The sequence below is a fragment of the Callorhinus ursinus genome, unplaced genomic scaffold, assembly GCF_003265705.2.
Source record: "Callorhinus ursinus isolate GAN/ISIS: 27379988/994484 unplaced genomic scaffold, GSC_fseal_2.0 scaffold25, whole genome shotgun sequence".
Taxonomy (NCBI): domain Eukaryota; kingdom Metazoa; phylum Chordata; class Mammalia; order Carnivora; family Otariidae; genus Callorhinus; species Callorhinus ursinus.
This window is the reverse complement of record NW_027397087.1, coordinates 8,419,018-8,490,393: the sequence shown is the minus strand read 5'-3', so window position 1 is coordinate 8,490,393 and position 71,376 is coordinate 8,419,018. Positions and strand designations below refer to the sequence as shown.

Below are 71,376 nucleotides of genomic sequence, written 5' to 3'. Positions count from 1 at the left end.
TGTGCCCACCCCCCCCAACCTGGGACCCCATTCCTTGGCATGAAGCAGAAGCTGGACAAATCTGGATTATTGTTTCATTCACTTTGGACCATTGGTTACTCTCATTTAGGGAGACAAACATGGAAACAAACCTTTGCAAAGGCCCAGGGCTGAGAGGCTAGCCTGGCGGGGCCTGGGGAAAGAATGACTTGGGGCTCCCCAAGACCCCCTTGCTATTCCTGGATGCCATATCACTCCTCACCAGTTGGCTAGGGCCAGGCTACCCTTGGTCTTCTTACTCTAGACCCAGAAACCTGAGCTTTGAAAATGGGATGCAGAGCTGAGAGCCTGTCATCTCAGATGAAACTGGGAGAGAAATGTAGATTTTGGTGTACCTCTTGCTTCACAAACATTCCTTCTGGCCTCCACCCAATCCTGAGAGCATCTCATACTCTGGACCTTTCCTTTTCCCACCCAAAACTCATCAGTCCTGTGCCCAACCTCTGAAGTACACAGGTTTGCTCATCCAAGCTGTGCATCTGCTGCCTCCTCCCAAGTGTGCTTGCCTAAGAGGAGTTACGTATGCGTTGCAGGAGTTACAGGGCTAGAACTCAATGTAGAAATCCAGCCTCCCTGATCAGAGGAAGTTATATGAGAGACAGGGAGAACTGGCACGGTGGCCTCAGCAGGGAGAGGCTGCTGACCAGAAAGCCCTTTCCCGTGGGAGGGGATCGGGGTTAGTGACAGAGCACTGGAATCAGGTGGCTCTATCACTTTTTAGCTGAGTGAACCCAAGTGAGAATTTCATCTGTGTGAGCCTGTTTCCTCTGGGAGGATATAGCTGCTGTCATAACACGAGCCACCCTTTACTGACCGCCTACTGCCTGCCAGGCGCTTCTCATCTTCCATCAGAAAGCACTGCTCCTGTTTCCCTACTGAAGTCCCTACATGGCACACTAGGGTGTGATCACATGTCCAACCCCCAGGGATCTGGGGGTGTAGCCAGAAGCAGCCCACTAGAAGCATGACATCTCTTTCAAAACCCCTTTTTACTCTTTAAATATGTACAAGGTTTGCATTCTGCTGCATAATAAATCCAAGTTTTATTATAAAACTCTCCCACCTCCAAATCCTCAAGTAAAATTCCAGGAAGATGTATGTGCCATGTATATTCAGTGGCACTATCTTATACCCTCTTCTCCCACTCATGATTTTCAAATCCTGCACATGCATGTCAAGTGCATAAGGTGGTAGCATTATTGCCATTTTACAGAAGGAAGTCAAGGCTTAGAGGAGTTCATAACCCCTCACTCCCTGCCTCCAGCATCCCAGCCCCTGGCTAAAGTTCCCTACCGGCCCAACCTCCTCCCCATGTTCCAGTCACCCCAGCAGTTCCCAAAATCCATGCTACCACCCCAACTCCCTTTGGAGGTCAAATGGGACCCTGCATGAGAAAGAGCCTTGTAGAGGGTGCCTGGGTGGGTGAGTCAGATTGAGTGTCTGACTCCTGATTCCAGCTCAGGTCATGATCTCAGGTAAGATGGGGTCATCACCTACTCTCCTCTCTCCAATTCTGTGAGGATCATATCAGCCAAGAGCAACAGCAACTAGGGCTGGTTCTGGCCCCACAGGTTACAAAGGGCTTTCATCTGAGCCCTCCCAGCCACCCCCTGAGGTTGGTAGGACGGGATTTTGCTCCCCTGCCAGAGATGGATACAGGTCAAACGTGGAAGGAGTTTATGCAGTCATCAGTGAACTCACCAGCATCCATCTTAGGGAGCTACCTCCTCCAGGGAACATAACGCAGATACAAATGCATGTATCCAAAAAGGCTCTTGAAGAGTCATTCTTCAGTGGGTGGGTGGGGATTTTGGCATATGAACAACAGCAGGGAAGATATTTTTGAGCAGGTAAGGCTTTTATTGTATGGATATCAGAAAGCAGATTTATTATGTTACAGAGTGAAATCTAGCTGGAAAGAGGGCCAAAGCCCCAACCTCTGGCCCAGCCTACTCCCCCCACAGAAGTCTGGGAAACCAACTCAGAGCCAAAGGCTACCTGGGCATCTTGGGGCAAAACCCCAGGAGAGCTGACTATGTGAAAGAGTCCTTGAGGAAGTCACAGGGGCCCCTTCTGATCCTCACCCCTGGGGCTGCATAGGGGGGACATCTCTCTCTCTCTGGGAAGGGCACGGCTGGATACTAGCCTCAGATGCTCCTTTGTCCAAGCTCCATTTGGAAGACCTGAGGACTCCTTAAATCACACTAGATACTCAGTGTATCTTCTGCCAGATTGGACCCTCGTCTTTGCTACTCATCCCTATACCTCCTGACTCCCACTCCTTACCTCTAACCACTCAGTCTCTGGCCGAAGCTCTCTGCCAGCCCAAACCCCTCCTCATGTTCCCATTGCCCTATCAAACCAGCACTCCCTGTGGTGGCGGTGGTGGTGAGAGCAATCAGTTTAAATTTATAAAATGATTTGCACTAAGGTATAAGTGACCCACGACTTCACCCTCCCAGGGGCATTTGCTTTTTAAAAAGGAAGTCTGTTAACCTAAATTCTGCTCTATAATTAGTGAAAAGTGAAGTGTGGGAGTTCTGGGGCCAGGACAGGATGGCATCGAGGTCTCCTTGCCTATCCTGGAGCACTGAAAGAAGAGAACCAAGTGAACAGGAGCCAAACACCCTCTCTTCTGCTACAGCAACACCCCAAAATTGTTTTAAGAGGCAGCCTAGGCCTAAGAATACAGTCATGCCAACTGCTCTTGGGGATAGGCCCCCAACTCCTCTCCTGATCTGTCTGGGTTTCTCTGCCCACGACTTTCTCCTCTACCAGAAGAGGGGCCCCAGGAGGGAGGCAGGTTGCCCAGTCCAACTACTCTGGGGGGAGCCCAGCTCCAGGCTCTGGGCAGGACTTGCGGTGCTCCTAGGAGACGGAGCCTCTCCGTGTTGAGTGAACCCGAGACACACTCAAGACACCATGTGCCCTGTGTGAGTATGTTCCAGGCAGAGGCGAGGTAGAGCCTTCCGGGCCGCCTCTTGCTCCGAGCTAGTCCGTTACGTACCCAGGCCCGCGGGTAAGGGGCTGGCCAGCCGGCAGCTCCCGAGGGCTGCTGCAGGACCCTTCGCCCAGGCGCATCCTTCGCGGCCCGCCCATGGCCTCCGCTTCCTGACTGGGGAAGCCCTAAAGGCAGCCTGGGCGGGCGCTCTGTGCCGCTCCCGGGCCGGCCGCGAGGCAAAGTCCGCGCCGGGCCCTTCCACGCGGACGCAGGCAGCCTCTGTCAACAGCTACTGGCTTATCTGCCACCGCCGTGCCTGTTTGCCTTCGGGGAGGCCCCGGCGGGCTGGGGGTTGGGAAGGCCTGGGAGCCGCAGCCTTGGAGCTGGAAGGGCCCTCGGCGGCCATCTGCTCCAGATCCTGGCCGCGCCGGAAGACCGCGAACCTTGGGGAGGGAGAGACTGGCCGAAGACGCCCGGGGCACAGCTGCGACCGGTCTCCGGAGTCTTGACCCCAGCCCGGCTGCCTACGTTGCAGGACCTCCTCCGACTGGGGGCGGAATAGGGAAGCCGGGGGCTGTTTCTTCTGCACCCGCTTCTCGGCTTGGCAGAGATCTGACCAGGGCGGCGGTGCACCCAGAACGACCGCTCCTTATTTCGGAGGAGGTGGGAAAGAAGGAATCCTCTCACTGCCCCACATTCCACCGCCCTGGAAATCCCTCGGTGGCACCCGCATCCCTGTAGGAGCCAGGGTTGTACTAGGAATGATCACGGATCACGGGTATCCTTATCTCCGGGGGAGGAGAGAGGGACTCCCCGCACCCTACACTTGAGGGCGGCGGCGGCGTGTGTGTGTATATGTGTGTGTGTGTGTGTGTGTGTGTGTGTGTGTGTTCGTTCCTGCTCTAGGAGCCCTTTTGTGTCCCTTACAAATCACGCTGCCCTCTGGTAATGTCAGTCTCAGCGGGAAACTGAGTCACAGATCACAGCAAGTCGTTACAGGGTCTCCTCCGCCTCGTCCAATCCGAACGAGCTTCGAAGCCCGGGTTCAGCAGGCGGAGGCCGCGCCTCAGGGCTCTCCGCACCGCACCGCGCCCAGGCCACCCCGGCGCGCGTCCGCAACTCTCACCGCCCTTCTTGGGCGGGCCTGGAGCCACCAGAGCCTGCGGGGCGCCCTTCGTCTCTCCCTCCGCTCCAGGGACACTTGCATAACGTGGATCTAGAACAACTCCTTCGCGTTGACCGCGCGTAGTTATTTAAAATATTTGGCCTTGGTTAAAAAGAGGGGACAAGATGGCTATCCCAGGGGCTGCACACCCCTAAGGGGCAGGCACTGGGAATGACTTCGCTGCACCCTGACCCGGGCTGTCCGAGGGTCAAACCTGGCGCGGGAACAGCCAGGTTACCGGAGGCGGCGATTAGCGGGAGGATCCCCCCCTTCAGCCTCAGTTTACCTTCTCCCGGCTTTGATTAGGAGCAGAAAACCGGGGCAGGGCTGCGTTCCACTCCCTGCCCGAGCCCCCAGCCCCGAGCCCCTCCCTTCTCTGTGTCCACGCCTCGTGCGGGCGCGGGGAGCAGACGGCGGCAGCTCCCGAGCAGAGCCTGGAGCGCTGCTCCACTCCCACTCAGGAGAGAGAAACCGTGGCAACGGCGGGGGTGGGGCCGCCGCGCGGGAGAGGGGGCGGGGAGAGAGGGAGACTCGTTCGCCCCTCTCTCTCTGCGAGAGTTCGCGGGGCAAGTCCAAGCCCCTCCGCTCCCTCCCGCCCCACTTCCCGGCCCGCAAGTCACGATCTCCACCCCCGCCCCACCCGGTGCCCACGGCCGGTCGCAGACTCCTCCTCACTTCTCCTTCTTAGACGCCCTAGGGCCCGGGCCGCGACCCGCCGGTGGAAGCCCGGAGAAAACTGCCAAGGCGGGAGGTCGGCCCGGCGCCTTCCTGCGACCCCAGTGCCGCAGCTAGGCGGTGAGGGCCAGACCCTCGGCGGAGGGAGCCGAGCGCCGAAGTCAGCCCTGCGCCAGCTCAGAGCTGGGTCCGCCGCGCGCAGCCCCCGCGCCCCGCTCTGGCCCCGCCCCCGCGGCCCATACCTGACCCACGTCCTCGCTGGCTTCCAGCTGCACGTTGCCGCGGCTCCGGCTCTCGCTGTCGCTCAGCAGATCGTCCTCCGAGTCCTCGAGCAGCGACGAGGAGCCAGTGGAGGAGAGCGACGAGGTGGAGAGGCGGCGCGGCTGCTGCAGGTGTGAGGAGCCCACGGCCGGGAGCCAACCACCCTCCGGCTCCGGCGGCCCCGGGCTGGCCGGGGGTACGTCCGGCTCCTCGGCTGTCACAGTCAGCTGTGGGATCACCGGGGCAGGGGGAGCCCGCGGAAGCCCGTTGGGGACCTGTCCCCCACGCCTCTTGGCCCCGCGGGCCCGGGGCTCCCCTGCGGCGGCGGCGGCAGCGACTGCCGCGCAGCGCGCCTCGAAGAGCAGGCGCAGCTCCCCGACACTCCGGCGCGGGGCCCGCTCCAATCCCGGGCTGCAGGGCCCCGCGCCTCCCGGCCGCGCCATGCTCGTCGGGCCCCCGGGCAGGGTCATCTCCCCGCACGCGAGCCGCAGCAGAGCCCACCAGCCCGTGCCGCCGCGAGGACTGGAGACGCTCGGCGCCCGCGGCGCGAGACTGCCCCGAGGCGGAGCCTGCGCGGCCTGCCCGCCTGGGCCCCGCCTCGGCCGCGCCCCCCGCCCACTCCTTTCACTTTCAGAGAAAGCGCGGGCCTCCAAGGGCCCTTGCCCCGCCGGGAAGCTCCTTGTTGCTCCTCCAGGTGGCCGGGAAGCCCAGACCTCGTGGACACAAAGCCAGGGCCTGGCCCTCACGGCCCCTCTGTGCCCGCCCTCGAGGAGACGGGAGGGGTCGCCCCGCCCCTGGGCCCTACAGTCTTGGAGATGGTGCTGCTTTTGCTCTCTCCCGCCCTGCCCCTCTGGCTCCTTCCCGCGTTCCATCCATCCTGGGCCAAGGCTTCCAGGTTTCCGGGCTTTCCTACGCGTCCGGGACCCCTTCAGCACAGAATGCAAGGCCATCAGCTTCCCGAAGAAGCCTCACCCCAGAGCGTGCGCCCAAGTGAGGACTCTGTCCGGGGAATGACCTGAGGCTTCCTCCCACAAGCTCTCCACTTCCCAGGGGGCAGAGAACAAGGTCAGGGGGCGGGGCCTGAATCTCTGTGTGTCCTTGCGGAGTCCTGGGCAGCATCCCTTGGCCACTGGCTGGCGGGGGCGGAGGGGCGGGAGTGGGGCTGAGCCCTTCTTCCTCCTTTCCGTATGGAGCTCGGAGCTTGGGGTCTGCTGTATGACCATAAGCAAGTCATTTCACCTCTTTGAACAGCTGATTCTCCTCCGCAGAGCTGTTGTCCACCTCACAGGATTGCTATGAGAATACGATCAAATGAAAGATGTAAAATCTATAAAACGTTAGAATAGTTTTAGTGTGGGTTGTAGAAGGAGCCAGTCTCAGGTTCGTCACACTCTAGACATCATCTTAGGCAGTCTCTTCCCTTTGTAAATTTAGGACCCCCCGCCCCGTTCCCACCTGGAGCTGTGGCTGTGATGGGAAGAGAACCTTGATGCTGGTAAAGCATTTCCCACACTGTGGTGTGCTCATCAGTGGCCTCGTGGTGCTCGGTCTGCAACCACTTGACAAGTTAGTGGTCAGCTAACTGCAAGGCTGCTTTAAGTAGAAGTTCGTATTTCACAACATCTCTTGTCTTCCCCCAAATGCCACAGGTGAGGATCCCTCCTCAGGTGTCCGGTGCCTCAGGATTGTTGGGGGCCCTGTGGCAGGATGCCCCAGAAGGATTGCCTCTGATACTGATGGAGGCCAAAAGGAGAAACTTTCCTTCCCTTATCTCCCCTAGGCCAGATTCAAGGATGGCCAGGAGAGAAAGGGAGTTGAGTTCAGAGAGAATTCGAAGCTTCAGCAGAGCAGAAAGGAGAAAGATCCTAGGGGAATTGATGAAGAAAGTCCGAGTGTGGGAGGATGAATGGAGGGGAAGGAGGGAATGCAGGACTGAAAGAAAGAAGGAAATACAGGAGTTTGAGCATTCAAGTCCTCTGGGGAGAGCCTGGGAAATCACATGGCGACCTCCTCTGGGGCACAGGGGTCTAGGTACAGGGGTACGCCTGGGTGGGTGTGAGGGGCGTACTCTAGAGCATGACATCCCAGAAGCACCCATGTCTCCTGCACTCACCTCCCTTCCTCTTTGGGGGCTACCCTGGCCTTTGGTAGGACTGGAACTGCCCTCAGGGCAGGGGAGGGCTAGGGGCAAACCCAGGGTGAGGAGAGCCAGCAAGGGCCTGCCAGAACCAGAAATGTGGGAGGAAAATGAGAGGAGGGAACATGTTTTGTGCACCTGTCAATGTTTGTATGCCAGTCAATGTACGGACAATGCTGGAGGCACAAGCAAGGCAGGAGCTGGGTCTCTGTCCTGGCTGCCAGGAGAAAACCCAGAGGCAATTCCTTTTCTTCTTGTACCAGGCACCTGTCCTAAGGTCAGCAACCAAAGAAGAGCTCTTTGCCATACTGCCCGGGTATCCCTCAGTGGAAAGGTAAGGGCAAACCTGGGAATGGGTATTGAAATGAGAGCTCATTTCATAGACTTTTAGAGTGGGAAAGGCCTTTAGATGCATCCTAGTCTCCTCAAAATACAGGAGAAGTAACAAAGGAGTTAGATGACTCAATCCCAGGAGGTTAAGATCTTTGCACAGGGCCACAGAGCTAGTTGGTGGAAAAGCCAGAGAGTGTCTTGGCTAGGTCCCCTGAGTTCTTTTCCTGTGCCATGCATACTTTCTTTTATTAGCATCTTGTAGTTCAGTCTCTAGTTCCCTACCCAATGAAGGTAGAGTCTGCCTCCACCTACCACAGGCAGAAGGCAGAAGGGGCACATATTGGGAGACAAGGTCAGGGGAGACAAGGTCAGAGGGCTCTCCTCTTAGTTGAGCCAGGAATGACCTTTCAAATTCTGGAATCCTGTTGTTTGTGCCTCAGTTTCCACAGTATTTGAGCCTGTGAGTAGATGGCTATGCGTAGAACGTAGAGCACTGTGGAGAAAATCAGACTACTATGTAGATGGAGGAATGAGGAAATGGGGGTGGGGGGTGGGGGCAGAGAGGCATGTTTCAAGGTTTTGATGGTCATGAGGTGGCTGATCTAAGAAAGACCATGCAAGTCTCTCTGCCTTATCCACAAGGCCAGTTAATGTGTTTGAGGAGGAAACTGATCTTTCTTCTTCTTGTGCATCTCAGTTCAGGGATCCTTCTGTACCCTAGAGGCCTGCTTCCTGGAGTGGCTGAGTCTTCACCCCTCTCCATGGCCTTCAGGATTTATGGGGCCTGGGAGCTACATTCCTCCTAGGGGTAACAATACTGAACACAAAAACTGGGAAAGGGGGAGGCCTGGAAAATGGGGTGTGTGAGGTGGGGGTTCCCGGGGGGCCTGGTTTTATTCCCCAGCCTGCCTCATTTAGCTCTGCCCCTGCTCCCTCCACTCCCAGGGCAGCACCAATGGCCCCAGCAGCAGGAGTAAAGTCATTGCTCACCATCCCCGCCAGGCAGAGTGCCGGGCTCTTCTTCCCAAGACCCACAGGCAGGGAGGGAAACAGGAAGGAGCACAGCCTTTCCATTCTGGTCAGCAACTCCGAGACATGCTCTGTGGGACTTGGTGTCTTCCAAGGGACTTTCTGATCCCAAGGTTCCAACGTTTTGTGACAATACCTGTGATTCATTTATTCATTCACAGAGCAAACTTCCACTGAGCAGCTTCCTCAAACCAGGCATTGTGCTAGGTGAAAAGGACACAGGAATGAGTGGCTCCTATAATGACCTCCCTTCCTTCCTTGGAGTGCTGGTGTATCACTTTACGTTGTCTTCTGGAGAAGGGAAACCAGAAGGGACCCAAGCAGAGAACAGGCTGCTAAATGGCTCTGTTTCCAAGGGACTGTCAGGGAGACCTTGCCCTTTCAGCGGCTCCAAGCATCCCACCCACTCCCCAGCCCCCTCAGTCTGATGCCCTTCTCTGCCCAGAGCATACTGGAGAGGGCGCTGGAGGGCTGGCCAGAGCCAGGGCCCAAAGGCAACTTGAGGGGAGGAGGTAAGAACTGGAGGTCTCCTTCCCCCTGCGTAGAGGCGTGAAAGGATGTTTTCACCTGACAACCCCAGTCCCTTTGCCTTGCACCTGGGTTTCTCTTCCTCCCCACGCAATCTCTCACCCCATTATCCATAGACCTGGTGGGAATATTCTGGGTTTGTGAGGTAGGATAGTTTGGCAGGGCTAGGGATCCAGCAGCATTTGCTGACCCTTCACCATCTGAATCACTCTGGTTTAAAACAAACAAAATGTGCCACCACGCCTGTGTATGCGCAATAAGAACATTCTCTCTCCTGACACACTTCGGAAACAAGGTTTCCCATCCCTCCCAGGAGCCTGTGTTCCTGTGGTTCTCCCTCCTCCCTCTCCAGAACTCAGAACACACAGGATCTCTCCCAGTGGCTAAGGGGAGGCAGAGGGGACCGAGAGCATCTGAGGTCAAGGATGCGGCTGCCGGTCGAAGGGACTGTTCTGAGGACGCCTGGCCTCCGTCCCCCAAGTCCCCACCAGGGCACCTCCCGGAATCTTGTACCCGATGGCGTGGGTGCCTCCCCTAATTCCATTGGTGATATCTCTGCCGGCCTGACTTGCACCCCGGGTGCCCGGCGACCGAGTCCGCAGAGCATCCGGTGGCTGGGCGAAACGAGGAGCCACCGCGGGGCGGGGGGGCGGGGGCGGACGGAGGGGGCGGGGCGGGGTTGGCAAGCTGCTAGCGCCGGCTCCGCCTCCCCGCCGGCCGCGGGGGTTGAAAGCTGGGGCTGCGCTCCCAAGTCCGGAAAGTCGCCGGGACGGGCGTCCCGCTAGCGTCCACGCCCGGAGGAGCACGCGCACGTGCAAGCGGCGGGGCCCCGAGTGGGCGAGCAGAGGCCGAGGCTGTGGGCTCGTCGGGGCCCCGCGGCGCACCCGCCCCGGGTGAGCGGGCCGCTGCCATCTGCCGCAGCGGCCTTTCTCGCCGTCTTGGGTCGAACCCAAAGGATGGGCACCCTGGGGTCTCAGACCCGCGGGCGCTGCCGTCTGGGGACAGGGTGGGACGGAAAGGTGGGATCGAATGCCCCAAGCGCAGCAGCTTCGCAGACATCCGCTTGCCCCCCTTCCTTCCCCCACATTTATTGGGCGTTAACTAAGTGCCAGGTGGCACTGGGTGCTGGGGATACGCGGCAGACACAGGTAGCTTCCAGGCTGAGGGTGGAGACTCATAAATAATAACACTACAGCTGAGTGAGTGCCGCGCTAGGGAGAACCAGCAGAAGCTGCTCCCAAACCCCAGAGGGAGAGGAGATCAAGGAAGGCTTCCGGAGGAGGTAGCGCTGAAGGGTGAGGCGTTCTCCCGGGGAAATGGATGGAGACAGACCAGTGCATTCCTGGTGAGAGGCGAATGTGGGCTGAGCGAGATGCCGTCTCCGCGCACTTTGCAAAGTAGGGTCACTGACAGCTAAAAAAGAAAATAACTTTTTTTTTTTTAAAGATTTTATTTATTTATTTGAGAGAGAGAGAATGAGAGAGAGAGAGCATGAGAGGGAGGAGAGTCAGAGGGAGAAGCAGACTCCCTGCTGAGCAGGGAGCCCGATGTGGGACTCGATCCTGGGACTCAGGATCATGACCTGAGCCGAAGGCAGTCGCTTAACCAACTGAGCCACCCAGGCGCCCCCAAAAATAACTTTTTTTTTAAGTAGGCTCCATGGGGCGAGAACTCTGGACTCTGAGATCAAGTGTCAGTGGCTTAACTGACTGAGCCACCCACGTGCCTCATAATAATTTGATATTTTAAAGAGGGTATTGGGATAGTCACCGTGGGAAGGATCAGAACATTTTGTTAGTCTTCTTCACCCGTACTTTCCGGTTTGGTACTGTTTTATGTTTGAATGACTCTTGGTGGTGGTGGGTGGGTGAAGCCTCACAATCTTCCTGAGCCTGCGGGGGCGGTGGTGAGGTGGGGTGGCCTTCCGAGCCACGTTCAGATTGGCCAGTCTGGAGAGGGCAGGCCAAAAAGCCGCTCTGCGCCTCTGGACTTACCCCAGGCCAGCCCCAGTGCCCACTGGAGTTTCTGAGCCAAGTGAGTGCTCCACTCTGGCTGGTCTCCTGCTGCCTACACCCCGTCCCTCGACCTGCTGCCCACTCCATCCCGACCCCTGCCACTCCGTCCCCGGAGTCTCTCCTCCCAAGCCCAGCAGCCTCTGCTCTAACAACAGCATTTATTGAACCGCTTCTGGGGAAAGGTACACTTAATCTTTATCTGTCTTTAAACCTGACAGATCCTATGTTAAAGATGGGAAATTCGTGGCTCATTGGGGTTAACTAGCTCAGCCCTAGGTAGTAAGTGGCAGAACTGGGATGTGAACCCTGTCCTGAGCCTGCAGTGCCTTGGGACTCTTGGCTCCCCGCTGGGCCCAGAGCACCATCTGGAATCCCTAGATGTGCCTATGCTGCAGTAGCTAAACCCCCATGCAGGGCCAAGAAATTCTACCTCCAGGTTCTGCTCAGCCAGGATTGGGGCTGGCCTGGGGAACTTTACAGAGAAGACAGGCTGCCCCTTGGCCCTCTTACAGTGTTGCTGCTCCCTCCAGCCCAACGCTTTCCTCCTCAAGGGAACTCAGAGGGCCCCAGTGGCCAGTGAAGTCACGCAAAAACTCCGTGCTAGGGGTTTGACGGTCTCCTGGCTCCCTAGAATTGCGGCACCCTGGTGTCCAGGACTACCCAAGGAAAGCCCCCCCGCCACCAGGGCCCTAAGATTAAGTTGACTGACCCTATACCTCTCTCCCCTCTGCCTGTGGCAGTCAGCTTTCTTTCTGCCCCTAGGTATGGCTGCCCCAGGGCACTGGATCCTGGGAGATGCACAGATAAGGCTGTTCTCTGCCAAGAATCCCTGCTCTCTAGCGCCTAGGGAGTCCCCTGTTCCCAGCAGTCAGGTAGTGGGAGTGTTAAGGAGTTGGGGAACACCTCACTGGGCACAGCTGCAGGGTGAGCCCCAGGGACCTCCCCTCTCCCAACACCAGAGGCAGGCTTGGACTGGGCTCCTACCATTTTGACTGTCACCTCCCACCTTCCCATCTCTAAAGGGGAGTAGATGATCCAGGATGTTGCTTCCTAAAACATGGTCAGGAAGGTCTGAGACACCTCCTCAGCGAGTGGGGGGTGTGGAGCCCTTACAGATCGCCCTAGCGTGGGAGACTGAGGAAAGGATTCTAGTATTTCCTCCACAGCCTCCAGTCCCTAGGCTCCCCCTTCACTGTGCCTAGGTCAACTGAAGGCTGGAAGCAGCAGCCTCTCACTGGGGTTAGGCAGTGTTAACAGGGTCCTACCAGGTTCCCTTGAAGCTGGTGGTTATCCTCCAAGGTAGGAAGTAGAGCAGGCCAACTGGAGGGCTCCTGGCTCTAGAGAGCTTGCAGAGAAGCTTCTGGGGAACCAGGCTGCTGAAGAGTTGAAAACAGCCACTTTTACTTTGAGGAGTGTCAGGCTAAGAGAAGGGGAAGGAGGAAAACCAAGGAAAAGAGAGGCTCTCTTGGTCTTTCAAAACATGACTTTGAGAGTCACGACTTGGAATGCAATCCTTGGACCCACATCTGATCCCCTCGTTCAAACAGGGTGGAAAGTTTATTTACAAATATCTGTACAGTTTGAGTGACAGGTCAGGACTCCACCGAAGCAAAGAGAACAAAAGCATTCTTTCTGAAGGGAAGTTGTAGGCAGCAGACTTTCCCTGCACCTGTCAGAAGCCAAGACAGACAAACAGACCTATACATCATGAGCTAGGCTGATGGACACTGGCCTTTTCCCTTCTTGGAAGGAAGTGAAAAATGTACAAAACAGCCTTAGGTGACGCACCCTTCAACACTGAACCACATGGAGGGGAGTGCGTGTGGAGCAGGGAGCCACGGCAGCAACTCCCCAGCCTAAGAAAGACCGAGAACTGCCAAGAAACGTAGCTGGGGTGGGGGTTTGGGGGGAGGGGGACCAAGCCAAAGTCTTCTGCCTGGTCAAGATCTCGGTTCAGAGGCCTTGCCTCAGTGGAGATTGGAGACGAGTTCTCGGTCCTGACTCCAATCACCGAGGAGACTACTCAGGTGATATGCTGCTTGGCCTTTCTCCTTGCCGTGTGCTGGCGTCTCAGAAGCAAGTTTCAGCGGCTGCGTGTGGGGAGGCAGGGGCAAAGTGGCTACAGTGTGATGCAGTTTTAATAAAAATTTTATTACACAGCCATAATGTAATCGACACTTCTCCAAATCCAAATGATACTAAATACAGATCTACATGGTGGATCAGAATGACTCCAGCAAATTATATGGATCCTATAATTTCATGTCTTTGAAAACCAGAAAGAAAACAGTCCAGGTTCGTCATGATAGGAGAGGTCCCAGCAGCCTCCAGGACTCTGCCGGAGTCCGGGCAACGGTTCGCAGTCTGTGATTCCACATTTACACAAGAGTCTGTAAAGGGTTTCGGTCAATGGACTGTTCAAGTATAGATGATTTTAATGAGTCCATCGCCCACCTTTGCCCAACCGAACTGCGACACAGCCTACCACAGAGCTGTGTTACAGTCACAGTTCACCAAGTTTACAGTCACAATACGTTTTAAAAAACCATCCATTGCTGCTTCTTTTTCAAATAAAAAAAGTGTAAACTAAGTTAAAGCAACACCGAGGCTCCACTAAACCCAGAAGAGTCACCAAGTTCATTTTTCTGTTTAAATACAACTGAAGTCCGTGATTTCCCATCATCCCACTTCCTTACGGAAAAGTAGGGTGAAGAAGTACAAAGCGGAGCCTCTAAGTTCCTCCCCCTCTCGCGGGGCTCAGCGGCTCTCAGCTGTTTCTTTAGCTTAGTTCTGGGTATATGCAGTCAGCTGTACTTTGTTCTGAAAAGATTTGTTAAATGCCACTTTTATTTACACTTGGAGCTTTACACCTGAGAATGATTATCAAGCAGTCAGCTTATCTCTTTCCAAACATTTCATAAAGACATACACACTTCTTTGCTGGCTTCACCCTCGCTGCACAACAATATATATGCTTACCATATATATATGTATACACACACACAAAACACATGCTTGGAACATCTGCAACCTAAATCCTTTCTGTGTTCGTTCTCTCTGCATTCACGTTGAATACTTTCTCTTAAAAAAACAAGACAAAATATTATTCTTTCCGAAACAGCAAAACAGATTCACGAGGAAGAGACACGTACGTGGGGTGGGGAAAAGATACAGTCTGTGTTCAGCCAAGAAGCTGCGGGCCATACCCACGGGGTGAGCACGACGCCCGCGCTGCCCCGTCTGGTACCTGGCCAGGGGCTTCCCGCCCACCGGCCGGAACACAGCCTATACAGGGCAGGGGCTGCACGGGGTGCTCTCTCTGAAGGGGGAGGGGAGGGGAGGTCACACAGCTACAGCAGTCAGGCCTGTTTAGTAAGAAGAATCACATTTAATGAGTTTCTTTCTTGCGGTTTCAGATGCTCGAGTACAGCTGAAAAAAATCTGAAACAGCGATAGACCCATGACAGACTGATACAAAGAGTACTGCAGTTTAAAAAAATGATAAAAAAATCCACACACTTACAGACACACACACACACACACACACACACACACACACACTCTCTCTCTCTCTCTCTCTCTCTCTCTCAAATAGTCCCCCCTCCCACCCCACAAATGTACACTTTTTGGAAACTAAATTGGATTTGAAAACCTCTCTTCTGCAGAGATGGGAAGAAGAGAAAGATGAGAGAGGAAGGAGGACTGCAGGTGCCCAGTCCCCACTCCCTCCACAAGGGTCCGGTGCCAAACGGCCAATGGGTGGGTCCCAGGCAGCCCACGGAGGAGACTGCCGAGTGCTGCCGCTGTCGCCACCAGGGGCTCCAGCAGGAATCCCAGCTCCACGCTAATACTGAATGTGTGCAGAGTGGCCAATGAACTGTGCTGGTTTAAAAACAAAAACAAAAACGAAACAAAAAAAAAGGCAAACACAAATCTAAAGACATGGATAAAGCCCAAGAGAGCCCAGGCCCACACTGGGTGAGAGGCCTGGCGGGTGGGTGGGAGATGGTGCAGACAAGGGAGGTCTTTACAGCAAATGGTTTATATTACAGATGACTGGCAGTTCCAGAGTCTCTTCCCAGTTCTGCTGCTGCTCCAGCCCAGAGAGGGCGAATCAGAGGGAAGGAGGACACTGCGGATGGGGCATGCAGGGTCAGGGGCAGCAGGCTGGGTGCGCTCAAATAAGCCCTCGTCGTTTTTTGTAGTCTTCCAAGTTTAGCGATCTCCTTGGAGCCCCGTCTTTGGCTGGCGGAGCCTTGGAGGTGATGGCCAAAGCCTTTGACTCTGTGGGAGAGAAGAGCAAACTGGCATCTGAGGAGCCTACCAAGCCCTTGGTGAAGTCCTGTGCTGCACTCCTCCGGTAGCCTGCTGCCTTGTCCCCGCTCCCCCTGGCCTCTATAGCTGCGGAGGCGCGGACACCCGCACTTTCCCCCGAACCCCGGGCCTCCCTACTGGCCAAGTCAGCCCCGGTGCCGTCCGGTCCTCAGCCAACACCGCTTCCCCACCCTCACCTACCCGAGCTGGGAACTTGTAAGTCAATCTTCACGTCGAAATCATGTACTTTGAACAAATCTTCGGAGAGGTCGCTGGCTGACTTAGAATTCAAATCTTTATCCTTTCCCTGACCCTGCAATGTGAAGAGAAAAACTCAGCATTAAAGTACAAATGCAAGTGGACTTCAAGAGGCGGCAGCCACTAATGGTCAAAAACGCTTTGGCTCAAGCTGACCAGCTCTTTCTGGTCCCTTCTCTCAGAGGGGGGATAGGAGAGGCCCCAGGAAGGTTTCTTCTCTGAAGCCTAAAAGAGGAAAGGGAAGGCTCGTGTCTGTGGTGTGGGGGACGAGGGGCTTAAGACAATAAGCTACCTTCTGACCCAAGATTTCAGAAATTCCCGGGACAGTTTGGGCTCCACAGGAAAAGACCTAACTTACGCAAAAAACTGCTTCTAAGTGGGCAGTTTCTCTGTTAACATTTTAGTTCTCAAAGAGCTTTCACCTTTACAACCATCTGATCGTTATGTGTCATCAGCTTTTCCTAATCATCCTGTGAGGCAGCAGGATAGAGTATTATCCCCATTTTAACACGCGAGAAAATGTGGATCAGAGGGCTAGATGTCAGTTGCCTAAAGCTGTAATCAAGGCCTTAGTTAAGTAGTGGTGTTGGGTTTAGCATTTAGGTTTTCAAAGTCAAAGTTCAGTAGCTGTTTATCGTATTTGTAAAGAATTAGGATGGAGAAAGGGCTGCAAGTGGGATGCTATGTTCCTCCACGTGGGAAGAGTCAGGCCTAACCCAGGCCAAGTGTCTGGGCCGGCAGCCTTGCGGGCCACAGGGCAGCACTGCACTTGCCTTGCTCATTTCCTTCGGAGCATCTGGTAACACTCCAGAACCGTATTTTGCATTCAGCTGGGCCAAGATGGCAGCTTGAACAGCTGGGTCTCTGGACTGAGAGAGAAATTAAGTTATTTTAGAGATTATTTAGTAATCACACAGGGCAACACCAGATTCTTTCCCATCGACCATGCTAACATCACAAGCACCACAGTGGACCCATCAGCAGCTCAGTGGGGTTTTCCTCAAGGCAGCAAAGAGAGGCAATTAAAGCTCTGAAGCCCAGCCCAGGCCGGCCTGGCCCTAGGTGGCCCAGCCTCCACAATCCTAATGTCTGCTGCATTGGTAAACCCACCCCGACACAGGAGGGGTGAGTCTGGAGGTATCTACAAATCCGTGCCAGGTTTTCACTCCCTGTATGGCCTACAGCAAGATTTAAAAAAAGAAAAAAAAGAAAAAGAGGTAGCCAGACCCAAGAGTTCGAGGCAAGAAAATCCCACTAAGACAACATTATTTTTAACTTCCTTATTAATGTCCTAATGGGATTCATTTTATGTCCTAGAATCTAGGTCCTGACTAAAAACGTCCTCTTTCGACACTCACATTAGAAACGATGGTAGGTTTGCACTGCCGCCTCGTAAAGGGATCCATCTGTTGGTTTTTCATGTTGTGACTTTCAGCCTGAAACAGACAGCATGCATTACAGAACTGTGTCTCCTTCCCCCCGCCTCTCGTTTATCCGAAGCTTACATATAAATACAGTCTTGGCAAGGGCTAAAGAAAGTCAAAAGTGGTCTCTCATCCTCTTCCCTTCAAGAACACCAGAGCAGACGGGGGCAGCAACCGAAAGAACAGAAGTGCAAGTCGATGAAGATGCACACCCATGGAGTAGAAGCTAAGGGGTGGGGTGGGGAGGGCGAGACGGGCAGGAGACTGCTGCTTTTCGTCATCAATCAATAAATCTTATGGGTGTACATGTGCACCCAGAGCACATGTATGTGAAGTGTACACGTTACGCCAATAACTAAAAAAATAAACGGGAGCAAGATGTAGAGAAGACTTCGTTTTTTGTCTTTTTTTTAAAGATTTTATTTATTTATTTGAGAGAGAGAGAGAGAGAGAAACAGCATGAGAGGAGAGAAGGTCAGCGGGAGAAGCAGGCTCCCCGCTGAGCCGGGAGCCCGACGTGGGACTCGATCCCAGGACTCCGGGATCATGACCTGAACGCAGTCGCTCAACCAACTGAGCCACCCAGGCGCCCCTAGAGAAGACTTTGTATCGTTTCATTCATTAAAACTGTTCTCAGCGCTCCAAATACAGTTGTCTTACTCACCACAAGGGCCTTCTCAGACTCCACGATGTTCCACTCCCGGTTCCGCTGGTTGATGTAACTGTGGGTGAGTGAAAGGGGGAGTCAGCGGGCTGTGCAAGGAGGGAGGGAAGCCCTCAGCCCGGACCCCGGAGCCACACGGAGCCAGCGCAGCGCAGCGTGGGCAAGGCCACGGGCGCGTCTGACGACTGTGACACGGTCTGTGGGTCCAGAGTAGGAGCCCAACGGAAGCGGGCCCTGTGACACACCTGATAGCGGATATGTTCTTGGTCCGCTGGCGGTCCAGGGCCTCTGCCCGCTCCTCCAGCTCATTCAGCTGGTCTTGGATCTGTTTGGCCTTGTCCTGATCCCCCAGGTCCTCAGCCATGGCCTGCACACAGACAGACGTGTGAGTTTTGGGCTGTGACGGGCCCCGGATCAAGTGTCCTCTTACTTCCAGCACAGGCGAGACAGCTCACGTGATGAACAAACGACAGGAAATATGACAGGACACTGAAAACAAGCTTTACAAACGCAAGGTGTAATTCTTATTATTGTAGTTAACATCTTGCCACGTCCTATCTGGCCCTGGGCCGCTGGTAGCAGGGATGTGGAACGCTGACCTCGGAACCCAGGCCCCATGGGGCTCGCTCACCCCCATCCTGATGTGAAGAATGGAAAGCCACCCACCTCAGCCAGGCTTGGCGGATCATCTGTTCAGACCCAGTGCTGAGAGGACCCTGGCTTCTGTCTTATTACACATAAAACAAAAGGGACTAGGAAGTAAGGAGAATGGAACGGACACGATCAATTTACAGAAAGGAAAATGGCCAAGGGATGGTGCCCGGGTGCCAAGGAAGCACCGTGTTGCTTCCTCTGGAGCCCAATCCTGCCACCACCAGCTGAGCAGGAGATGAACAAGTCTGATTTCCACATCTTACAGGACGAGGAAGGAGGTTCAAGTGCAAGTCCTCACCTTTTCCTTTAGCAGCTGAGTCTTCTTCATAGCATAGTTGGGTGGAGCTTTCCTGAACCTTTCTTTCTCCTTTACAATCTGTACCAGAGAGGAGATACCAGCAGTGAGGTATTCCTAAACTATTTCTGGAGACAGGCTAAGTGAGCCCGTTTTGGAGGCAAGCAGCTAGTTAAAAGGGGGCTGCTCTTCCTACGGCAGTGTCACGCCCCAGAGAGAGCGAGCGAGTTCATTCCAAGGGCTACTACGTTGCTTCCAGCGCCACGGAAATTCTTCTGGCACAGTCTGAAGGAACAAACACCAATAAACAGCAGCGGCCCAAGGACCTGGTGCTGGAAGGCTAGCCACTGTCCAAGAGGACAGTGATCAAAGAATTTTACCAAAATGTTTTGCAGAAAGGAAACTCCTGAAGGACCAAGCCTAGCAGAATGCAGATCCCTGAACTCTCAGTGCACTTCTGTACTCCAGGACTTCAAATGAGAACGCACAGAGGAAATCTGGATGAAGTGCTAAGAAGGCAGTAGTAACAACACCCTCTCAGCCCTTGTGCAGCAGCACAGCTAAAATCGGCAAGACACAGGGAAGAGAAGAAAGGCACCACCCGCCCGAACACCGGCTCCTACTGAACCTCCGGTCTCGGGGTGCCGGGTTTCTCACCTCTTCAATGTCCTGGTCATTGAATTTATAATTAAGAGCTTCTTTAATAGACAACTCCTTCTTATTGATTTCATCTAGAGTGGGCAACTGCATGCCAGCAGAGAACATCTAGACCGAAACAAGACAAAAAAATTATTAATGAGAGATTCTGGAAACTTCCTCAGAGTTTTCATGAACTGCTAGGTGCTATCTATAAACTTACCGCTTCTTTCCATTTCATGAATTCGCTTTCAGTGAATTCTTGGTTTGAGACAAACTCAAGGCGGAACACTCGTTGGTCGTTGCCATGCCTACGTAAAAAAGAGACAGCACCTCCAAGAATGGGTATGTTACCTGTGGTAGCAGCAGAGCGACCCAACCAGACTGTGAACCACCCATCTCTGTGGTTCTCAATCCTGGCTGCCCTTTAGAATCACCCAGGAAGATCTGTAAAAATTCTGATGTCAAAGCACCACTCTGGTTCAACTGAATCAGAATCTCCTGGAGAAAGGACGAGGAAATGAAATTAAACAAACAATACCTCCCAGGCTGTTCTAATGGGCAGCCAGGATAAAGAATCACAGCTAGACTGGGGAAAAATTGGACTTGGCCAGTGCTTCAAAAGTCCATTTACAATAAAATCTGTCACCGTCGACTGGCATCAAGAATATGAAATATTATGTAGATATCTGAATGACAAGGAAACTCCATTCCCTAGAGAGAAAGCATACTGCCTTCTGACTGACCCCTATGGTGGCAAAGTTAAGGGAGTCAGTGCCATTCCCCTAGGGACAGTCACTCTCTGCATGTCATCATCACTGCCTACCCCAACTGGTTCTTTTAAAACAGACCAGGAAAGATGATGGGGACAGGAGAAGGGAATGGAGACCAGAGACCAAATTAGGCCATGGTACAACTGAATCTATCAGCTACTATTTGCAGTGATTCTGGCAAACGACTTCTATTCCTTCTTATACAGGGTCTCTAGAATTTTCAGGCTCCAAGAGGGCAGGGATTTGTGTGTGTCTACTTTGTTTTTGCCTCTACCCTGATGCCCAGAACAGTGGCATGTAGCAGGCACTCAGTAAGGATCATGTTACAGAAGAGGAAACCAAGTCCTGAAAGGTGGCTTGACCTGTCAAAGATCAGCTTAGTTAGGGACAGAGCCAGGACCAGACGCAAGCGTCCTGACCATGGTCACCAAGGGAATGCCTGCAGGGCTCTGGATGGGGGGGCCCCCAACCTGCTCTTTTCCTTCTCTGTGTCCTACCACTTCTTGTCCTAGATTCCCCTCTGAGAGAGAGATCCCGAAGGCAGAATAAGGTTCCCTCCAGGGCCCTTATGGGGACAAGAGAAATTCACTCTAACAAGAAACATCACACTGGGGGGCTCCTGGGTGGCTCAGTCTTTGAGCCTCTGCCTTCGGCTCGGGTCATGATCTCAGGGTCCTGGGATGGAGCCCCGCATCGGGCTCCCTGCTCCGAGGGAAGCCTGCTTCTCCCTCTCCTGCTCCCCCTGCTTGTGTTCCCTCTCTCGCTGTGTCTCTGTCTGTCGAATAAATAAATACAATCTTAAAACAGACAAAAAGGAGCCATCACAGCGGGCCCCGCCAGGCAGCGCCCGTGTGCGGCAGGAGCAGAAGCCCACAGCAGCGCCCCCTACCGTAGCTGGAGCCCTTTGTTTGTCCTGGTGCCACCAAGCTGGTAAACTTTAGCGGTTTCCACAACACCCGTGATCTCAGCCACCTAAGTGAAAGGACAGAGACGCCAGTTAAAAACACTCTTTCAGAGCTCTCCATACCAGTCCCTCTTTGGCTCTACCAACCTAACTGCGGACGAGTGGCCCTGCACTGAGAGGACCCCACAGCTGCCAGGGGCTCTGGGCACCTTCCTCAGGTTCAGAACCCAGATGGCCAAGCACCAGAAGCCCCAAACACAGAGTGAGCAAGCGCCAGGAGAGGAGCCAGTTAGCCTGGTGGGGCCCATCAGGAGCTTCCCCTCTGACTTAATTCTACCTTACTAAGGGGATGTACTTGGGATCTCAGAGGTCACTTTTATCAACCAAATATGAAGACCATGGAAGTCAGTTTGTGTTTGTCAAGCTTTCTGGGACTCGGCATGGGTGTTGGTCTTCACAGAAGGAGGTAAACACATATTAAAACCATACAACCCAGGCTAAAACAAACAAAAAGAAAAAAAGAAAAAAATCAAACAGCTCTGTTCCAGCCATCCAGATCATAGAAGCAGTGCCAGAACTCACAAAACCACCTCTCTTAGGTTGGTAGGTGGTTTTTTGTGTTTTTGTGTTTGTTTTTAAACCTCAATATAATTCTGTTTCCATGTAACATGGAAAACTTTCATTTATTTATTTTTCAAATGAACAAAGCTTCCAGATTATGTAACTCCCAATGAATACTCCCTAAATGTCTCTCTTCTTGCTTTTATATGAAGGGAAAATAAAAAGAGTTAGTTTAAATCCAAACCCCCCTCCATTGGACTCCAAAGACTCTTTCTGACAGCAGGTCATGCATGATCTCTGGTTACCTCAGATTGTCATTATTCTACAGGCATCTCAATTAGAGTCTATTTTCCCATCAAATGGTAGCAGAAAAGTGACAGACTTGTTCAGCAGCTCCTACTCCCAGTCAAGAATCATTATATTTAAAACATGGACAATTGTCCATGGAAAGAAACACCAACCCGGTAAACTGGTTTGCTGTTGTGGTTTCCAATGCCAATCCGTACAAAACATCCTGTGACCGTTTTAGCAAAGAAGGGCATGTGACACCAACGCTCTAGCTTATGCCGTGATAATCGAACCCGATTCAATTCCTCGGGTAAGGAGACTGGTTGTGATTTGGGAGGGATCTCTTCTTTCCTGTGAGGAATAAAGGGCAATGGGAAAAGTGTTCCTCATAAAAACAGATCAAGGGGTGCCTGGGTGGCTCAGTCGGTTAAGTGTCCCCGACTCTTGATTTTGGTTCAGGTCATGATCTCAGGGTTGCGATATCCAGCCCCGTGTTGGGCTCCACACTGGGCATGGAGCCTGCTTAACATTTTCTCTCCCTCCCTCTGCTCCCCACCCCCAGCCTCTGGCATGTGCTCTCTCTCTTTCTGGAAAAACCAAAAACCTCACAAACAAACAAAACAACAACAACAACAAAAATCAGATCAAGATAAATACTACCAACTTCTTAACACTAAACCAAAGTACGTGTGATTAACCATAAGAGAAATAAATGAAGCCACAGGAAAGGGTGGTAAGAGAACCCTGCTCCTGTATGAACTGTCTGCAATGAGCCTATCATTCCGGATAACCTATCAGAGTAAGAAAAGTCACGGAAGCTCCAGACCAGTCTGAGGGTGACATGAAGTCAGTCCTTACCTGCCAGGCCCAGATGAGACGTCGAGTGGTGCAGGCTAGATTGCCAAAGGCAGGAGCACATTTTTGGGCTGATGTGTTGGGGAACTCAGCTCTGCAATTCAGGGTACTGAACCAAATCAAAGTTCACCATCCACACAAGAACATTTTGGAAGCCACGCTAAGTTTCTCCCCAAAGAACCCACCTATCCTGACTACTAGACCAATATCTATGCAAGCTTACTCCTCCTCTTCATCAGACGATGACGTGCGGGACGAGCGGTCTGATTTTTCGCTGGACTTGTCATCCTCCTCTTCTTCCTCATCATCAGAGTACACCTCACTGGTTTTCAGTGGCTGTTTCTTAGCAAGGAGCTCAGCTAAAAAGAAAGGGGAAAGGTTCATCCACATTCTCTCAGTAAGAAACTGAAACATCTTTCACCCTTGAAAAAGAACCTGGACTTGGGAAGGGACTCAAGAGACAGCCCCGTCATCCCTAGATTGCACGGTGATCACTTGGGCTACATACAGAAGCGAGTTAAACCAGAGTTAAAAACATTCAGGCACCAAATGTCAAGCTTTAATAGACAAAAAAGGGCTGTGAGTTTATTGCTAAGTGGGCAGAAAGGGTCACCAACTCTACTGACAGTTGTCTTTATTACACTCAAGATGCCTGAAGATGGGTAAGAAAGATGGGGGAAAATTTTGTGATGTCTTCAGAGGGTCTTGGAGAAAAACTTTATTTTCAATTTAAAGTACTATTTGAATTAGGAGAAGACTGAAAACAACCCAAATGTCTGCACAGGGGAGTGGCTGAATCACCTCCAGTACATCCACCTAAACAGACTACTATGCAGCTATAAAAAAGGAATCAGGGGCGCCTGGGTGGTGCAGTCAGTTGAACGTCTGACACTTGGTTTCGGCTCAGGTCAGGATCTCACAGTTGTGGGACAGAGCCCCACGTGGGGCTCTGCGCTGAGCGCGGAATCTGCTTCAAATTCTCTCTCCCTCCTGCTCACACTGTCTAATAAATTAATAAATAAAAATTTTTAAAAAAGATTTTTATTTGAGAGAGAAAGAGATAGTAAGAGAGAGCACGAGTGGGGAGGAGAGGGAGAAGCAGACTCCCCGTGAGCAGGGAGCCCAATGTGGGGTTTGATCCCAGAACCCTGGGATCATGACCTGAGCTGAAGGCAGACACTTAACCAACTGAGCCACCCACACACCCGTAAATAAATAAAATCTTTAAAAACAAAAAAGAATGAGCCATTACACTGCATCCTGAGTCAGAAAATGTTTTTTGGAGGGGTAGTCAGTAAATATTTTAGGATTGTGCTTCATGTGGTCACTATTTCAACTACTCAACTTTGCTGCTGTAGATAAAAAGCGGCTACAATTATGAAACAAATGGGCACTACTGCTTTCCAATAATAATCTATTTACAAAATCATGTAGTTTAGAGGTGCCTGGCTGGCTCAGTTGGAGAGTGCAACTCTTGATCTCCAGTCATGAATTCAAACCCCACAATGGGTATACAGATTACTTAAATAAAACTTAAAAAAAAAGTCATCTACCAACCACTATGTGACATAAAAACTAAGGAGTGACCTCTAGGACCTGTGGTTAAGTGAAAAAAGCAAGGTAGACGAAAAGTATGCCTGGTAAGCTACCATTAATCTAAGATGGAAGGTGAATCTGTGTCCTTTCATTAAAAAAAAAAAAGGAAGGATAAGATATAAAAATTTTTTTTAAATGGTTGCCTGTTACAGGAGGGAGGCCAGGGTGAAACAGAAAGGTACAGATACTAAATCTCTTTTTTTTTTTTTTAAAGATTTTATTTATTTGAGAGAGAGAGAGAGAGAGAGAGAGAGAAACAGCATGAGAGGGGAGAAGGTCAGAGGGAGAAGCAGGCTCCCCGCTGAGCTGGGAGCCCGATGCGGGACTCGATCCCGGGACTCCGGGATCATGACCTGAGCCGAAGGCAGTCGCTTAACCAACTGAGCCACCCAGGTGCCCCCAGATACTAAATCTCTTTGAATATACCTTGTTTATTAGCAGCTTTGATTTGGGGAACGCTTTTTGTTTTTGTTTTTTTAAGTAAGCTCTACCCCCAACATGGGACTTGAACTCACAGACCCCGAGATCAACAGTTGCATGCTCTACTGACTGAGCCAGCCAGGTGCCCCTGGAACTTTGTATTTCATATAATCACGGAATAAAATAATAATAAAAAAGTCACCTCTATACATCACAAGAAAAATGAAATATTCAACCGATGGCATAATCACACAATAGGAACTCTAAGAGTTGACATTAAAATACAGTCGTTCAAAAGAAAGACACATAGGGGCGCCTGGGTGGCTCAGTTGGTTAAGCGACTGCCTTCGGCTCAGGTCATGATCCTGGAGTCCCCGGATCGAGTCCCGCATCGGGCTCCCTGCTCGGCGGGGAGTCTGCTTCTCCCTCTGACCCTCTTCCCTCTCGTGTTCTCTATCTCTCATTCTCTCTCAAATAAATAAAATCTTTAAAAAAAAAGAAAGACACATAGATCACTGAAACAGAAAGCCCAGAAAGAGACCCTTGCATATACAGTCAAGTGATTTTCGACAAGGGTGTCTGAGAAAACTGGACATACCATGCGGAAAAAAAAAAAAAAAGTCAGACTCTTACTCTATACTATACATGAATCAAAGACCTAAATGTGGGGCGCGTGGGCGGCTCAGTCCGTAAAGCGTCCGACTCTTGATTTTGGCTCAGGTCATGATCTCAGGGTTGTGAGATGGAGCGCAAGGCTCCACATAAGATTCTCTCCCTCCCTCTCCCTCTGCCCCTCCCTACCCTCTCTGTCTAAAAACCAAACCAAACTAACCAAAACCAAAAAACAAAGACCTAAATGTAAGAGCTAAAACTATAAAACTCTTAAAAGAAAACATAAGGGAAATGCTTCACAACACTGGATCTGGCAATGATTTCTTGGATAGGACACCAAAAGCATAAGCAATGAAAGAAAAAACATTAAGCTAAATTGTACTTCATCAAAATTAAAAACTTTTATGCAACAAAAAGATACTATCAAGAGTGAAAAGAAACCTATGAATGGAAGAAAATATTTGCAAATCATATATCTGATGAGGGATTAATATTCAAAATATTTGAAGAACTCACAACTCAACAACAGAAAACAAAGAACTTGATTAAAAAATGGGCAAAGGACTTGAACAGACATTTCATCAAAGAAAGATACCCTAATGGTCAATAAGCACATGAAAAGATGTTCAACACCACTAATCATTAGGAAAATGCAAATCAAAACCACAATGAAATACCACTTCATTCCCACTAAGGTGCCTATAATCAGAAAGACAATTAACGAGTCTTGGTAAAGATGTGGAAAAAGTGGAACCTTTATACTTTGCTGGTGGGAATGCAAAAAGCCTCTTTGGAAAACAGTCTGGTAGTTTCTTTTCTTTCTTTCTTTTTTTTTTAAAAGATTTTATTTATTTGAGAGAGAGAGAGAGAGAGAGAGAAAGAGAGAGACCACAAGCAGGGGGGAGGGGTAAAGGGAGAAGCAGGCTCCCCAGGGAGCAGAGAGCCCAATGCGGGACTCCACCCCAGGACCCTAGGATCATGACCTGAGTTGAAGGCAGATGCTTAACCAACTGAACCACCCAGGCATCCCGCTACCTTTGTTTTATCTCAATATCGCTGTTATAAAAAACAAAAACCTTTGCATTTTGATTCTGAAATGGACTTATCAATATGGAGCTCATAAAGATAAAATTTATTCTTAAAAAAAAAAAAATCCTAGCTCTCTGTACTGAAAGGCTTAGAAATAATAGCCAGCCCAGTAGCATGGGCCCTCCTTATGTCTAGACTATGGTGTCTAGTAACAGTTTCTCATGAAGAGGCTCCTTAGAGAAATGGCAGATTCCAAATCCAGAAAGCAAGGAAGCTACTGAAGACTACTGGAGTCTCACATTAAAAGGACTCAGGCTAGCGACTGAAGATGGGACAATTTGAGAGTCAACTGATTAAATAAATGGATTAAAATACACAAAAGGATGTTTAAATCCATGAATTCAAAAGGATATTCAAAATAAGCAAACAGGGTTGCCTGGGTGGCTCAGTGAAGCCTCTGCCTTCAGCTCAGGTCATTATCTCAGGGTCCTGGGGTCCAGCCCCACATGGGGCTCCTTGCTCAGGGGGGAGTCTGCTTCTCCCACCCCGTGTGCTTTCTCTTGTTCTCTCAAATAAATAAATAAAATCTTAAAAAGAAATATATATATATATATATATATAAACACACACACACACTTAAAATATGCAAATAAACCTCAGTGGTCACCTTTGGAAGCTGCTAAGGTACTATCTCATTCTTTTGAAAACTAGTAATAAAGGAAAAAAAAAATCCACATTTCTGCCTTTCCTATACAAAATGTACCTAATGTACCTAATGATAACTAAATAGCTGATGTGAAGTTTCTCTTTGTAAAAGTAGACTGGATAATAAATGAAGAAAGAATTATAGATTAGAATATCATCATTTTGCAACTCATAATAAATGAAATGATCTAGGTAATGATTATCAGTGGCTACTGGGATAGAATATATTATTATTTCCCAATTCTCCATCCTTCTCGGTACCCATGCCCTTTGCCATGTGACTCAGTAGTTCTCCCAGCCATTAATGATGGGCTCTCATGTGACTTGCTTCAGCCAATGGAATATGCACAGACCTGACGCTGCACCTGCCAATGTCAAGTCTAGGCCTCAAGAGGCATCTGGCATTTCTGCTTGCCGCTATTACATTTCTACCGTCACCAAGAGAAGAATGTACCCTAGGTATACTGGTCTGAGGAAGGAGACAGGTGTAACAGACCTGGTCCCAACCTGCAGCTTGGAGACAATCCCAGCAAACTTGTATATGAGGCAACCCTCTGCTCAACTGCAGATCCACGATCAGGAGCAAATGCGTATTTCTGAGTTTGGAGCAGTCTTTTATTTCACGTTCTTGTGGTAAAAACTAAATGACAGCTGGTAATATTACAAAATGTGAGACACAGGTATTATGTGTCTCCTGATGGCAGTATACACCACCACTAAAACTCAGCCTCCCCTCACCATCCCCCCCAAAAACCGAAACCAAAACAGAATAAATCCAAATGTGTCCAATTCCCTAGGTCTAACTACAAATTACAGGAAATTCAAGAGACTAGAGCAACACATTCAACACCTCCAATGGGACGTACCGAGCATCTGAGAAACTACAGGATGACGGACCTAGTTTCTTCAAAATAAGCTGCAAGGGGGAAAAAGAGATGAAGAGGAAAACCTAAACAGATTAAGTGATCTCAGGGACATATTAACAACTCAAAATGTGTGGATTTTTTTTAAGATCCTGATTCGAACAACCAAATTAGCATATTTTAACTATATATCAACTAGAGAAATGTGAACACTGACTAGATATTTGATAATATTAAGAAAGTCACTGTTATTGTTTTTTAGATGTGATAATGATATTGTAATGTTTCAAACAAAAGAGTGCTTATCTTTTAAAGACACATACGGAAATATTTATGGTTGAAATACAATGATGCTGTGATTTACTTCAAAATAACCCAGTGAAAGAGGGGAATATAGATTTAACAAGACTGGTTATGAGTTGATTGTTGAGGATGGATGATGGGTTCACGGAGTTTCATTATACTATTCTCTGTACGTGTTTGGAATTACCCAAAATAAAGAGCTTAAAAAAAAAGGCTGATAAAAGGGGGGAAAATATAAACGGGCACCAGAACATCAAATCATATGATCCCAAAGACAAAGCAGCCATTACATTTTCCCCACTGACCTGTTCTGTTCTTCCGTTTTTCTCGCTCTGCTTTTAGCTCCTCCATGGCTTGAGATTTCTTATCTAGTTTCTCATCCCGTTTGGAACGCCGCTCCTTGTTGTGGGATGTTACCTGGGAAGGGAAAAATATGTAGGATGGTTTTTATTAACAGCCAATGACAACATTCTCTACACCTAACAATCATTCAATTTTCCAGTGGGGATCTATATAGGCTGCAGAAACTGAAACTTGTTTAGGGGAAAATAGCATCCTCTAGTGGACAAAGAGGCTAGAGCATAAAGTCAGCTCTGGTCTTACCAGCCTAATAAACAGAAAGCCTAAGAATTATAGGAATAAACACTTTATGGAAGGCCACCCTAGAGGGCTTATATTTGTGGATATTTTTAACAAGCTTTTTGTGATGAATTCAGAGATGAGTAATTTTTGCAGCTACATTTATTACCAAGTCCAGGATGACACACAGGTGAGTAAACCTCAGACCTAATCCGGCTACTTGGGGACAGGACGTTTATCAACTTCCCTTCAGGAATGCTCACACAGCAGTGAGCTGTTTTTTAAAAAGCAGACCTGAGAGAAGAATTACTAAGGAACTGAACAGCACAGTTAATGATGAAATGATACGTCCAGAGATTAGTGAACCTACAAGATAAAGACAATATGTCTTGCACAAACTGAACTAGGCTGATTAATATAAAACCATCTTTTACATAAACACACAAATACACACACACACACTCAAAACTGAGGCTTACTTTTTGGATAACAAGGACCACTGAATTTCCTACCTGAGATTCTTGAATCTGTGTCAGCTTTTTCTTTTCCTGCTCTTCTTCTTGCTTTTTCTTTTTTTCTTTCTTTTCTTTCTTTTTGGCTGTTTTTAGTTTTTTCCTGATTTCAAATCTGGTTAAGAGATATTTGTTTGGTTTTTAGATGTCAGTGAAGTATGTACAAAAACTGATTTCTATTAGATGGGATAAAGAAAATAAGTAGGGGGAAGGAATTAAACATCTTGGTTTCCTACAAGAAACTCTGATGTACCTTATAGGTACATTAAAAATAATGAACATAAGTATACCAGAAGTACTTGAAAGTATTAAGTTGGAATAGATTTAAAATGAGAGAAAATATTCAGGATACTATTGTACCCTGTTGATAACACACAGCTCTTCTTCAACCCTCATATAACATAGGAAAATAGTTGATTTCTGGATCAACTGCAATGCTGTTCCATTAGAAACAGAATGAAACCACAGAGAGCCACTGTCACTTTTTTTTTTTTTAAAGATTTATTTATTTCAGAGAGACACACAGTGGGGGAGAGGGACAGAGGGAGACAGAATCCCAAGCGGACTCTGCGCTGAGCTTGGAGCCTGACATGGGCTTGATGTCATAACCCCGAGATCACAACCTAAGTCGAAACCAAGAGTCGGAAGCTCAACTGACTGAGCCACCCAGGTGCCCCCACTGTCACATTCTTTTTTCTTAAAGATTTATTTATTTGAGAGAGAGAGACAGAGCAAGAGAGGGAACACAAGCAGGGGGAGTGGGAGAGGGAGCAGCAGGCTTCCCGCGGAGCAGGGAGCCTGATGTGCAGCTCGATCCCAGGATCCTGGGATCATGACCTGAGCCGAAAGCAGATACTTAACGACTGAGCCACCCAGGCATCCCCCCACTGTCACATTTTTAAGGTGGTCAGGACAAAGACTGTATCTTAAAGACACCACTCTTGAGGTGCCTGGCTGGCTCAGTTGGTGGAGCATGTGATTCTTGATCTCCAGGTTGTGAGTTTGAGCCCCACACTGGGTGTAGAGATTATTTAAAAATAACATCTTAAAAACAAAAATAAAAAAACCCACCACTCTCCATCTTTCTTTATTAGGAAAAATGACCTCCCCTTCACCTCCACACCAGCAAACATAATGAATAAATATGCTGTGAATAAACACACTATTCTTTTCAACAAATGCAATCTAGGCTCCTTCCCTATAATAAAAATCAGGCTCCCAAAACTATTTTGGGAGGCATGAATTTAAGGAACATTATGGAAGGAATAAAGGAATATAATAAACATTAAACTTTTCATAACAGTTTAAAATAACCCCAACTATCAATTTTTTTTACTTAATTTTTTTTTTAAGATTTTGTTTATTTATTTGAGAGAGAGAGAATGAGAGACAGAAAGCATGAGAGGGAAGAGGGTCAGAGGGAGAAGCAGACCCCCCCGCGCTGAGCAGGGAGCCTGATGCGGGACTCGATCCTGGGACTCCAGGATCATGACCTGAGCCGAAGGCAGTTGCTTAACCAACTGAGCCACCCAGGCGCTCAATTTTTTTACTTAATTTTTAACAGAGTACACAAATCTCTTTTGTTATGTCCTTTACATTCACGATTAAGGTTGTTAATGTACTTTTGTAATATGATATAAAGAAGCACTGTTAATGAATTTACTTCATTTAGAAACACATAGCAACATACTCCTAAATAACCAATGGGTCAAAGAAGAAATCACAAGGGAAATTTGAAAATAATCTGAGGACTGAAAATGAATATACAACGTAAAACTTACCGGATGTAGCTAAAGCAGTGTCTATAGGGAAATGTATAGCTATAAATGCCTACATTAAAAAGGAAGATGGGGTAGCTGGTTGGCAAGCTGGCTCAGTTGGTAGAACATGTGACTTTTGATCTTGGGGTTGTGAGTTCAAGCCCCATGTTGGGCACAGTGCTTACTTAAAAAAGAAAATTTCAAATCAGTAACTTAACCTCTACCTTAACAGAGTGGAAAAAGAAGAGCAAACTAAATGTACATCAAGCAGAAAAAAAGAATTAATAAAGATTAGAGCAGGAATTAACGAAAACACAGAATAGGAAAACAATAATCAATGGAACCAGAAGTAGCTTCTTGGAAAAGATCAACAAAATTGACAAAACTTTGTCTAAATAGGCCAAGAAAAAATGACAGAAGATTCAAATTACTAAAATCAGGTATGAAAGAAGAGACATCACTATCGACCTTACAGAAACATAAAAGATATCATAAGGGCAGATGCCCAACTGACTGAACAACTATATGGCAACAAAGTAGGTAATCTGGATGGAATGGGAAAAATCTCTAGAAGGCCACAAACCACCAAAACTGACTCAAGAAAAAATAGAAAAATCTGGATAGACCTGTAATAAGAGATTGAAATAGTAATTTTAAAAGTTGCTACAAAAAAAAGCTTATGCCCACATGGCTTCCCTGAAGAATTCTCCTCAACATTTAAAAAGAAACTAACACCAATTCTTCACAAACTCTTTCAAAAAAAAGAGGAAACACTTCTCAAATTATATTCTATGAGGTCAGTATTATCCTGATACTAAAACCAGGCAGTAGGTAAATATCTTATGAATACTGACATAAAACTCAACAAAATAGTAGCAAATTAAATCCAGCAACTTATAAAAGTATGATATACCATCACCAAGTAGGATTTATCCCAGATATGTAAGGTTGGTTCAATGTAAGAAAATCAATGTAATATACCTATTATTAATAAAGTACAAAAATCTGACTATCTCAACAGACCCGGAATAAGCATTCCACAAAATCCAACAACCTATCTTAATAAAAACTCTCAACAAACTAAGAATAGAAGGAAACTTCTTCAAATGGATAAAAGATATCTATGAAAAAAACCACAGCTAATGATAAAACACTGAATGCTTTCCTCCATAGATCAGGAACGAGACAAGGATACTCTCGCCATTTCTACTCAACATCGTACTGGAGGACAAGAAAAAGAAACAGAAGGAATCCATATTGAAAAAGAAGAAGTAAAATTTATCTTTTTTGCTCACATGATCTTATGTATAGAAAATATTTTTTGTTTTTTAAGATTTTATTTATTTATTTGACACAGAGAGAGAGAGAGAGAGAGAGAGAGCACAAGCAGGGGGAGAGGGAGAAGGAGAAGCAGACTACCCACTGAGCAGGGAGCCTGATGTGGGGCTCGATCCCAGGACTCTGGGATCATGACCTGAGCTGAGGGCAGATGCCCAACTGACTGAGCGATGCAGGCACCCATTATGTACAGAAAATCTTAACCAACTGAGCCACCCAGGCGCCCTGTATAGAAAATCTTAAAGAATCTACTAAAAACTATTAAAACTAATAAATGAGCTCAGCAAGGTTGGAGGGAGCAGGATCAATATACGACAATTAATTATACTTCTATATACTTACAATGAGCAATCTGAAAATGAAACAAAGGAAACAATTCAATTTATAATAGCAACGAAAAGAAAAAATATACAGGAATAAATTTAACAAGTGCTAGCTTTTTATACCCAAAACTGTAAGACAAGTGTTTAAAGAAATTAAAGAATACCTAAATAAATAGAAAGATAACAGGCTCACGGACTGAAAGACTTAATATTGTTAAGGTGGCAACATTCCCAAATCTGATCTATAGATTCAACACAATTTCCATAAAAATCCCAACTGCTTGGGGCGTCTGGCTCAGTTGTTAAGCATCTGCGTGTGTGTGTGTGTGTGTAGATAGATAATTGATTTTTTTTTTAAGATTTTATTTATTTGACAGAGAGAGACACAGAGAGAGAGGGAACACAAGCAGGGGGAGTGGGAGAGGGAGAAGCAGGCTCCCTGCTGAGCAGGGAGCCCGATGTGGGGCTCGATCCCAGGACCCTGGGATCGTGACCTGAGCCAAAGGCAGACGCTTAAACAACTGAGCCACCCAGGTGCCCCTGGATAATTGATTTTTGACAAGTGTGCCAAGACTGCAGAAAGAATAGTCTCTTCAAGAGGTACTTGAGACAACTAGATACTGGAATGCCAAAGAATAAAGCTGGATCCCTACCTCATAACACATTAAAAAATGATCTCAAAATGGATCAATCATCTAAAACTGTATGACTCTTACAAGAAAACATAGTGGTAAATCTTCATGATCTTGGATTTGGCATATTCTCAGATACGACATTAAAAGCTTGAACAAGAAAGGAAAAAAATTATACTTCAACAAAATTAAATATTTTTGTGCATCAAACAATACTAGCAAGAGAATGAAAAACACAACCTACAGAACTGGAGAAAACATTTGTAAGTCACGTATCTGATAAGGGTTTGATAAGCAGACTATACAAAGAACTCTTACCACGCCAACAGCAAAAAGACAAATAACCCAGTTAACCCAGTTAAGTAATGGGAAAAGGATTTGAACAGACATTTCTTCAAAGATATATAATTAGCCAACAAAGATATCATAAGATGCTTAAGATCGTCAACAGGAAAATGAAAAATAAAGACCACAATGAAATACTACTCTATATCCACCAGGGTAGTTATCAAAAAGAGGGGAAAATAACAAGTGTGGGCAAGGATGTGGAGATACTTGACCCCATATATACTGCTGGTAGATATGCAAAATGGTGCAGCCGCTGTGGACAACAGTTTGATGGTTTCTCAAAAAGTTAAACATAAAATTACCACATGACCCAGCAACTCCACTCTTAGGTCTATATTCAAAGGAACTGAAAATAAGTACTCAAACAAATATTTGTACATGAATGTTCATAGTAGCACTATTTACAGTAGCAAAAGGTGGAAACAACCCACATGTCAATCAACAGATGAACAGATAAACAGAATGTGGTATACACATACAAAGAAATATTATTTAGCCATAAAAAGGAATGAAGTACTGATGTGCTATGTGGATGAACTTCAAAAATGTGCTAAGTGAAAGAAGCCAGTCACATACTGCATGATTCCATTTACATAAAATGTCCAGAAATAGGCAAATCTATAGAGATATAATTGCATGATTCCATTTACATAAAATGTCCAGAAATAGGCAAATCTATAGAGATATAACTGCATGATTCCATTTACATAAAATGTCCAGAAACAGGCAAATCTATAGAGACAGAAAGTAGATTAGTGGTTGCCTGGGGCTGGGAGGCTGGGAGGAAATAGAGAAATGAGTGGTAGTGATAGAGGATTTCCTTCCAGGGTGATAAGAATGTTCTGAAATTTACTGTGATAAACAGCTTTGTGAATACATAAAAGCCACTGAATTGGGCGCCTGGGTGGCTCAGTTGGTTAAGCGACTTGCCTTCGGCTCAGGTCATGATCCTGGAGTCCCGGGATTGAGTCCCACATGGGGCTCCCTGCTCAGCGGGGAGTCTGCTTCTCCCTCTGACCCTCCCCCCTCTCTCTCTCATTCTCTCTCTCAAATAAATAAAATCTTTAAAAAAAAAATTAAAAAAAAAAGAGCCACTGAATTGTACACTTTAAATGGGTGTTGTGGTATGCAAAATGTATCTCAATAAAGTTACTTTAAAAAGTTAATAGCTTATTATTTACACAATATGCTTATACATACCCTCTCACTCAAGGCTTACAATAATCCTAAGGAGGAAGCTGAGGCAGGAAGAAGGTAAGGGACTCATTCAGATCACCTGGCCAGTGAGTCTGAATTGAGCCTAGACAAATGTCAGCGCTCTTTCCACAAACAAGCTAACTTTTATACCACCTGCACCCACCTTAAAGTTTTTTTTTAAAGGGGCAGGCCTAGAATAAGTTTAAGAACCTAACAACTAAAGATGACATCTCACTACTGGTGCTGCTGGCTATAACATGGGATGCTAATGGTGTTTACATAGAAAGACCGTTATCAAGATTAAATGAGATCAAGTAGGCTCCAGGTGTGGAGCCCAACACGGGGCTTGAACTCACCCCCACTCTGGGATCAAGACCTGAGTTGAGCTCAAGAGTCAATGCTTGGGCGCCTGGGTGGCTCAGTTGGTTAAGCGACTGCCTTCGGCTCAGGTCATGATCCTGGAGTCCCGGGATCGAGTCCCGCATCGGGCTCCCTGCTCAGCAGGGTGTCTGCTTCTCCCTTGGACCCTCCCCCATCTCATGCTCTCTCTCTCTATCTCATTCTCTCTCTCAAATAAATAAATAAAAATCTTTAATAAAAAAAAAAAAAGAGTCAATGCTTAAGTGACGGAGCCATTATAGGTGCCACTATACAGACTTTTATTAAGTGAAAAGGAGAAAGTTTCTGAGTTACTATATTGCACTGCCTTACAACTCAACAAATGAACTACAAAAAAAAAATCTCAATTTTCTGTAAATGGATCTGAACTTAAGTATCATCTCTATAAACATTTCTCTCAACACTGAAAAAAGTCACAGACTCAGCCAACTGTCTCATTAATATAAAGTGAAAAATACAAAAACCAAGTTTGAGATGAGCCACCCATTACTCTCCAGCTATTCTGTGATTTTTTTTTTTAATTTTATTTATTTGTCAGACAGAGAGAGAGAGAGAGAGAGAGAGAGTACAAGCAGGGGGAACGGCAGGCAGAGGGAGAAGCAGGCTCCCCACTGAGCAAGGAGCCCAATGCGGGACTCGATCCCAGGACCCTGGGATCATGACCTGAGCCAAAGGCAGACACTTAAACGACTGAGCCACCCAGGATTCCCTACTCTGTGATTTTATCACGGGGCCCTATTGTCCTTATATAAGGATCTCGTGGGGCACCTGGTGTCTCAGTCGTTGAGTGTCTGCCTTTGGCTCAGGTCACAATCCCAGGGTCCTGGGATCCAGCCCTGAGCTGGGCTCCCTGCTCAGCGGAAAGCCTGCTTCTCCCTCTCCCACTCTCCCTGCTTGCATTCCCTCTCTCACTGTGTCTCTCTCTGTCAAATAAATAAATACAATCTTTAAAAAAAAAAGAATCTCGTTAAGCTCTCCACTGTTCAGAAATACAAATTTTAAGCCATCCTTAACTATCTGGCAACTCCAGCAGTTTCTTCAGTCCCGTTTGTTCCAACATAGGTAACCTTGAAAGCATTTATACTCAAAACAAATGTCTATTACTTGCTGCTGACTGAAAGCCAAACATTCTTGTCCAGGATAACTAACTATACTTAATATGGTCTCCAAAAGGGACAGATTTCCAAATGAAATGGAACTAACTGTGGTCAGAGAAAATTCTATTTTTCTTTCATGTTATTAGTTAGGTAGAAAAGGCTCCTAGTTCTGAGGACCATTTTATTTCTAGAGACAACAAACACGTTTAATTTTACTGTGAAATTACATTATAAGATAAGGAAGAACTCATGATCCCAGGGTCCTGGGATCGAGCCCTACATCGGGCTCCTTGCTCAGTGGGGAGTCTACTTGTCCCTCTCCCTCTGCCTGCCACTCCCCCTGCCTGTGCTCTCTCTCTGTCAAATAAATAAGTAAAATCTTAAAAAAAAAAAAAAAGGAAAGGAAAAAACAAATACTGAGGCAGCTTTTGACTATCAAAAGGCAATTTAACATTTGAGTTTTCAAAAAAAATATACAAAAACTATGCTAGAAGGATAGTCAGATACTTAACTCAGAAATTATGAGAAGTTCTAAGTCCTGAATTCTGGGAAGACGGGGCTCCACATATGAGTTTCCTCATTAAGGAATTATAACCTTACCTTTTTTTCAACACCTCCCTCTTCTCTATGCGGTTGAACAGTTCTTGTTCTCTCTCCTTCTCTGTCATCTGCTCCAGACGGGCCCGGTCTTCCTCATCGCCCATGAGGTCTTCTCCATAGCCATCATGGAACTCTTCATCTTCTGAGGAAGAGTCTGAATCTGAACTGGAGGAGGAGCTGTTGCTGTCAGAATCTGACACCTCACCTACAACAAGGCCCAAACACAAGATTAGCCTATGCTACAGAAGACTGAGGCTACAGAGATGACCCCACAGTGTTGATAATCACTGCCACCCCCCCTTTTACTGAAGTAAGCTCTATGCCCAATGCAGGACCTAAATTCGTGACTCTGAGATCAAGACCTAAGCTGAGATCAAGAGTCGGACGCTCAACTGACTGAGCCACCCAGGTGCTCCTAAGACTCATAATTCTTAAGTCAGTTATCACCATGAAGGTTGAAAAATGGTGATTTTCAATAATTTCTTCATATTTATTAGTTGGCATTTAAAATATTCAATGTTTTGGGCGCCTGGGTGGCTCAGTTGGTTAAGCGACTGCCTTCGGCTCAGGTCATGATCCTGGAATCCCAGGATCGAGTCCCGCATCGGGCTCCCTGCTTGGCAGGGAGTCTGCTTCTCCCTCTGACCCTCTCCCCTCTCATGCTTTCTCTCTCTCTCTCATTCTCTCTCTCAAATAAATAAATAAAATCTTTAAAAAAAATAAAATAAAATAAAATAAAATATTCAATGTTTTAATGAGTCATTACACTGACTGGTGAATTCTCAATGGAACTGGATCTTGACAGGATAAAGGGTGATGGAAAAAGGCAGTATACATCACAAATGAGTATTAAGTTAAACTAGCAATTTAATAAGAATTTACTTAACTCAATTTGAGCTAACGTTCACAGGCAATGTGCTTAAAACCAGGTTTTAATAAATGTTATTTCTTAAAATAAACGTAAGGTGTATCATTCTAGTCCCGGAACAAGTTCACTTTCATGCCAGTGTCAACAAAAATTCTGGAACTGGTTTCAAAATAAGAACATTTTTTTCACTGAGTTTTGTATCTGGTTCAAGGATTTTCCTCCTCAGCCAGACAATGCATGTATAACCAAGAAAAAGGAAAGAGAATACACTCAGGGTAAAGTGAGCTGAGACTCTAATGCAGGGACTCCTCATGGGTTTGCTGGATGGACTTTAAGGGCCTTACTAACCCTTGGGAATTGTGTATTTTTCTTGCTTCAGATTCTCAAAGGATCCATGACCACTGAGAAGGTTATGGACCAGTGCGGTAAACATGGAGGCCATGCTGTAATGCAGACCTGTCCACGCCCCCCACTGCCCCGCCCCATTTCTGACTCTGTAGCTTCAACCTGACAAGAGTGGGAGTTCACCCCCAGGCCTGGGCCACCTGGCTCACCTTCCTCCGGGGCTGAGCTCTCAGCAGAACTGTCTTTATCCGAACTGCCTGAGGAAGCAGTTTTGTTGGCTTGTTTCTTCATGGTTCCTTTCTTCTCTATTTTTCTGGCCTTTCCTTTCTTCTTATTTTTATTGCTCCCAAATGTCCACTACAATGAAAAAAGAAAAAGGAAAACTAAAACAAGGACTTTATTGGGAAAAGCTGTAAGAGTCAAGAGTCGAGTCTCTGATATCCATCAAAATGATTACAAGAGTCTCTACTGCTTTCAACCCAAAACAAATATACTGTATATGAAGAAAGACGGATTTTTTCCCCAAACCTTGCTTAAAACTTCGTAAGTTCTAGTTTGCAATTTCTTAGAGATGGTAGATAATGGATATAACAAAGATAAAATTTAAATAATGTACTTTTTAATCACAATGGAAAAACAAAGATATGAACCTTACGACAAGTCAACTGAGCTAACTCAGTTGGTACAGAACATAGCTTCTAATGTTTCTTGTGACACAGAGGGCAGTCATTGCTAGAGGTTGGTATGTCTGGGTTTCAATACACAGAGGATGGTTTAGTTCTGGAGTGGGTCCCAGGAAGGCAGGGAATAAAGCTTGTTAGCAGGAGAAAGCTGCAGAAAGCACAGGAGGAAGGATGAAGGCCAATCCCTGGCATGGATGGTAGTGCTGGTACCAACCACAGGGAGGCAGAGAGTAAACTCTATTATTAAATATATATACGTGTGTGCATCTTTTTAATCTGCGTATGTAACACTACAACATAATGTTTAAATTGGATCATAAGCAAGAGATCCTAAAGACATAAGGAGCTTGCAATTTGGGTTAACAAATAACAGGCAGGCAATACACAGTCACCTCAAGGCCAGTAAAATTGTCTCCATCAAGCACTTTAATCGTAAAAATGAAAGACTATATGGTTGTTTTAAAAATTCACGAAAACTATTTGGCTATATTGGGGTGCCTGGGTAGTGCAGTGTGTTAAGCACCCGACTCTTAGTTTCGGCTCAGGTCATGATCTCAGGGTTGTGAGATCGAGCCCTGTGTTGGGCTCTACCCAGCACAGAGGCGGCTTAAGACTCTCTTTCTCCCTAGGGGAGGGGAGTGGGGGGATGGGTTAGCCTGGTGATGGGTATTAAAGAGGGCACGTTCTGCGTGGAGCACTGGGTGTTATGCACAAACAATGAATCATGGAACACTACATCAAAAACTAATGATGTAACGTATGGTGATTAACATAACAATAAAAATTATTTAAAAAAAAACACTCTCTTTCTCCGTCTCCCTCTGCCTCTCATCCCCCTCAAATAAATAAATAAAGATTTAAAAAAAAAAAAAGACTTAACTATCTGGTTATATTAAACCATACCTCATTTGATAGTTTAACTTGCCAAATTTAGGAGGATGATTTTAGGTGAAAAATACTTTCCTTGGGAGCTTTATTTTATGTACCACAAAAAATAATCATTTTTCTAGCATCACACTGAATTACAGATCTGGTATTAAGAGAAAATTTCTACATCTACTATTTAACAAAAGTACAAAGTCTTTGTTACTCCTATAATGTGATCATAAATTGATTTCCTACCTCACAATAGTTAAGATCAGAAGTAAATTTATTTTGGGGGTATTTTTTGGGGGTGGTGGAGGGGTAGTTCTGGTGGAGTTTCCATCTTAGAAAGGTCCTTATGAGCTATTCTTAAAAGCCCACAGTCTGCCAGATTAAAGTACTGAAAAATCAAAGAATTAAAATCCCTTTCACATTTTAATTTACTCTTATTTTTTTAAAAAATTTGAGAGAGACAAAGAGAGAAGAGTGTGCACACGTGCATGCACATGAGCAGGGGGAGGGGCAGAGAGAGAGAGGGAGAACAGCAGACTCCCTGCTAAGTGGGGAGCCTGATGCGGGGCTCGATCCCAGGACCCTGAGATCATGCATGACCTGAGCTGAAACCAAGAGTCAGACGCTTAACCAACTGAGCCACCCAGCCGCCCCTACTCTTAGTTATTTTAATTGACACTTATTTTTGTACTTAAGAGCTAGGAAGAAGGGAAAAGTGAAAAAAAAAGTCACATGTTCAAGAATGATATATTAAATGAGTAAAGAGCAACTTTTCTTTATTAAGTGAATTTACCCCTCAAACTTTAACATTTTAACACCTAGATTATTATTTAGTAAGAAATCCCAATGCTTCTCCTCTAAAGCCTACTTTTTTTTTTTAAGATTTTATTTATTTGACAGAGAGAGAGAGACAGCGAGAGAGGGAACACAAGCAGGGGGAGTGGGAGAGGGAGAAGCAGGCTTCCCGCCGAGCAGGGAGCCCGATGTGGGGCTCGATCCCAGGACACTGGAATCATGACCTGAGCCAAAGGCAGACGCTTAACGACTGAGCTACCCAGGTGCCCCTAAAGCCTACTTTTCAACCATTTCAAACTTTAATCACTCAAGGAAGATAATTTTTAGGTCAGTTTGGAAGAATTCAAAAGAGGCCAAAGGGTTCAATTTCTTAGTCAACTGAGCTAAAATGTATCAACTTCCCATGCTGACAATATACATATTTCTACAGGCAATAATGTATAAAACACCTTTTGTATGGGCTTTGGTTACAAGAAATAGCACACCTACACACATAATAAGTAGTCAATAGTTACTGGTTGGTTATGAAACCTCTTCCAGTGTGTCTTGGCCCTTGGTAATTCTACCAATGGGAATATGAAGAAGCCAAGAGGGTAAAGATTGAGCTACCAGTGTCACATGTGTGTTAAGAGTGGCTAGGTCTATTTCTGCCTACAGGTTGCAGTTTCTCATGTGCAACAGAGTCAATTCTGAACTCCCTAGAAGGGGGAAAAAGTTTCTATGAGAGCAAAAAAGGTGAATGTTAAATCAGGTCACACAGGTGAGTCGAATACAGGATGTGCCAGGAAGCTACCCGGCTTCCTTATCCTTCCCCCCTCTATCTGCTTCAATCTGCCACTGCCTGAGTCTAGCAACTGTCACTCATTTGCAGTTTATGCTATTTATCCCTTGGGGGAGAAGGAGGAAAGATAAGAGTAAAAATAGAAGAAAATAAAATGTTTCGACTTCAAAAGGGCTTTCCTGGCTAAATCTGAGTGGGAAGGGAACCTCGTTTTTTTCCTTCCAGCAACTTCAAAAGAAATGAGACAATAAAACCACCTTCATCTCCCATGACAATGACTCAATAGGGTCTGTCATGCCACTGACAACCAGCGTCACATATATGTGACAGGGTTTTAGGGGAATTGTACGTACATGACTTTACTTTAAAATACAAAATCTTGGGGCACCTGGGTGGCTCAGTCGGTTAAGTGACTGACTCGATTCCATCTCAGGTCATCATCTCAGGATTGTGAGACTGAGCCCTGCAACGGGCTCCAACAGACTCCGTGCTCAGGAGGGAGGCTGCTGGAGATTCTCCGCCCCTCTCCTGGCTCATGCTCTCTCTCTCTAAAATAAAAATATATAAGTAAATCTTTTAGAAAGTAAAAAAATAAAAAATACAAATTCTTATGAATATGCCTTTCAGTACTGAGAAGCTGGATTAAGCTGTTTGTATATTTACTTTCTAAAAAAGTATCTTATTTTTGATACAACTTTAAAATCGAATTTTAAAAACAATATATGCTCTTTATATGAATCTTTGAAAACCTACAAAAGTATTTTTAAAGTTTTAAAAAAAAAATCACTTGGGGATGCTGGGTGGTACAGATGGTTAAGCGTCCGACTCTTGGTTTTGGCTCAGGTGGTGATCTCAGGGTCGTGAGATCAGGCCCCATGACAGGCTCCATGCTCAGCACAGTCTACTTGAGATTCTCTCTCCCTCTGTCCCTCCTGCTCATGCTCTCTCTCTCTAAAATAAATAAGTCTTTAAAAAAATTACTTGTATTTCACCACCCAAAGATAAATAATCACTTAAAATGTGGGGGCCAGTCTATTATTTATGTATTATTATTTAATATAGAGAAAGACACTCAAATGAGTTCCAATTATCTTCCAAAGATTTTTTTTTTCCTGGAGAATAGATCACATTTGTTTTTTGTTTATTTTATTCTATTTTGATTCCAGTATAGTTGACATACAGTGTTATATTAGTCGCAGATCACACTTGTCATATTTGACTTTTACTCCCATAAACTACAGGTTCCTGAATGGTTTTGGTCTAAGCACCTATTTGAAATATTTGTCCAGCATCTCTTCTCCCAAGATCACGGTCTCTGATAAACCATAAAGGACAGGGTTAAAGCTTATGGCAGGTAACATCAATACAGAAATATCTTAATCAGTTATACAGCCCAGAGGTTGCTCCCCGGTCCCTGCAAAAGACTTGCTCTGTTGACTCTAAGACAGAAGGTAAATGAATCCTTCTTTCATTGCCAGAGTGTGGCAGTAAATGGAGTCTAAAGAATAAAGGACAGGATTAAAGGAATACTCTTAGGCTCTCCCCATCCAGCAGAGAGTACAGGAAATGACCTGGCATTTTATTTTTTATTTTTTTAAAGACTTATTTTAGAGAGGGAAAGTGTGTGTACGCGAGCGTGAGTGGGGGGAGGGGCAGAGGGAGAGGACCTTCAAACAGACTCCCTGCTGAGCACGGAGCCCCAGGCGGCGCTCCATCTCAGGACCTGTGAGATCATGACCTGAGCTGAAACCAAGACCAAGAGCCAGGTGCTTAATCGACTGCGCCACCCAGGTGCCCCCTGACTGGTATTTTAAAATGTGTTTTGGGAACTGTGACTCTACTGAAAGGCAGGCTCTGCTGTGACCTTGGACGTGGCACATGGAAGGCAAGCATGGAAAGGTAAGTGCCTGCGGATGGGCATCTGAGTACAAAGGCCAGAGCGTCCCCAGTGACAGGTGCTCAGAAACAATGTGGGCAAGGGCAAGGATGCGTTGCCAGTCAGGAGCGTCACACACATGACTTCCCGTTCGCCCGGGCCTTCTATGTGGAGGCAGGCCCACACTCACCATCAGGGAAGCGTCATGTAGACAAGCAGTTAAGAAAACCTCAAACAGAGACTGGAAAGAAGATGTGTTCTTAACTACTGAATTAAAATGAGCACTGACTCTCGCTGATGTAACAGATACTATAACGGGCAGCATGATCTAATGATACAAGGAGGGTTAGTACCACACAACCCTGTACCAGCTTTAGTGTGTGGGGGTGGTGTAGGCTGGGCCTACTCTGGGAAGCAGCTGACAGACCAGAGGAACATGGGGTGGCAAGCGATTGTTCTGGACTTGGGTAGTATTGAGATGCAGAATTTTGAACCTCCTGAGGCAGAAACTTCAAGATTTCAGAGAGGTTATCTCTAATGGGCAAGGAAGATCATATTCGAGGTCTCAGGATCCAGAGTAGAAATCACAGCAGGGCAGTTACTTTGAAATGAATTTACAAGTAAAATGAAATACACTGAGGTTAGTAGTGCTGAAGAACAGGTGGGCTAGTGATAAACTACACTGGGATCAGGGGTTAAAAGAACTGGAATACAGCCCAAGCCCTTCACCTGAGAGTGTTACCTTATCTGTAAAGTAGGAATAATAATATTACCTTGACCACCTATCAGCACAGTTTGAGACTCAAAGGAGAAAGAATAGAAGTACACAGAGCACATCAGAAACCATGAAGTTCTATATAAAGGCAGGATATTATTTTATGATGGGAAAAGGAAATCAGAACTTCTTTTAGCCTGTTTTAGTATCATTTCTGAAATAGGGGAGTCCAGATGATCTCTATGACCTCTTGGATTTTTAAAGTTGTAGGATTCTTAAAAAAAAAAAATAAAGTTGTAGGATTCTTCATGAGGTGGTATACTAAGTCAAAGCAACTATCAAAAGGATTCTGTAGTCGTCATTCTAGACCTTAACTAGTGGCCAGCAAAGAGGTATGCGGTGAGGACATGGTTACTGATGTTTTCTTTTTTTTTTTTAAGATTTTATTTATTTGAGAGAGAGAGAGAGAGAGAGAGAGAGAGAGAGAGAGCACAAGAGGGGGGAGGGTCAGAGGGAGAAGCAGACTCTCCGCTAAGCAGGGAGCCCAATGTGGGACTCGATCCCGGGACTCCAGGATCATGACCCGAGCCGAAGGCAGTCGCTTAACCAACTGAGCCACCCAGGTGCCCCTGATTATGTTTTTTTCCCTGAAGGTGGAAAAGGGTCAGCGGAGTTGAAGAGTAAATGCAATTTAACAGAATATTAAAGAGTATGAAGGATAGCTAAAGGACATGAAGGGTAGCTCAGCTTTCTTTTTCCTTCTACTGTGTAATTAAAGTACAAAAGATACTACTGTAGGGGCGCCTGGGTGGCTCAGATGGTTAAGCGTCTGCCTTCGGCTCAGGTCATGATCCCGGGGTCCTGGGATCGAGTCCCATGTCGGGCTCCCTGCTCCTTGGGAGCCTGCTTCTCCCTCTGCCTGCCTCTCTCTCTCTCTCTCTCTGTCTTTCATGAATAAATAAATAAAATCTTTAAAAAAAAAAAAAAGATACTACTGTATTCTGTAATCAATCACATATATTTAACTGGAAAACACACAGAATAATCCCTACATTCAGTCACAAAAACTTGCACCCTGATTATGGAGACAAAAACAAAAGTGAAACAGCAGTCATACAAAAAAATGTAAAAGATAATCAGTACCTCCATTCCACTGCTTGGTGGAAGTGTCAGAATATAAACAAGTTTGAGCAAGTGGTCCATGAAAATCACTTCATTTTTTCCCCAATTTTTTTTTTTTAAGATTTTATTTATTTATTTGACAGAGAGAGACAGCGAGAGCAGGAACACAAGCAGGGGGAGTGGGAGAGGGAGAAGCAGGCTTCCCGCTGAGCATGGAGCCTGATGTGGGACTCGATCCCAGGACCCTGGGATCATGACCTGAGCTGAAGGCAGACGCTTAATGACTGAGCCACCCAGGTGCCCTTCCCAAATTCTTATGATGAGATTTTATGGTGTCTAGATAAATGAGGTGCTACTGTATGGTTATATCTACATAGCCAAGGACCAAGATGTTAAAAAAAAAAAAAAAAAAAAAGGCTTGTAAGCAATCCACATAGCTGTTGCTAAAATCAAGTACTAAAGCAGAGTATTCTGACCTAAACTGTAGCGGGTCACCTGTTCCTGACCCCTGAGATCAGATGCAGGAAGTTGGGAGTAGAAAGACTACCAAAAGAGGAGAACAATGGCCACTTCTTACCAACATTCACAGAGGAGAAAGAAAAGGTGTAAAATGCACTACACACAGCTCAATATTTTGGAAGTCCTTATTTCACAATACAAGAACTGCCATTCATAATCATGACTAAATCAGCAAGAAAAACAACCATATATAGTAATATCTATCAAAAAATTTTCCAACTACAATGATTTTCTGGATTTTCAAAGATTTAGTTTCAGGGCGCCTGGGTGGCTCAGTTGGTTAAGCGACTGCCTTCGGCTCAGGTCATGATCCCGGAGTCCCGGGATTGAGTCCCACATCGGGCTCCCCCTCTGACCCTCTTCCCTCTCGTGCTCTCTCTCTTTCTCTCTCTCTCAAGTAAATAAATAAAATCTTTAAAAAAAAAAAAAAGATTTAGTTTCAGTACTGGGGTAATTCATCTACGTGTAACATCTTGTTCCAGAGGTATGGTGTGTATGGAAACTCCACTAAACCAATATACACACAGGGAAATACTATCTTAGTAAGGAAGGCCTTTCTTGAGAGCTTGTGCTAATTAAGTATTATCTGTATGGTAAAGCACTCACAAAATGCTCTTGGATATCTAGGTCGACTTCCCGAAGAAGCTGTTACTAAATGAATTTATAAGTTGTATCATTTTCAAAATGTTCTATTAATAAAAATACTGGAACCAGCAAGAGATAACAGGGTGGGAATAGGAACGCAAATAGATCCAAATGAGAGAATCTGAAAGATCAGATAAGAAAAAGAGAAGGAAGAAGCCTCAGAAAGAAAGTAGAGCAAAATGAAATGGGGGAAAAGCAAGAGGAGAGCAAAGTCTTCAAAGAGGCAAGTGGAAAGAAAAAACAGGTGTGACAAGTACTGAACTACAGGGCTGGGCCAAATGCTTTTATTTCTCAAAAATGCTGCAAACAAGACTATACATGAAACTTTAAAAAATAACTCTCACTTAGGCAGAGGGTGTTAGAAGATAATTCAGCTGTTCCTTACTTTGTCTAATGTAGTTTTATTCAATTCTGAATAAAAAAAGGGTTTTGGTTTTTCAATGTGATTTTTACTCATAACAAGTAAGGAAATTGGGGCTTCCTTCTTATCTAGCTGTAGCTGTTTCTATGAGATCCACCATGTTTTTTGTGGGTTTTTTTAAAATGATTTTTATTTTTAATTAATTATTTTTAAAAGATTTTATTTATTTGAAAGAGAGCATGGGGGCACCTGGGTGGCTCAGTCATTAGGCATCTGCCTTTGGCTCAGGTCATGATCCCAGGGTCCTGGGATCAAGCCCCATGTAGCGCTCCCCGCTCAGCGGGAAGCTTGCTTCTCCCTCTCCCACTCCCCCTGCTTGTGTTCCCTCTCTTGCTGTGTCTCTCTCTGTCAAATGAATAAATAAAACCGTAAAAAAAAGAAAGAAAGAAAGAAAGAGAGCATGAGTGGGGGGAGATGGAGCAAACTCTCGACTGAGCAGGGAGCTGACATGGGGCTTGATCCCAGAACCCTGAGATCATGACCTGAGCTGAAGGCAGACACTCAACCAATTGAGCCACCCAGGTGCCCCAAGATTTTTATCTTTAAGTAATCTCTAAATCCAATGTAGGGCTTGAACTCACAACCCCAAGATCAAGAGTCACATGCTCCGCCAACTGAGCAGCCAGGCACACGATCCACCATGTTTTTGAAAAGGATTCTTGGGGGCGCCTGGGTGGCACAGTCGGTTAGGCATCCAACTCTTGATTTCGGCTCAGGTCATGATCTCTCAGTCGTGACATAAAGCCCAGTGTAGGGCTCCCCACTCGGCAGGGAGTTTGCTTGAGATTTTCTCTCCCTCCCTTTTGCTCCTCCCCAGCCCCCACCCACCCCCCCCCTAAAAAAAAAAATCTTAAAAAAAAAAAAAAAAAGGATTCTGAACTATTTGATTTAGGACTCTGTTCTAACAAATGGACATTTTTGTTTGGGCCTTTTTTTTTTTTTTTTAATCCCATCGTGTGACTGAGTGGTGCTAGCTCTCTCCTCCTCCCTGTTATTTTTCCTCCCTGTCACTCCTGTTTGCACCCTTGGTGGTGTTTTTCCTATCAAATGCTTTCAGGGACAGGAAGTGACAGCACCAAAATGCCACACCATGGTCTTATGACCTACCACTGAAGTGCGCTTTCCAATTTCCCAGGCTTGGGCAATGTAAGCCTTACAGAAAGAGTCCTGCATCTTATTTTCACATGTGTCCCAAGATATCACTAAGAATAATCTCTTCACCAAACATAATATACAAGTATATTCTCTTTCATTAAAGTTAGGTTTTCCTCCCTGCAAAGATACTACACACGAAATTATCTACTATTCCTTCCCTACTTGAACCTTATGCTTTATGTCTAATGTACCAGTTTCTTCTGCATAGGAAATGTCCATTAACTTCTCTCTCTCCCCCTCTTCTACTGCACCTGATTAATTAGCTAGATACCTTCTGGCTCTGAACTTAGGGCGTGTCTACCCTTTTAACAAACCACCCATTAGCTTTCTAACTCAGTTGTTCTTGACCAGTTTTCTGTCCTAGCAAATCTGAAGGGACTGACATACTTCTACCAGTATTCATGGCTTACTAATAATAACGAACAATAAAAGAGTGGAAGGGGAGAAGGGCTGGAAGGTGTATTTAAAAAAAAAACTCCAGAGTAGCTTCTGGAACAGAAGTTAGATCACAGACTTTACCTAACTGGGAACTGCAACTTGAACAACCAAATTCCAAAAAGGCTATGTTGTAGGTCATACGGATATAAGCGCCATAGCAGGAATCAGAAGACACAGTAAATTACTTCAGTATGTGGTTTTTACCTACAGCGATGTATGAACATCACGAGAGAGGGAAAAAAAAGCAAAAGCCTCTGCCTCAAACTTCACATGCTAAGGATCTTGCAGAAGTCCCCTACCTACCTTAGAGTATCTTTAAGGCAGCCATAATTCTGAGTTCAGAGTAATACCACTGAGTTCTCCAGGAGTTGGCAGGATTTCCTTTTTTTATTTTTTTAAAGATTTTATTTATTTATTTGACAGAGAGTGACAGCGAGAGCAGGAACACAAGTAGGGGGAGTGGGAGAGGGAGAAGCAGGCTTCTCAACTAGCATGTGGGACTCGATCCCAGGACCCTGGGATCATGACCTGAGCTGAAGGCAGATGCTTAACGACTGAGCCACCCAGGTGCCCAGGATTTCCTTTTTTTAAAGATTTTTAAAAAATTTATTCATTTGCCAGAGAAAGAGAGCATGAGAGTACAAGCAGGGGGAGCGGCAGGCAGAGGGAGAAGTAGCCTCTGTGCTGAGCAAGGAGCCCGATGCGGGACTCGATCCCAGGACCCTAGGATCATGACCTGAGCTGAAGGCAGACGTTTAACTGACTGGCCGGCCACCCAGGTGTCCCGAGGATTTTTTTAAAAAAGTATTTTAATCTTTTTGGACAGTTTGTTTAACTGTCCAAGTTAATGAAATATGCACCCTAACTTTGAGGTGATCTGTGCTAAGCTAGTAGAAACCAAAGCGGCACCTTTCAGAATGACCGTGTTATAGAGCCTGCTATTCCGAGTGAGGGCGGGGGGAAGGAGATTGGAGTAGAGCCTGGGACCTGGAGACAGCAGCAAGAGCAAAAAGCCTTGTGAGGGAAAGTTATTCAAAGTCTCAGGGAGCAGGGTGCCGCTTGCGTGTCAGCTTGTTCTCTAACAAGCGCATAAGCAGTTGGGTTTCATTCTAAGGTGAGGACATTTAGACTTGGTTAAGTAGCTGTGAGTGACACAGGGAACTGTAGGCTGTAAAAGCTTTTAGAAACGCTGGATCTACTCTATTACAAGTTTTGGACTCCTCTAATGCTAGGAGGTTGACACACACTCTGCCCTTCTGGTAGAAGCAGCTAAAAAGGATAAAGGGACTTCCTACAGTAACTGCATACCTAGGACTTTGATCTAATGACAGGACTATGGGGAACCAAATACTTCAAAGGATAGTTATTGCTTGTATCTTAAGGAATTGCAAAGACCATAACCATGTTACAGGGTATTCCAGACGCAACACAGATTCAAACTTCTCAGATATTAAGGGGGAACCCACAGAAGCTGACTTTTGAAACATGAAAAATAAAAGTAGTTCATGTAGGAATGGTGGGAAAGGGAATTATTTCAACATTTTCCTGTACTGTCTATGCATTTTTTTAAGAAAAACAAAAAAGTGGGCGCCTGGCTGGCTCAGTTGGTTAAGCGACTGCCTTTGGCTCAGGTCATGATCCTGGAGTCCCAAGATCGAGTCCCGCATTGGGCTCCCTGCTCAGCAGGGAGTCTGCTTCTCCCTCTGACCCTCCCCCCTCTCATGTGCTCTCTCTCTCATTCTCTCTCTCAAATAAATAAATAAAATCTTTAAAAAAGAAAAAAAGAAAAAACAAAAAAGCAAAAAATTACTTCACAGAGCCTACTGCTTTTCTAACAGATTGAGTTATTTTATCAGTTTGAGAGGAATTATAGTTCCTTTAGTTAATATAGTATATTAAAGATAAACAAAAGAAAAAACCCCACATTTTCACTACCTCTTGCTGTGGAAAGCAATTTTAGATTAAATTATTTAAGATTAAGAGAACTTCACTACAATCAATCAGAATATAATCACTCCTAATTTGCATATGCAGGGCACTGGTAAATATTATTCTAGATGTTAATTAAATTTCATTATAATAAAAACATCTTTTACTTTAGTGGAACTTTAAAACAAAATAAATACACTGTTAAAAATATTTTCCTAGGGGCACCTGTGTGGTTCAGTCACTTAAGTGTCTGACTCAATCTCAGCTTGGGTCTTGATCTCAGGGTTGGTGAGTTCAAACCCCGAGGGGGACTTCGCTATCTATCTATCTATCTATCTATCTATCTATCTATCTATCTATCTATTCCCACCCCACCCCCAAAGATTGCAGGGTATGAGCTTCAACAGAAAAGTTATCTGGCCTCTCTCCAGGAAATTACTAAAGGAAAAAAAGTATTTTAAATCAAATGAGGAACATGTAGGAGGGCTTCAAAGACCTTTCCCCTCATCCCTCTCTTCCATTAAAATTCTAGATCTTTTACGACCTTGTTTGGTAGTGGGCAGGTTGGGAAAGTCACCTTGGTTTAAACAATGAACAGCTGAATATTCCTCCTTAAAAATCACCACCATTAGGGGCGCCTGGGTGGCTCAGTTGGTTAAGCGACTGCCTTCGGCTCAGGTCATGATCCTGGAGTCCTGGGATCGAGTCCCACATCATGCTCCCTGCTCAGCAGGGAGTCTGCTTCTCCCTCTGACTACCCCCCCTCCCTCAAATAAATCTTAAAAAAAAAAAAATCACCACCACTGGGGCGCCTGGGTGGCTCAGTCGTTAAGCGTCTGCCTTCGACTCAGGTCCTGATCCCAGGGTCCTGGAATCGAGCCCCATATCGAGCTCCCTGCTCCGCGGGAAGCCTGCTTCTCCCTCTCTCACGCCCCTTGCTTGTACTCCTTCTCTCGCTATCTCTCTCTGTCAAATAAATAAAAATCTTAAAAAAAAAAAAAAAATTACCACCATCACCCTGAGGCTGTTGATTCAATCTATCCAAAGAAAGCCTCTTGTCTTGCTAAAGTATTTCCCACTAACATACGGCATTCTTTTTTTCTTAATATTTTATTTATTTATTTTTTAAGCCATACCCAACGTGGGGGGGGTGCTTCAACTCAGGACCCTAAGATCAAGAGCTGCATGCTCCACTGACTGAGCCAGCCAGGTACCCCAACATATGGCATTCTCTCTTTTTTTTAAGATTTTATTTATTTATTTGACAGAGAGGGACATAGTGAGAGAGGGAACCCAAGCAGGGGGAGTGGGAGAGGGAGAAGCAGGGTTCCCGCAGAGCAGGGAGCCTGACGTGGGGCTCGATCCCAGGACCCTGGGATCATGACCTGAACTGAAGGCAGACAGACACTTAACAACTTAGCCACCCAGGCGCCCTCTCTTTTAATTTTAAGATTTCTTTATTTATTTGAGAGAGTACTTGCACATGAGTGGGGGAAGGGGCAGAGGGAGAGAATCTTCATGCAGACCCCTTGCTGAGCACAGAGCCCAATAGGGGGCTCGATCTCATAGCCCTGAGATCATGACCTGAGCTGAAATCAAGAGTCCGATGCTTAACTGACTGAGCCACCCAGGAGCCCCCAGAATTTCTTTTCTAACATGAGAGTGGAATGAAAACAACGACAAAAAATAGATAAAATAAAGAGATGAAGACTAACAGGTTGTGCCTCTTCTTTTGCAACAGGGCTGGAAACAAGCCACTAAACGATGACCGCAAGTGCCCTGCAGAGGGGCCCACCAGGTAACCGACAGCACAAGGACACATGACAATTCGAGAGCTTTCCTTACACAATTTTCTTTCCCTAAGAAGTTCTGGTAGATCTTAGGCAGTAAGGTCTCCGTTTAAGGAAAAGAGGCTGTCAGGAGTCATCACCTCAGGGGCCTCAAATACCACGCAGTCCTGGGGCCGAGCCCCTCCACACCCACCTCATCATCACTGTTGGATGTCTCAGAGTCTGAGGAGGCTGCAGGCTGACTCACAGGCGGCTCCTTCTCCTCAGAGTCACTTCGCTTCCGCTTTGCCAGGGATAAGAGCTCCTAACAGGGCAGAAGTAGATACATGAGTTTGGCTCAACAGAGAAAAAACATTCAAGAATAGCCAAATGCCCCCCTTCCCTAGGTCTCTTCCACCTCTTTGTGCTTTCAATTCAAAGTTGTCATCACGGGAACTTTAATCACACGAATAGACTGACTGCCAGTATTCCTAAGCACTAAAGACAAAATCTGTCCCTTTCTTCTTAATGGGAAATGTTATGTCTGAAATGGAAAAATGACTAGAAAACTGAACTGGAGGTTACTCCTAAACTGTCACCATTTCCTCTATAAACTACACAAGTACTGACTCTTAGGAATTGATATGAGAACCATATTTTCAAAGGTAATTTGCTCAATGTTCGAACTGGTATAGCTAATACTCCAAGCATCCTCTTATTGTAAATCATGGAAAAACTGGATTTGTGCGATTGTTCTGAATAAGCTGACAAACTACAAGTTTCTAAGATAATTTTTTTGGGGGGGCCCCATACCCAACAAGGAGCCCAGAGCGGGGCTTGAACTCCTGACCCCGAGATCAAGACCTGAGCTGAGATCAAGAGTCAGATGCTTAACCAACTGAGCCACCCAGGCGCCCTTCTAAGATCATCTTTTATTTTGAATGCTTGAACCAGGGGGGAAAATAAATATATTTTTGGTGTTTAATCCAGAGCCTGACAACAAGCAGTAAGTGTTCTGGCATCTACATCAGTATCCTAATTTGACAACCCAAATGTTCCCATTCACCACCTCTGCTTTGTCCTGGTGATTTATGAGAGATTACAGGGGGAGGGATGTGCCACTAAGTGTCATGGCTAGAACCAGAATTTGCTTTCACATGGTTCCTCTCTCCTCTTACTTCTCACCAACTCAGTTCAGTCACTCAAATATGCAACAAAAGGAAACTTCTCTGGTTCTTACCCTCTGTATTATCAGTACCAGTCCAAAATTATACTGTACTTACTAGGCACCAAGTACTTTTCTAAGTATCTAACATTTAATCTTCATGACAACCTGAAGGTAGTAAGTATTGTCATCATCCCCATTTGAAGATAAAGAAACTAAGCAGCAGCAGGAGAGGTTAGAAACCTACTCAGGGTAACACAGCTCGTACATGATAGAGCCAGAATTCAAACCAGGGCAGACAGACCCTACCTTGTAATTCAGTCATGGTTTACCAATCTAAAACATTTTTCCCTTCTGCCAAAAAAGAGAAAAATACAACTAATAAATACTAGTAGTATTATTTCTTGATGATGATGGTGCTATACAATTATAAGTCAAGTGCCAAGATGGATTTTAAAATAATAGACTTGCTACAAAGTATCTGTTTTCTTCTTCCAGTCTCTTTCTATTTTAGGTGTATACTCCCCTGGCCAGAATGAGAAAATGACCTTCTCAGATTAACAGCTGACCTGCTCTCTTCCTTCATAAGTAGTCATGAAATGTTACTCTTCTCATTTCACTGAAGAAAGGTACCACATCAACTTCCTGAAAAGGCTGAAGATCATAAGAACGCTCTACTTTTTCATTCCAAAATAGTAGAAACTCCTATTGACCAATGCAAATTACAGCAATAAGTATGTGTGTTTACTGTCTTTTAAAAACCTGAGGGGGCACCTGGCTGGCTTAGTTGGTGGAGCATGCCTCTTGATCTTGGGGTTGTGCGTTTGAGCCCCCATTGGGTATAGATTACTTAAAAATAAAATCTTAAAAAACAAAAACAAAAACAGGGGCACCTGGGTGGCTCAGTCAGTTATGCAGCTGGCCTCAGCTGAGATTATGATCTTGGGTCCTGGGATTGAGCCCTGCAATAGGCTCTGTGCTCAGTGGGGAGTTTGCTTGTCGTTCTCCCTTTGCTCCTCCCTCCACTCATGTGCGTGCTCTCTCTCTCTCTCGCTGATACATGAAATCTTTAAAAAATAAATAAATAGGGACGCCTGGGTGGCTCAGTTTGTTAAGCGGCTGCCTTCAGCTCAGGTCATGATCCTAAGGTCTTGGGATCAAGTCCCGCATCGGGATCCTTGCTCAGCAGGGAGCCTGCTTTTCCCTCTGCCTGCCACTCTCCCAGCTTGTGCTCACTCGCTTGCTCTCTCTGATTAAAAAATAAAAATAAATAAAATTAAAAATAAATAAAATTGAAGGAAAAAAACCCAAGGTGTAACTTACAGATAGTACATTTTATCCTTTCTTATGCATAAATTCTAAGAATTTGACAAATGCATACAGTTTAACTATTCCCACAATCAAGATATAGGACAGTTCTATCATCCCCACAAATACTGTTGAAATTTGCATTTGATCAAGAGGAGTTACTGTTTTGGTATTAAAAAAAGTAGTGTTCTTATAATCTTTAGCCTTTTCAGGAAGTTAGTGCTCTTTATATCCCTCCCTCCATCCTCCAACAACCACAGACCTGTTGTAGAATATCACATAAATAGAACCATATAGTATGCAGCGTTTGAGTCTGGCTTTTTAGCATAATGCATTTGAGATTCATCCATGCTGCAGCACATATTAGCAGTTTGTTCCTTTTTATTGTTAAGTAGTATTCCATTGTGTGGATGTACCACACTTTACCACTTGAAAAACATTTGGGTTGTTTCCATTTGGAGGCAATTACATGTTCATACCCAGGTTTTTGTGTACATGTAAGATTTTTTTTTTTTTAAGATTTATTTTAGGGGCGCCTGGGTGACTCAGTTGGTTAAGCATCTGACTCTTGATTTCAGCTCAGGTCATGATCTCCAGGTCCTGGGATTGAGCCCACATCAAGCCTCCTGCTCAGGGGGAACTCTGCTTCACCCTTTCCCTCTCTCTCTGCCCCTCCCTGCTGCCGTGCTCTCTCTCCCAAATAAATTTTTTAAAAATCTTAAAAAAAAAAAAAGATCTATTTGAGAGAGAGTGCATGTGGGCGAGATAGCGCAAGTGGGAGGGGGATGGCCAGAGGGAGAAGGAGAGAAAAATCCTCATCCCTGCTAAGTGTGGAGCCCAATGTTGGGCTTGATCCCAGGACCCTGAGATCATGACTTGGGCCAAAATCGAGTCAGATGCTTAACTGACTGAGCCACCCAGGTACCCCTAAATTAAGTTTTTATTTCACTTGTGTAAATACCTAGAAGTGGGATTGCTGGATTACCTGGTAACTGGCATACAGCCTTTACTATTATCTTTTTCCCCACATTACCTTAATGTGAATTTTATAAAATTTAGAAAGATTTCTGGCAAGTAATCTCTTTCCTGACCCTCTGAGGTCCACAAATGCACTAGAAATCTGTTTTAATACCATCTCATTATAACAGGGGTTTAGATAACTATCAATCAAATCCTACCCTCAAACATCACTATTATTAGTAGACATTCATTAAAAGTTACTATAACTGAAGTGTTAAAATGTTAATACTTCCTGCTAAAGTTCCACTCTATACTAAAAACCTAACAATGGCTCTCCTTTATCAACAAACAACTGCATCTGATAGACACAGTCCCTCTTCTCCTATGACATAAATATCATATTAACAATAGTATGGTGACAGCAAAGACCTTCCTAATAGTGTGATATATACCCTTTCCACAAGTTAAGATTTGTACAGGAAGTTACTGGGGGAACGCATGGCAAGGTTACTCTTTATAGTTAAGTTCCCTAGTCTACTGAGAGCTTAAAAGTACAGCTAAACAGACCAACGTGCAACAGAAAGGTCTTTCCAACGTGCACAGGTGAAGAGACCACCAGATTTACTACTTGTAGTGGTGACTGATCCAACACCTGGACTTGAAAAAGCCGATCTAAACCTAATTCATGCACAGGGTGTAGGTCCATCTGCAGCTCTGTCCTAACAGCTGGATTCATCTGCACCATGCTAGTTGAGACGATTCTGTGTCCAGTGGTTCTCTCTCACCACTGTCCCTTATTTCATCTCATCCAGTGAAAACCTTCCCTACTTATCTTGGTATTCGTCTAAGGGAATGGCAGTCGGGGGTGACAGCATGGTATATCAAATTTAAGCTGAACTAAAGATCTGGTTAAACCAAGGCCAATGCCCAACATACTACAGGTATGGCTGTGTAGGACACATCTGGCTTCTAGAGCAGTTTCATTAACATTGCTTAAAAGCCTTATTTAACGTTAAACTGGACTGCCAAAACTCAGACCCTAAAATAAAGCAAACCTAACTGCACTTACGTAATGATTGTTAAAATAGCATTTTTCTGGTTAAGATTAGAATTGTAATCCCATCAACACGTGAAGACTCATAAACCTCAAGATTTAATTCCCCCCCCCCTTCACAGTATACATTTTGTGATGTCATGTCAGGATCAATTGATAATAAAGCAACTTAGCTCCCTCTCACTTAAAGGAAATTAAATCTCATCTGTTTAATCAAACCTCCTATGATCACATGAAAGTGGGATACATATTCTACACCACAGAAATGAGACTAAAAGCCCATATGGATAGGCCCAAGGGGTTTCTATGGCTAATTAGCATGCTGAGGTCTTTTTCCCTTATTCATTCCACAAATATAAGTACTGTAAATAATTACTACTAGCTAGCGTGACCACACATCTTGGTTTGCTCAGGACTGTCCTGGTTTTAGCACTGAAAGTCCTGAATTCTAGGAAACTCCTCAGTTCCAGGCAAACCGGGACAGATGGTCACCCTACTACCAGCACCTATCATGTACCACTGAGCCCTGGGTAGACAGTCATGAAGAAAGGATACATAGTCCTTGACCTCATGGAATTTAAAACTGAGTGAGGGAGACAGGCAATAAACAGAAACAACTCATTATATCTCCTGATACGTGCTAAGAAGGAAGTGAATCAAGTCAATGGGGAATAGATCTATGATAGGGTGATCTGTGGGGGCTTCTCGGAGACAACGGCGTTTAGGCTGAGACGAGAAACTCAGGAGGAAAGAGAGGTGCAGTTTTCTGGACAGAAATCTCCAGATGGAATAGCTAAGGCCCTGAACTGGCAAGAGCTGGGCTTGGTCAAAGAGCTGAAGAAGAACCAATGTGACTGGAGCTTAGCAGGCAAGGGGGAGAACAGAGTAAAGTTGGTTAGAGGTAAGAAGAGAAGAGTGTATTCCACGGTTTATAAAGCAAGACCAGGAGCAAGGATTCTTATTTGAAGGCAAGGGGAAGTCATCAAATGGTTTTAGGTGGAGTAACCATCCCCAGAGGGTTTTCTTAAAGAGGACTCTGACTGATAGAGGAACAGACCAGAGGGGCCAGAGTGGAAGTACAGGAAGGAGTCAGAAGAAATCCATAGCAATGTCATCAGAGTGGATGGTGACCTGGACATGGGAAGTAGTTACAGGGACAAAGAGAAGAGGGAGAACTAGAGAGATAATGAGGAAAGAGTAGTAATTCACATAAGTTTAAATCTGATATGTTGGGGTACCTGCATGGCGGCTCAGTCAGTTAAGTGTCTGACTCTTGATTTGGGCTCAGGTCATGATCTTAGGGTTGTGAGATTGAGCCCCACATGGGGCTCTGCACTGGGCATAGGGCCTGCTTAAGATTCTCCCTCTCCCTCTGCCCTTCCCCATCTCTCTCTCTTTCTCTCCCTTTCCTTTCCTCCCTCCCCCTCTATTAAAGAAAAGAAACAGATTTGAGATGTTAATTCCTATTCTTTCTTTCATATCAAAACTATAGGTAGAGGAACAGGATTCCAATGATGGACACTTGGCTACCTTTCAAGAGTAAGGAATGGAGCCATTGGGTATATGTATGTTTTTGGGACAGAGAGGTATTTGTTTTGCTGGAACTGTTTCAACAAGCATCTACTATTTTTATTTTTTAATGTTTTAGAAAAGATTTATTTGACAGAGAGAGAGACAGAACACGCACGTGCATGCCCAAGTGGGAGGTGGGGCAGAGGGAGAGGGAGAGAGAGGGAGAAAAGCAGAATCCCTGCTGAGTGTGGAGCCTGACGTGGGGCTCAGTCCCAGGACCCTGAGATCATGACCTGAGCCGAAATCAAGAGTCAGATGCTTCGGGGCGCCTGGGTGGCTCAATAGGTTAAGCATCTGCCTTCGGCTCAGGTCATAATCCCAGGGTCCTGGGATTGAGTCCAGCATCAGGATCCTTGCTCAGTGGGGAGCCTGCTTCTTAGTCTCCCTCTGCTGCTCCCCCTGCTCGTGCTCTCACATGCTCTCTCTCTCTCTGGCAAATAAATAAATAAAATCTTAAAAAAAAAAAAAAGAAGAGTTGGATGCTTGACTGACTGAGCCACCCAGGTGTCCCGCTACTATTTTTATTGAAAGAAAATAAATCCAAACAATGAACATATATACAAAAACCTTTCTGAGTTAATTCCAAAGTGGCAGTATAAAATCCTTTATATTTCAGATGATTGGCACTAAATGTGGCAACTTCCTCTTCAAATTTCCAGCCAAGTAATTATAATTGTAGATAAAATACTGACTTGTAAAAACGCCCACAGTTGTTGCAAAATTGACAAAATCATTTTTCAACCCATTCAAAACAAAAGGTACAGAAAATTTTAAAAAATTCTACTATTGTTACTTGTTTTTACTTGGTTTCCTTTTCTAATATACTTTCTAATATACATTTTTTCTACACCTTAAAGAAGGGTTATCAGTATTACAGTAGAGGGACTGAAGTAAGAACTCCCAAATTGACGCTCTTATCTCTGAGTAATCCTGCTGTAACCAGGAAAGTCAGAAAACTTTCCACCATGGATATGCCAAGTAGCATTTGCATATTCAACAAGATTAAGTGCTTACTCCGTGTCAGGCATTATTTTCTCTCTCTCTCTTTTTTTTAACGATTTTATTTATTTATTCCAGAGAGAGAGAGAGAGAGAGCGTGCAAGTGAGCAGGGGGAAGAGCAGAGGGACAGAGACAAGCAGACTCCGCACTGAGTGCAGAGCCCAATGCAGGGCTGGATCTCAGGACCCTGAGACCATGACTTAAGCCGAAGCCAAAGAGTCGGATGCTCAACCAACTGAGCCACCCACGCGCCCCAGGCAGGCATTATTTTCAACTACCTACTTGAGGTCTCCACTTAGATCTCTCACGGACAACTTTAAACTCTTCACCTTTAAATCTGATCTTCCTCTGCGTTCCCCATCTCATGCCAGGACTTCCTCTTCCTCACCCCCAACATCCAATCAATCATCAAGTCCTTTCTTTATCCTGAATATTCTGTCCAATCAATCTACATCTGTTGTCTCTGTGAGTACCATACCAGTCCAAGTCAGGCATTCATTCAGCAAACATTGACAGGGTACCCGCTGCATACTAGGCCCTGTCCTAAGTGCAGGGATACTGCAGTGAACAAACAGCCTTGCCTTCCTGGAGCTTCCATTCTAGTAGAACTTACGTTTTCCACCATCTCTCGCCTGGACTCCTCTCTCTGCCACCTAACTGGTGTCCCTTCTCCAGATTACTCTCCACATAACAGCCTAAAGCAAACCTTTTTTTTTTTTTTTGAGAGAGAGAGTGCACACGCAAGAGAGAGCACAAGCAGGGGGAGCAGCAGAGGGAGAGGGAGAAGTAGGCTCCTGGCTGAGCAGGGAGCCTGATGCGGGGCTCGATCCCAGGATCCTGGGATCATGACCTGAGCTGAAGACAGACGCTTAACTGGCATCCCCTAAACAAACTTTTTAAAAAACAAATGTGAACACCTCTTCAAGCTTAAAATCTTTCAGTGGTTTCTCATTACCCTCAGAATCACGTCCAAGGTCCCTTAACATTGCCAACATGGCCCCACCAATAACTTTAAAACTTCTTTTTAACCCCAGCCCACAGTAAGATCAATTCTACCTCATGAGCCAGTATACATGTACATGCATATATGCAAAATACAGGTTACAGAAAACAATACTCCTTTTTACTAAGTCTGACACATGATGTTTTCTTTCTTTCTAAGATTTTTTAAAAGTAATCACTACACCCAACATGGGGCTCAAACTTACAACTCCAAGATCAAAAGTCACATGCTCTACCGACTGAGCCAGCCAGGCACCCCTGATGTTTTCTATTTGATTCAATTTCATTTTCATTTTTAATGCTGGTTGTGATTCACAAAACTGACTTTTCGATCTTCAAAGGGTCCAAACAGGGACTACTGCAGCTTCCTCTGTACCTTCTCTCTCCAACTTGTTATATTCCAGTCACTGTGTGTTTCTTTCAGTTTCATTAGGGTGCTAGGTCCTTCCTGCCCCAATGCTTTTGAGCATGCTGGTCCCTCAACCATGAACATTCAACATGTCTCTGTACTCTTCAGTCTCCTAATCTTTTCCTTAACACATATTCCAAGTCTGTTTAAGTGTTACTCCCTCCAGGGTAGTCTAGGGCCACTTGTCACAATCTCACAGTATCCTCGCTCTTCCCTCATAGCCTCTAGTGAAACTGTGAGGAAATGACTCTCTGGGCAATGCCTGCCCCACACTCAACACCCTCCTGTCTCCTCTAATCTCCTTGAAAGTGGAAACTGCTTCCATTTTGTTCACCCAGTAGCCTCAGTGCCTAACACTGTCTAACACATTTGTTGAAAGATAAACAATCTCTGCCTTTGGGGAACTTACAGTCTAGGAAGGGAGCAATAAGTGCACCAATAGATCTGGTGTTGAATTTTTCCTAAAAGCCTCTCTGCTAAAGCTCCCCAGCGACTCAATCTTGCCTGCATGGGAAAAGGTGAGTGAAATTAGCAAATGAGTTACATCAAGCTGGATGCAACATTATGACACAAATTAAAAACTTCAAAGTTAACACTGACACTTCTCACAAGTTTTTCATCCCAGACTTCTGTGAAATACAAAAAAGACTATAAAAAGCAGCACAACTTTTAAACTTCCCAACTCTGGTGCCTGGGTGGCTCAGTCTGTTAAGCATCTGCCTTCAGCTCAGGTCATGATCTCAGGGTCCTGGGATCAAGTTCTGTGTTGGGCTCCCTGCTCAGCGGGGAGTCTGCTCCTCCCTCTCCCTCTCCCCCAGCTTGTGCTCTCACTCACTCACTCTCTCAAATAAATAAAATCTTTTTTTTAAAATAAATTTCCCAACTTTTATGGGGAAGGCTTATGGAAGGATACTTTATATAAATGCCATAACAATGGCATTTTTTTACATATAATACCTAAAAATAACTCCTAGAAAATACTTAGGGGTCTGTTCTTCCAAAGACAAATGTAATTATTGCTACTTCAAGTATCATAAGCAGAGAAAAAGAGGACATGACAACATCACCATTTTAAATGAAAGGAAATTATGAAATAAAGCATTCCAGTATGCAAGTAGCTCAATTTTTTTTTTCTTGAGAAAGGCAGAGTACAGTTTTTATAAGTACTGAGTTGTATTAATCTGAATAGAGAACTCTATTCCTTTATTATTTTGGATGCTTTTCATTTTAGAAGACCCACTGCATAAATATTATTCCATAACGAGTGACATACATTATTTCCATGGAAGTACATGATGGGGAAACAAAAAAACCTAGGTTTGCCTCAAACTCTTTTCCAAGAGGTGGCAAAAGCAAGTATCTTCAGGATTTGCAATTTTAAAAATGTTCAACATGGGGCGCCTGGGGGAGGCGCAGTTAAGCTGACTCTTGGTTTTGGCTCAGGTTGTGATTTCAGGGTCGTGAGATAGAGCCCCGCATCCAGCTCTGTGCTGAGTGCAGAGTCTTGCTTGAGATTCTCTCTCCCACTCATGTGTGCTCACTAGCTCGCACACTTTCTCTAAAATAAATAAATCCTAAAAAAAAATGTTGAAGAAAGGGTGTGCCCAACATAAAAAATAAGGTCACTATCAGGTCACATGTTAAAAGAAATCCTTCAAATTCTCAAAGGTCTGAGTTTGTTTTGTTTTTTTAAAAGATTTTATTTATTTATTTGACAGAGAGAGAGGGAACACAAGCAAGGGGAGTGGGAGAGGTAGAAGCAGCCTGCTGAGCAGGGAGCCCAACATGGTGCTCAATCCCAGGACCCTGGGACCATGACCTGAGCCGAAGGCAAACGTTTAACAACTGAGCTACCCAGGCGCCCCTCAAAGGTCCGAGTTTTTAAAACCTTTCAAAGCTAAAACAACTTTAAACTACTCCAATTCAGTTCCTACACACCTCTCTTCCCATCGTGAAGAAAGGAAAAAAAGGAAACAGGCCTCAATAAAAAGCATCCCAACAATTCAGAGCCTCAGGGATTTAAAAGCCAACAGCTTTGCTACCTCAAACATCTCCGTCAAGTTTCTTCATTTGTGCACACACTATAGCTGGGACAAGAGGCTATTTTTCTTCCAAACTACTTAGAGTGTCTTACCAAAAAGATTAACTTGCACACAGACAGTGGTCTCAATCATTAACATAAATGAGTACCTGGGCTGTACCTGGTAAAAATGCAGAGTCCAGGGCTCTATCCCCTGAGGGTCTGATTCAGTAGGTCTGGGATGGGAACCCCTGCAAAGTACATTTTAAATAAGCAACCCAGGCAGCTTCTGACACAGGTGGTCCTCCTCCCACCACCAGGAAGAATCAGCATAGTAGGCTCACCTGCCTCACTTTCAGCAAGGACTAAGTTGGAAATACTATTTCTGACATAATGACTTCTATTCCCATCTGGAAAATCTGAGAACAAAGGACCTCCTTTCTAACCGCTTTACTCTTATACTAGACACTCAGAGGTTTGTTATGGTTTTGTCTTTTCCACAAGGACCTTACACTAGACAGCAAATATGATGTTATACCCCCAATGAAGACCCAGAACTAGATGAAGCAGCCCAAGGCATCTTGGTTAGAAAGGCCCAGATACATTAATTTTGTTCTGAGGATTCCCAAGACCCCCAAACCAGCCTGACTTTGAACTTCTGCTAACGGTCTCTGGTGAAAACTAGAGGGCAGAGATCTTTGTGTTTGATTACTTTGAGAGCCTGGTGCAGCGCTGAACAGATAGATAGAAGGCACAGGTGCCTCTGTTAGGATGTGCTGGGAAAGGGAATTTTGATCTGGTTCCCATCTGATAAAAGAATGCCAATGACAGTGGTTGAAGAGGAGAAAGTTGAAATTGCTGTTAAATTGTGTTAGGTATTACTTACAAATTTTATGCTAATTTCTTTTTATAAATAGATAGAGCTGGGTTTAAAGTTGCAATCCCTTCTAGTGTCCACTTTGGAAGAGCTCTTTGTGGATCAGGTAAAACCTCTTTACCACAAAAGGAAGCTCTGAACTCATTTCATTGTTAGAATTCTGTGGAAAATCATTACAGACAGAGTAATATGCAGCTTAGTTCATTCACCCTCAGAACAGATGTCCTGGAGTGCTTTACCAAGGAAGCTCCCAAATAATCTTTTTAATTGATGTAACAATTTCCTCCAAACTATTCAATGTACTTTACAAACATGAATTCTAGCAACGTGGAAAATGACCATGAAACACATTCTCAATCTGCACTATGAAAAATTAAAAGACTAACAGATTAAGTTGGTATAGTGAAGAGTATGTGCCTTACTATCGTGCAGATTTGGAGTTCAAATTCCAACTGTACCACTAAAAAGTTGTGTAAATCTAGATATGTTACTTCTTCAATCTCCATCTTCCTCATATGTAAAATGGAGAAAATGATACCAAGTTCACCAAAATTTGAAAACTTGACAATGTAAATAAAGTACTTAATTGAGGTGACTAGTTCACCTCAAGCACTATGTAAATGGTAGCTGATGTTTTTATTGGAAATACCCACATTTCTAGATCAAAAAAAAAAGTTCTAATCCTCTTAAGTACCAGTCTAAAATTATCGAACAAATTTTTCCAGCCAAGAATATATTTTTTATATTTTTGTAAATTTCAGGAGCCTTTCAGTGAGAACATTTTCAATTTACCTTTCAATTCCTATCCCCAAACAAGGTTTTCTCCCTTTGATGAAGCCCCACAACTTTCCCACCTCCATACCACCATTTTCGAAACAGTCCTCTTTTCTTCAACACATTTCCAGTCCTTCCTTCTTAAAGTCCACCCCTTTTACGCCCTAATACTTTAGTCCTGAGACTTGTGGCCTAATACAAAGAACCCCCAAGAAGCCATTGACACAAAAGCCTTAGTTTGCAAGTGCTTGTACCAATATTAATTCTTAAAAATACTTGATCCTTATAATAGCCCAATTTGATACTCAAAGCTAATGTTGTATCTAGATTTTACAGTTACAGACAAAAGATACATAGCTAGAAAACAGCACAGCCAGCCTAGAACTCAAAATTTCAGATTCTAAGTTCAGTACTCCCTCAACTTATACAGCTACTACCTCTTGCATATTCTTCGTATCATTTGTTCCCAAAACATGAAGGGAAACTGTCTTTGAATCTTCTGGTATCACCAGAGCACTGTTGTAAAGGACAGCTTCCTCCCTACAGTATTTTCCAGAGCATAAAAACAGTTCAACCCCAAGACAGTGAGACCAAAAGTTACTTTCAATGGTTCCTGCACAATCTTCAAGTAAGAAAGAATTCTAGGATGCTGCATGAAAAGAGCCAAGAGGCCTCAGTCATAGTCCTTCCAAGTGGTCCTATATATTTATCCACTTCTGCCCTCTTTCCTTCTCCCAGGAGTTTTCTTTGGTCTGACATCTCAACGGGGACCCTTCTCAACCACAAACGACCCTAGCTGCCAAATAGATTTGTGACCACTGCTAAGTCTTCCTCATCAAGCACCGCATAGGTTCCCCGGAACGTTTAAGGGTGTCTCTCCTCCAGGTCCACACCTCTAGTCTGAAAAACTTCATCTTCCAGAGCCCGCACCATCTCGCCCCCCGCCCCCACCACCCCACACTCACCCTTGCACCTCCTCCAAAATCTCCCAGCCTCCCGGGTTGGCGGGCGATACTTCCTATCTCTCTGGGCCCGGATCGCCAGGCCTGCAGCCCGCTGCTCCGATCTGACCCCGGCAGATCACGGACCCCTCTGGTCCCCCGAGCCCGAGGCCCACCAGCCTGGTCCCTGCCCCGCCTCCCCGCCCAAGGCGCCAAGTCCTCTGGGCTCCGTCTCCAGGCCCCGTCCGGACTCCGAGGGCCCCGGGAGCTGCGGGGAGGACAAGAAAGAGGTGGCAGCGGAGGTCAGGGCACGGGGCGGGCCGGGAGGCCCCGGGCCCGGCCGGCTCCAGGCTCCCGTGGCCCGGAGTCAGCCCTCCCGCTCCGCCGGCCCGCGCCTCCGCGGCCTGCCCTCACCTGATCCAGGTTCTCATCGCTGCCGCTGTCCTCCGTGTCCGAGTCGATCACGACGCGGCCTTTCCGCTTCTTTACCATGGTGGTCCCCCGGCTCCCACGCCGGACGCCGCCCGGACTCCCCTCTTGCCCGCCTGCCAGTGGGACCGCCACTGCCGCCGCCGCCGCCGCCGCTCGACCCACACAAAGGCGACCGCGCATGCGCGCTCCGCTCCGCCCCTGGCCCCGCCCCCCGCTCGTCGCACGCCGTTCGCCGGCGCCCAGTGCCCCGCCCTGCCCCTCCCCCGACGCAGCGTGGGAGGCGGGCCCCCGTACAGGGTTGGGTTCCGGACAGTGGACAGCGGTCCTGTACCCTGCGCGGGCCCCTGGTAGTTTTGGGTGTGTCTCCTCTGCGGGGCCAAAGCTTGGTGTGCTACGTACCTGTAGTGAACTGGCGCTGCAAGGATCTGGGTCTGCTCTAAGTCTTTCAACTGGCCCACACTGATGGAGTGTCGAGGGCGCCGTCAGGGGCTTGCCCGCCTGGAAGACACAAGATCGGCTGGACCACGCAGAGGGCACCCGTCCGGGATAAAGCCTACCTACCGGGGCTGTGCAAGTGACACCTGACCTGGAACCTGGAGGATGCATCCGAGTTACCCAAAAGAAGAGTAGAAGGAAGGGTGTTTCAAGCAGAGAACCGCGTGGGCAAAAGCCCGTAGATAATTGAAAAAATTGGGTTCGGGGAACTGAAAGTTCATTATGGAACAGAGAATATGGTGTGTGGAGGGAGGCAGTGGCCACATCCTTCAGTGCCTAATAATCTATATTCAGAAGTTTGAACTTCAGTATTGAAAGATTTTAAACTGAAGAACGACGTTATTAGATTTGTGTTTTAAAAAGATTACTCTGGGTGCGGTGTGGCAAATGAATTAGAAGGGAGGGAGCCTAAGGGTGAGGAGACCACTTAGGCTGTTGGTGTCATTATGGCAAGAGATGATGGTGCCCCAAACTAATGAAGAGGCAGTGCAAATGGAGAGAAGTGGATGGATTCTGGATAATTTGGAAGGTAGAATTCCCAGGACATGAGTATTAGTTGGGAGAGAGGGTAAGGTGAGGTCCCTAGCACAAATGATGCTTAGATCCTGGCTTAGGAAGCTGGTGGTGAATGGGCCCTTCATCAAGATAAGAAACACAAGTGTAAAGGAAGTTTGGGAGACTGGTGTATGAAGGAAATAAATTCAGTTTTTTGCTTGTTGAGGTCAGTTAATTAAAAGGGCAACCTCAGGGGCACCTGGCTAGCTCAGTCCGTTGAGCATACAACTCTTGACTTTGGGGTCATGAGTTTGAGCCCCATGGGTGTAAAAATTACTTTTAAAAATAAAGGGCAGGGCGCCTGGGTGGCTTAGTTGGTTGGGCGACTGCATTCAGCTCTGGTCATGATCCTGGAGTTCCGGGATCGAGTCCCACATCGGGCTCCCTGCTCAGCCGGGAGTCTGCTTCTCCCTCTGACCCTCCCCCCTTTCATGCTCTATTTCATTCCCTCTCTCAAATAAATAAATAAAATCTTTTAAAAAAATAAAGGGCAATATCAGAAGTGATTTCTTTGTGGGATTTGGAATATAGGGTAGGGAACATTAGCAATAATAATTTGAAAATGTTCTCAAAACTTTTGGGGAGTCATTAATTCTTTGTTCTGGTAGTGAAATTGGGAGTTAGACCCCAGTCTTCCCTGGGCATTACTGGGCACAGGCAAGCTGATGAGTTTTTGCTCTCTGGCTCCCTTTTTCTTTTCCTCTTTACTGTCTAAATTTTATTTTCTCCAGTAAGTTAAAATATCACAAATGTGCATGCCTTAAAATAGTAATAAAAGAAAATAACAGACTTAAAGGAATCCCTGGAACTAAACACATACCTAGATGTCCAATTTGCTGCTAGTTAACTTGAAAATGAGTTCAGGATTTAGAGAAAACTTTTTACTCCAAAAGATTTTTCTTAAGATATAACCCCTAGACCTCTCTCCCATGGCAGAATGACTCAAAATAGCCAGGCTAGATTCCCTACTTCTAGCTACTCTGAAGGTTGGTGTCCTTCTGTAAGGAACCTCTTTAAATGTGTCAATAGAAGAAGACCAGGGGCGCCTGGGTGGCTCAGTTGGTTACATGTTGACTGTTGATTTCAGCTCAGGTCATGATATCAAGGTTGTGAGACAGAGCTCTGCTTTGGACTCCATGCTGAAAGTGGAGCCTGCTTAAGATTCTCTCTCCCTCTCCCTCTGCCCACCTTCTCCCCGCCTTGCCCTCTTTCACGTTTGCTCTCTAAAAAATTTTAAAAAAGACCATAATATGGGCACCTCGGTGGCTCAGTTGGTTAAGCCTCTGACTCTTGATCTCAGGGTTGTGAGTTCAAGCTCCATGTTAAGAGACCATAATATTGTCAGTATACTTGACTGCAATTAAGAAAGATAGGTTCTAGGGCACCTGGCTGGCTCAGTTGGGAGAGCATGCAACTCTTGATCTGGGGGTCTTGAGTTCAAGCCCCATGTTGGGTGTAGAGGTTACTTAAATAAATAAAACAAAAAAAAAGGTATTTTTTTTTTTAAGATTTTACTTATTTATTTGACAGAGAGAGAGAGAGAAAGCAGGGGAGTGGCTGGCAGAGGGAGAAGCAGGCGGGACTCAATCCCAGGACTCGGATCATGACTTGAGCCGAAGGCAGACACTCAATCGCCTGAGCCACCCAGGTGCCCAAGGTATGTTCTTTCTTTTTTTTTTCCTATATTCATTTGACAGAGAGAGACACAGCAAGAGAGGGAACACAAGCAGGGGGAGTGGGAGAGGGAGAAGCAGGCTTCCCGCCGAGCAGGGAGCCCGATGTGGGGCTTGATCCCAGGACCTTGGGATCATGACCTGAGCCAAAGGCAGATGCTTAATGACTGAGCCACCCAGGCGCCCCAAGGTATGTTCTTTTTTTTTTTTAATTTTATTTATTTATTTGAGAGAGAGAGAATGAGAGATAGAGAGCACGAGAGGGAAGAGGGTCAGAGGGAGAAGCAGACTCCCCACTGAGCGGGGAGCCCGATGCGGGACTCGATCCCGGGACTCCAGGATCATGACCTGAGCCGAAGGCAGTCGCTTAACCAACTGAGCCACCCAGGCGCCCGCCCCAAGGTATGTTCTTTATTTGAGTGAAATCTATTGCTTTTGCTCTTTCTTCAACGAGACTTCTAATGATTCATGTACTGGAGTTAGTCCATATTGAGAGTAAACACTGTCTTTTTTAAGATTTTATTTGAGAGAGAGAGCGAGCATGCACACAAGTGCACACAAGCAGGGTGGGGGGGGGGGTTGGGGCAGAGGGAGAGGGAGAAGCAAACTCCCAGCTGAGCAGGGAGCCCGATGCGGGACTCGATCCCAGGATCCTGGGATCATGACCTGAGCTAAAGGCAGACGCTTAACTGACTAAGCCACCCAGGCTCCCCAAGAGTAAGTGGTGTCTAGATTGAATGAATAAACATACTATACTCTAAATTTCCTCTTGAGTTGGCTTCCCAGAGAACCCGACCTGTGCAAGTTTTCCCTTAGTAAAATAAGGATAATGATTCTATCTGCCTCTTTGGGTTGTAGTAAGGTTTAGATTAGTTAACATATGTTTAAAAAGTGCTTAGAGTACTTCCGGGCAAAGAGTAAGCACTCAGTAAATGCCAGCTATAATTGTTTAGGGAGGGGCTGAAGGAAGATGGTTAGCGATAGGAGATTTTTAATTTGTACACTTTTGTGCTGTTTGAGCTTTTTACGCTGAGTATGAATTTTTTATCATAATGATATTTTTAAAGATTTTATTTATTTGTCAAAGAGAGAGCATGGGAGCACATGCAGGGAGAGTGGCAGGCAGAGGGAGAAGCAGGCTTCCTGCCGAGCAAGGAGCAGATGTAGGACTTGATCCCAGAACCCCGGGATCATGACCTGAGCTGAAGGCAGACCTTAACTGACTGAGCCACCCAAGCGTCCCACATAATGATTGTTTAACAGTTTTGGGGTAATAGAATATTTTTTTCTTACTATAAAAATTATTCCTACTGTGGCACCTGGCTCGCTCAGTTGGTGGAGCATTCCACTATTGATCCCGGGGTTGTGAGTTCCAGCCCTACAGTGGGTGGAGAGATTACTTAAAAATAAATCTTAAAAAAAAAGGTAGAAAGAAAGTGGAAATACATGTATGTGTGTGAACGTTGAGAGAAGGACTAGAGAAACCATTACTGTGTATGTTTGCCATATTTTTGTTTTGTTTTGTTTTTAAGATTAGGAGGGAATTTTTTTTCTTTAAAGTAGGCTACGCGCCCAGCATGGAGCCCAATGCAGGGCATGAACTCATGACGCTGAGATCAAGACCTGAGCTGAGATCAAGAGCTGGACACTTGGGACACCTGGGTGGCTCAGTGGGTTAAGCATCTGCCTTGGGCTCAGGTCATGATCCCGGTACCCTGGGATCTAGTCCTGCTTCTGGCTCCTTGCTCAGCGGGGGGCCTGCTTCTCCCTCTGCCTGTCGCTCCCCTGCTTGTACACATGCATGCTCTCTCATATGTGTCTCTCTCTCTCTGACAAATAAATAAAATCTTTTTTTAAAAATTTTATTTATTTGACAGAGAGAGACACAGCAAGAGAGGGAACACAAGCAGGGGGTGCCTGGGTGGCTCAGTCGGTTGGGCACCCGCCTTTGGCTCGGGACATGGTCTCAGGGTTCTGGGATTGAGTCCTGCATCGGGCTCCCTGCTCAGCGGGGAGTTTGCTTCTCCCTCTGCCTCTCACTTAAATGCTCTTTCTCTCAAATAAATAAATGAATAAATTAAAAAAAAAGAGCTGGACACTTAGCCTACTGAGCCACCCACACACCCCTATGTTTGCCACGGTGTTGCAAGGTCCTTCTTTTGATTACCAGACCATTTATTTATTTATTTTTTTTTTTAAAGATTTTTTATTTATTTATTTGACAGAGAGAGACACAGCGAGAGAGGGAACACAAGCAGGGGGAGTGGGAGAGGGAGAAGCAGGCTTCCCGCAGAGCAGGGAGCCCAATGTGGGGCTTGATCCCAGGACCCTGGGATCACGACGTGAGCTGAAGGCAGATGCCTAACGACTGAGCCACCCAGGCGCCCCTTTATTTTTTAGTTTTTTATTTAAATTCAGTTTAATAAACATGTACCATATTATTAGTTTCAGAGGTAGAATTCAGTGATTTATCAGTTGCACGCAACACTGGAGCTTTTCTTAATGAGTTCAGGGTCTGAAAACTGGCTCAGATCCAAAGGTGGGAGAAAGATGTCATTTTTATTGGGGCAACTGCCTTCAGGCCCTTGATCACCCAACCTTGATTTCTTCTGATTGAAAATTGAGGATTAGCCCTGTTAGCTCTTGGAGATGCTGTATTCTGTTCACCATCTCCATAAGTCTCTGAGGTTCAGGCCTCCCTGGCTGTCACTCCGCCCTTTCTGCTATTAGAATAATTGTATCTACCTGGCTTTTGGTAGTTAAGTGCTGCCACCTGGCCTCTTGTTTCAAGTTCTATCACCCCATTACTGTTGTGAGCCAAAATGTTTTGTAATGGTCTCTCCTACTGTCAGTCCTGGCCTGCATTTTTAGCATGTAGTGAAATTTCATTGATGCTGGTACTCCTCTTTACCATCTCATTCCCTATGGCCTTGGTAAGTGGAGTATCCTCTTGATCTTCCCATGGAACATAATCATTCAGTGGGATTTCCAGTCTTCCTATAGTATATCTACTTCATTGTGCTTCCCTGAGTTTTAAATCTGTTCCTACACTATCTGTCTTAGCAATTCTGATTTTTTTCCCCTTTGTGTGGGTTGTAGTTTTTCATGCTTCTAAGAGCCATTCTGGTAGCAAATTTGCA

The 71,376-nt window shown here is 45.8% G+C and overlaps 2 protein-coding genes across 2 annotated transcripts in view; both read right to left on the bottom strand.

The window, feature by feature from the left end:
- Window positions 1–5,617, bottom strand: part of ITPKA (inositol-trisphosphate 3-kinase A) — an 8,445-nt gene extending 2,828 nt beyond the window's left edge. Inside the window, exon 1 of the mRNA XM_025884485.2 lies at window positions 5,063–5,617. Within this exon, the coding sequence (XP_025740270.1) occupies window positions 5,063–5,551 (489 nt within the window). The 5' untranslated portion in view covers window positions 5,552–5,617. The remainder of the gene's footprint in view (window positions 1–5,062) is intronic.
- Window positions 5,618–13,253: 7,636 nt separating this feature from the next.
- RTF1 (RTF1 homolog, Paf1/RNA polymerase II complex component) lies at window positions 13,254–65,693 on the bottom strand. The gene is made up of 18 exons (XM_025884108.2): window positions 65,496–65,693; window positions 52,214–52,324; window positions 38,485–38,632; window positions 37,063–37,267; window positions 29,369–29,483; window positions 28,583–28,694; window positions 22,973–23,108; window positions 22,068–22,245; window positions 21,031–21,113; window positions 19,592–19,679; window positions 19,390–19,497; window positions 18,736–18,813; window positions 18,029–18,150; window positions 17,784–17,841; window positions 17,054–17,131; window positions 16,469–16,564; window positions 15,639–15,750; window positions 13,254–15,407 (listed from the first exon to the last, which is right to left on the bottom strand). Exons 1-18 carry the CDS (start codon window positions 65,691–65,693, stop codon window positions 15,301–15,303), a joined length of 2,133 nt encoding a protein of 710 aa, XP_025739893.1. The 3' UTR covers window positions 13,254–15,300.
- Between the last annotated feature and the right edge of the window lie 5,683 nt (window positions 65,694–71,376).

Bases quoted from the DNA above. Each gene is read 5' to 3' on its own strand.
- RTF1 (XM_025884108.2), bottom strand. From the start codon at position 65,693: ATGCGCGGTCGCCTTTGTGTGGGTCGAGCGGCGGCGGCGGCGGCGGCA. The intron at 38,633-52,213 runs GTGGGTGTGGAG...TTTTCATTGTAG, and splicing joins CATCCAACAGTGATGATGAG to TGGACATTTGGGAGCAATAA. The intron at 17,842-18,028 runs GTGTGTCACAGG...ACTCACCCACAG, and splicing joins AAGAACATATCCGCTATCAG to TTACATCAACCAGCGGAACC.